Source organism: Tachysurus fulvidraco, chromosome 23 (assembly GCF_022655615.1).
Source record: "Tachysurus fulvidraco isolate hzauxx_2018 chromosome 23, HZAU_PFXX_2.0, whole genome shotgun sequence".
In the NCBI taxonomy this organism is placed as follows: domain Eukaryota; kingdom Metazoa; phylum Chordata; class Actinopteri; order Siluriformes; family Bagridae; genus Tachysurus; species Tachysurus fulvidraco.
The window spans coordinates 6,140,726-6,205,452 of NC_062540.1; the positions used below are offsets into that span (position 1 = coordinate 6,140,726).

Below are 64,727 nucleotides of genomic sequence, written 5' to 3' on the forward strand. Positions count from 1 at the left end.
GATAACGCACAGACACCTGATCCATTTGTCTGGCCTACCGTGTAGAACTTTTTGTGAATAGGGACATCTGTTTGGGGAGCTGAAAGCACTAGTCATGCCTTGGCCACAGATTTTTAATTTTTTTTTGCAGTTTTATTATCAATATTCTATGATAAATCAAAATCGCACCAATATAAAATCTGTAACAAAACCTGTAACTAAAACAAATGTTATTTATTAATATTTTTTTAAGTTTTACATGGACCTGACTCATTCATGGTCCTCTCAGTTAATCTGAGGTGAAAATGTTGCCACAAACCACAGCGTTTGCATGCCAGCATTCTCCCCTGCTTGTATTCTCAGCATGTGGTTGCCCAGTACCACAGTCATTTATAACTTCTATATAGAGTTATGGCGGGGTTGTAACAGATAATCCCAGGGCCTGTGTGTGTAAAAACAAGTCCTCCCGCAAAAAAAGAAACATTGAGTCAAGTCAGGCTTTATTGTTGTGCATGTATTCAAGGAGTGATTCAGCATGCCTCTAGTTCGCTCGGTACACAAACTGACTGAAAAGTGTAAATAGTGTGACGTGTTAGACAAGAGCGATGAAAATCTGACAATCTATGCACCATTTCATAGTATCATTTCAATCAGCTCGGTAAAAGAAAGAAAAAAAAAGCCTAATTCTGTGCTTTCTGCTAGGTTTCCAATAGCCCAAAAGAGTTCCAGGCCAAAACAGTCATTACATTTAGTACTGGGGCTTGAATCAATCATTCAATACACTGAAACAGAAGTTGGCTTCTATCCAAAGTGCACCCATTTTTTGCCGCCTGTCCGTATTTGAAGGGGTTTGAAAGCACAAAAAAATAATCAACAGAACATCCCGTAAGTGTGAATGCAGAGTGGCAGATGTGGCCAAGAGAGAAAAAGGCTCTCGGGCCATTGTTTGGCCCCCGGGTGCCATTTATTTGGTTGCTGTGACAACAGTACGCAACCTTTATCCATTTCCCCATGCCGGACGCATGCTAATGGGAGATCATAGCTTGTATTGACAAAGATGAGAGAAGCTGAACAACAAACAGAACGGTGTGGATGAAAGCCAGTAATATTCAGCAAGCTTTCATGGCCGAGGTGCAAAATAGAAAGCTTTTATTATTTATCATCACTGAATATGCTTGATTATCATTTCATGTTTTTAATGTTGAACAGAGAAAAGGATTTTGAGGTTGCTTAATGCTTAAAGATGCTCATCCGTCTCATTCCATCAACCTCATTAAATACGAGAGCTAATAGTAAGAGCAGTAATCTTTCATGGAAGCCTTTAAGAAAATAATGATAATAATGATGAACCTCGATTTCCTGAACAATCTTCTCAACCAGGATCAACCAGACATTCTGGTAAACCATCAAATCTCTGTATCTGCCTCTCTCTATGATAGTTATCTGCGTGGGTGCTCATAAATAACTTGGTTTTCTTTCTGGCAATGATGCCATGATGAATGCCAGTGTCTTTGTTGCAACCCACCACCTTTCAAATATCATGATTTACTGCCATCTGTGCAAACAACACCCAAACAGCCCACAATAAGGAACAGCAGCATTGCGACCACGTTATAATTCTAACATTTATATACAACAATAAGCAGAATTCTATCAGACAGAGAAAGTACAATCCCAGAAAGTGCTGCTACTAATAATAAAATCAAACTCTAATGCAGTCGGTGCAACTAAATAATTGTATTCCTTTATTTAATAATGATAATGATAGAGTAATACGTACCCGCCTATCAAGCAAGAGCACATTAGGGCACACAATGGTCTGAGGCGAAGGCCTGAAGAAGGTTCTCCATCAATATTCAAGTGCACTTAGTAGATCTGAGCCTCTACGAGTTTCTTGAAGGCTGTGCACAAATCTGCAGCATGAACAAAGCCATTTAGTGCGTTATTGTGAGCTTTAATTAAAATGGGTCTGTTTGGCTGTAATGACCGACGTAGGCGTCTCGTCGTATAACAGCACACAGAAGGTGATAGGATATGAATATGTATGTTTTAGATTAGTTCAAATTTAGGAATATTAGGAACATAAAGTTTCATCATTCCAGCAATTCACCTGGCAATACTGTACAGAGGTCTAGGCAACCTGCGGTTTATTCAGATTGTATGGAATGTTTACTCGACAGTCTCTACAGTCTCTAAGCGGACCGATGCAGTTCTAAAGTAAAGAGTACTCACACTGGTCCGAGTACGTTGCATTCATTTGTTTTTCATTTCAAAATGAAATGCAAATTAGATTTTTAGAAGAGCTTCCAACCATAAATTTTCAAAGAAAGCTCTCGTTCCACTCCTTGGCTTGTTTTTCATTATTTTACGTTCAATTAACGAACCCTCATGAATGACCCGGATGTGTAGAAACAAATATTGTGTAGCTCGGAACACGAAAGCTAAAATAAAAATGTTTATTCTTTAGAGTACAAAAGTCTGTTCACAACCAAATGTCAAGCCGTAAAGGTTTTATATATATATATATATATATATATATATATATATATATATATATATATATATATATATATATATATATATATATATTTAGATTCATGGATATTTGCTTTCTAGGCTTTATGTGATGAAAATATAAGAAATTTACACAGACTTGCACCAAATACAGACTTTTGTTTTATCTGTATATACATATGATATATAAAAGCTTCTCATTTTATTATTTGAGTTTATTATTAATTTATTAATTTTATTATTGACTTCTGTATAATTTTGGTTAAATTTGGCCTCAGATCCTCTTTGTTTAGTCAGCGTCATGTGCGGCATGTCCTAAAGTGACCATAAGCAGGTGTTTAAAAGACAATGGTCTGATTCATTTTCATCGCTTCAGGTTCATTGGTGTAGTTGATGTATCACGACACCCTCACCCAGGCCACACCTGTGATATTCAAAGCCACAATACATATTTGCCTGATGATTAATGCACACCAGCTTATATACTGGCCACTTTGTTTTGCATGAAATGTACTAAATGTCCTGGATTCTCTTTCTGGACCTACAACAGGACTGCAAATACCCGAGACTGAGAAGTATGACTCCTGCAACAGCAGTAAATATACAACATAATGTATTACAGTGGAATGAGCTTGTTTTATTTATTTATTTATTTATTTATTTATTTATTTATTTGTCTTGTATTTATTGCCAAGTATGAAATTATCAGAAGGACAACATGTAAACCAATATTATCTAGAGATCAGTGTGTATACAACTACTTATTATGAAGCTTGATGACGCTCGATTGTTGAAGCAATAAAAAGCGTAATATTGGGCAATAAATTACTACACAGTACACATATATACATAAAGTTTCAGCCAGAATATATTTCAAGATATATTTAGTATTTGATCTTATGTTTCTATAAAACTCTTTTTTTTTTTATTATTTCAGACAGATTCTTCTCTGATATTATCAGATATTTTCACCACTAGACTAGTGTTTCATACTGACAGAGGAATGGAAATCAACTCATCAGACGTTTTCGATCAGTAATCAGGAACAAATTCATTGTTTAATCGATGTAAGTCTGATTTTTAAATGAGACAGAACACTGTTGGCTTGGTTAGGTTAATCTTAATAAGAAGAATTTTAGTGGTTGAAAATACCGCAAATTTGAGATGCTTATGAAGGAGCATTTGAGACAAATAGATGTGATACAGAAATACTTCAGGAAATCTACAAAACACTGAGAGTATACATTCATATGAGGCATTAATCACAGCTGTATAGTGTGATGTGACAAAGGAATTCAAAGCTTAAACTCGACACAACAATACAGACGGATATTCTATTGGTTGGCCTTTGGTAAAAACAGCCTTTACAAAGAAAATGTGTGTTTATGTGTGTATGGACATGACAGTGTGCTTATGTGCTTGATATCAACTCCTGCAAGACAGAATGAATATAACAAAAATGCCAACAATTGGTCTAATATTCAAAAGGAACATAAACAATATTTCATAACCATAAATGTGGATATGAATTAGTGTGATTGTGTTCCAGCTAGTAAACCATGTGCTTTCGTGACGCCGAGTAGGAAGAACCTGATTAGTAATAGTAATATATTAGCGAACATGTCATCCATATCGTCTAGTGTAGTGGTTAAGGTGTTGGACTACTGGCCGGAAGGTTGTGGGTTTGAATCCCAGGTCCACCAAGCTACTGCAGCTGCCAGTTCCCTGAGCAAGACCCTTAACCCCTCAACTGCTCAATTGTATAATCAAATTAGAAATGTAAATTTCTCTGGATGAGGGAGTTTTCAACATTCTGTAAGTTTTTAAACATTTAGTTTAACTCAACTCAAGCCATCACAGTATACAAAAGAAGGAAATGCCAACGCCGTTACTACGGAACAATGTGCATAAGCAAGTGAAGTAAAAAAAATTCACGTAAATTAGCAATAAACATTATAACATCATAGAGCTACGGTGTGTTAAATATGAGGTAGGTGTGAGGTTTGAGGTCCAAATGTAGATAAAAATGCTATTGCACAGTCAGAGGTGATTATTTGCAAATGTCTGGAATAGTATAGTTAAAGTCACTAAATGCAGATGTCTGCAGATGTGTTTCATGAGCAATGTGCATTTTAGTGCACAGTAAAGTGGCTGAGTGCAGATGTGTGTTGGTGTCTACTGAGTCACCAGTAATATCCATAGTGCACAATTCAGCAGGTGGGAGCAAGGTGATGAAGGGCACCAGGGTGTTCTGTGCTCTTATAGGCTTGTAATGCGGGTCCTGATGCTGGGGAACCTCCTGTCTGAGGCTCTGCATGCAAAGTGTGTCTGGAAGATGTACTTTCTCACTATCCTGAATAATTTTCCAATTTTCCAATAACAGCATGTCTCAAAGTGGATCATCCTTTTTTGCAGTTTAAAGTAGACTTCTTTCTGTACATATGTTCTTCATGTGCTTTTTAACTGCTTGTGGGAATATTTAATGTAGTAGAACTTTCGTTATAAATAGTTGTTCCTTCACCATGCTTTCTTTTTTTCCCTTTGTCTTAAAGGAAATGCAGCTCGTCATGATAAATCCATGAGATTGTCTGTCCCAAACACTTTCTATTGCCGGAAAGCTTAAAGCTACAGATTTACCTCTGACTGTTAAGAAGCCCTGACACTGGAGACTCCTTCCACCTTATCACCTATCACCTTCCACCCTATCACCTATCACCTTCCACCCTATCACCTATCACCACCCTATATTTACAATTAAAAATTAACATTTTTTTTTTCATTTGTTCACATCACTGCATTACCTGTTGCTATAGAAACCATAATGTAGTAGGATGATTTGCCTTAGTCACTCATTTTATACCGCTTATCCGAACTACCTCGGGTCACGGGGAGCCTGTGCCTATCTCACGAGTCATCGGGCATCAAGGCAGGATACACCCTGGACGGAGTGCCAACCCATCACAGGGCACACACAAACTCTCATTCACTCACACAATCACACACTACGAACAATTTTCCAGAGATGCCAATCAACCTACCATGCATGTCTTTGGCCCGGGGGAGGAAACCGGAGTACCCGGAGGAAACCCCCGAGGCACAGGGAGAACATGCATACTCCACACACACAAGGCGGAGGCGGGAATCGAACCCCGACCCTGGAGGTGTGAGGCGAACGTGCTACCCACTAAGCCACCGTGCCCCCCCCCCCCTTATTACAAACATTTATCTACAAATTTGCCTAATCAAATTACTTTTTTCCCCTATTAAATTGTATATAAATACACTTTATACATACAGTTTCTCTGCACTCATATTCTTTGTCTGTAGCAGTAAATTGTCTCACAGTGAAATAAACAGAGATTATGATCAGTCCAGATCGAAGAAATCAAAGATTCTGTCTGCCGGCGATTCACACTGGGCCTCATGGAAAGTCTGTGACATCTTTGTAATTAAATCATGGGACTTTTTTAGAGTGGGATTTAATACATTTATGGCTAAAACTAAGTTTTTTGTGTGGTAATAAGCTGATTTTCTCTGCCTGACAGCCAACACTATCCATCACTACTATGAAAATTGACATTTCGCTATTCATTATTAATCTGTCCAGTCCATATATGAGGATCTTTTCAAATCTAATAGCATTTCAGTAAAAATGCAGAAGCACAGATAGACAGATAGATAGATAGATAGATAGATAGATAGATAGATAGATAGATAGATAGATAGATAGATAGATAGATAGATAGATAGATAGATAGATAGATAGATAGAAATGCTAAAGAAATGCTAAAAAAAAGAAAAGTTAATAAATGTATAAGTGTATAAATGTAAAGAACTTTCTTTCACAGCACAAATTTAAATTTAAATGCATATATTTCTCTAAAGTTTGTTTGCGACAATGTCCGTTATTAAAAGCATTATTCGAATAAAATCAAATGGAAGGAAATGAAATTAGGCACAATCATCTACATAGCGTTCCTCTTATCTCTATCTTATCTCTACTTTGCATACATTTTTCAAAGCTCTAAAGCAAAGGTTTAGCTCTTTTACTGCAACATCTCTGCCAATTTGTTCCCAGTCAGTCAGTCAGTGTTTATAGCCACTCTCCTGAGATATCATAGATCAGATTGGAAGGATTGGCCCCCCACTGGCTCACAGCTTGATGGTGACTGCCTGACTGTGTTGTGTGTGTTGTGGCTCAATTTCTCAACTTATCCTATTTACACCATTCCTACTTACAAAAGAACATAAAACCTGCATCAGTCCTTTTTTTAATCAGAGCTTCTTAAAGTGTTGCCCAGTGACTCCCAGTGGTGTGTGTGACTTTCTATTATTTTTTTCCTTTTATTACTTTTCTTAAAGAAGTGCTAGAACCCACTGTGACATTATTCTTATTAGCCTCTTTGGCTGTTTACATACATTAAACAGGTTTAATCCAGGCCTTAATAACACAGTAGAAAATCTATAAATCAAACTTTAGCCTAATATGTTCTCTCTGTTCTAAGCTCTATGGTTCTACATACCCTGGATATTATTATTATTATTATTATTATTATTATTATTATTATTATTATTATTATTATTATATGCACATCTAAAATTCCGAGCCTAATATTTTAACAGTCGTCTATGTTCATGAAATACATTTTGTATCACAGGTCTGTAGAATTTATTTTACAATCAAAGGAGTTTTAGTGCATTATAGCGCAGTCGGTCCACTGCAGTAATCTTGCATTGTTTACATGCTGATAAGAAGCAGTGATGTGCTGTGTTGACTTCTTTTAGCTGGTCATAGTTCCCTATAAATTTAGGATTATCAGAAAACGGGTAAACACATTCTGATTTGCTTTCTGTACTTTTTATTTACTCAGCAGATTTTTTTTTGGTATGCTTCTGTGTGTGTGTGTGTGTGTGTGTGTGTGTGTGTGTGTGTGTGTGTGTGTGTGTGTGTGTGTGTGTGTGTGTGTGTGTGTGTGTGTGTGTGTGTGTGTGTGTGTGTGTGTGGTGTGTGTGTGTGTGTGTGTGTGATGGCTTATGGTGAGAATGCCTCTCCATGGGGGCAGGGGCTCTGCTCACACATTTATTGTTTGTTGATGGAGGCAGTTGTCATACTCCAGGGATGACAAAAGAAGCACCATTGTCCCCACGTTTCCCTCTGCACAGGAACCAATGGGCAATTCATTCATTCATTTACAGCCGTGTCTGTCTTTATGCACACAGGTGAAAAGTACTCATGTACTTTGTTATACATAAGTATCATTTATAGGGGAATTGAACCTTCAGCTGAATAAAAGAAAAAAAAAAATCAAATCGTTTTTAGACTCGATTTCTATTCCTTGGAATTATATTGGTTTATACTGAATTCAACACACAGACACACACAGAGACACAGACACAGACACAGACACAGACACACACACACACACACACACACACACACACACACACACACACACACACACACACACGCACACCATTTTTGCACTAGAAGCACTTATTAGCATCACTTTCTCTGTTCAATAATTAAAGTTATTTTATTTTTAACTACAGAAATATTTCAGTGTATACAAATTATGACACACGAAAATATAACACACGTTATATACAATAAACACATTTCAATGACATTAAATATAACCTAACTTGAAATCGATCGACTTAAAAATCCAATCTACTGAAACCTCTTTTAACCTTAAATTTCCCTGATTTCTAATATCCTTTAACATAATTTCCTTTCTTCTTCTGTTCAAGTGAAATTTTGACTCATGCTCTCACATTATATATAATACATATAATATACTGTAGTTTTGTCTTCCCTCTTTATTAAGTGTGTATTTCTGATCATAGTTTCATACTTTCAAAGATATGACAAATAATATCAACACTCTACCCATTGACACCTTTAGCTATTTCTCTGAAAAGAAACACCTGTAAGTAGCATTATTAATCTTAATGAATACTTATTGTAACTTATGTAATAAATAGATATTTTGATGGGTCAAACATTACAGCCTCCAGTTTAACCCTAATTATTTTACAGTCGATATCACTAATGTATAAATATTGTCCTCACTTTGCTTGTTGTATGAATAAAGAATGAGATTCTGGTATGAAAATGGACGCTACTAAACTCAAGCTTTTTAATTAATGAAGCCAATCTGGTATCTAGAGTTCTTTTCTGTTTAACCAATTCAAAACAAGAAAAAAAAGAAGCACGATTAAGTGCATGTGGACCAATTTGACTTCACTCTTATAGCAGAATTTCTCTGTTATGTGTTAAAGACATTTCTAGACCCTTATGCTATGTTTACACGTAAATACACTGGTTTCACCTGTCGCTGTATCGTGATGTCATCAGTATGCAACAAATAAATAACTTACTTTGCCCTATTAATTTCTTAACTACATTTCATTTCACTAATTAATGGAAAGTTCTGATTTTTTTTTCGAGGTTTATTTTAGTTCTGGGAATAAACATTATGAATAGTTGGTCATGTGGGGTATACGCTTTGTCGTCGATTATAACGTCTCTGTGTCTGGCAGGAAAGCGTCATTCATTATCAAAGTTAAACAAAGCAGTGTTATAATTAAGCATCAGTGACCTCACTTTACATCAGCTATATACAGGTGGTGCAGGACGACATAAAGCACAGTACACAGTATGACATAAAGCTTGAGTTAGAGAGCAAGACAAAAGAATATAATAACTGACAAGTGACAGTGCAGCACTGAGTACTTAAATACCCAAGATTTTGTGTTGTACAATTACAGTATTGGCAGATGCCCTTATCCAGAGTGACTTACATAAATCTAATTTATGCAAAAGACGTTTAAGGGCCTTGCTCAAAGGCCCAGCAGGGGCAGTGGGTTTGTCTTAGGATTTGAGCTCACAACATTCCAATTAGGAGGTCTAATACCTTAAACATGTGGTAGCTTAGTAGTTAAAGTATTGGTCGAATGATCGGACGGTCATTGGTTTGAATCCCAGTTTCACCAAGCTGCCACTGCTATGCCCATGGGCAATGCCCACAACCCTCAAATGAGATAAATGCTGTAAACGGAACCATTTCTCTGTTGTAGCAGTTGTGTGTTAAAGTACAAACTTAATGTCCTACTCTTTAATTTAACAGTATGTATCCAGCTGTATGTATGAAAGCAGGATGGTGCTGTTGAAGAAGAAGAAGAAGAAGAAGAAGAAGAAGAAGAAGAAGAAGAAGAAGAAGAAGAAGATCTATTTTGTCACATATATATTACAGCAGAGTGAAATTCTTTCTTCGCATATCACAGTATTGGATGTTGAGGGTCAGAGTGGAGGGTCAGTCATGATACAGTACCCCAGAGCAGGGAGGGCTAGAGGCCTTGCTCAAGGGCCCAACAGTGGCAGCTTGGCAGTGCTGGGGCTTGAATCCCGATCAACAACCCAGGGCCATAACCATTTGAGCCAACACTGCACTTAAAATAAAACACTTGGATACTCTAATACACTTGTATACTTTTCAAAAATATTAACAGAAACAGCAGTGATGGATCTGTTAAGACACACACACATTACTGGTGGAATATCGGACAAACTGTTCATTCTGATCAATACGTTTTTGTTCCATTTCGAAACTTTCGATACTTAAATAGATAATTTAATCATGTCAAAGCCATCCTTCAAACGACTGACAAAAGATCAAGAGACGTCCGATGAAGTAATTTGATTTGAACCCTTCTGATCCATTATAATCTTGTGAATCGTATGAACGAGTGACTTGCGCTGGTTTAGCTTCCTCTTGCTATGGCCTTGATGACAGCCTGGAATGCCACTGGACAGTCTGCTAATGCAGAAGAGAGTGATTAGAAGAGCAAATGTGTTGACACAAAAGCATGTTTGTATGAATTTACATGAGTTAACGTACAGGAAAAGATATGCATGATTAAGTAAGTGAAGGATATTGGATTATCTGTCTTAGCTTCCCGTGAAAAGGGAAGTAGTATCTTACAGGTTAAGCTTGTGGCCTACTGATCAGTAGGTTAAGGTGTGTTCAAGTCCCACAATCACCAAGCTACCACTGCTGGGCGCTTAAGCAAGGCCCTTAACCGACAGTTGTATAAAAATGAGATAGGTTTAAGTTGATCTGGATTAGGCTGTATCCTAGATGGAATTAGACTATATTGCTCTGGCTGTGGGCACGGTGGCTTAGTGGATAGCACGTTCTCCTCACACCTACAGGGTTGGGGGTTCGATTCCCGCCTCCGCCTTGTGTGTGTGGAGTTTGCATGTTCTCCCCGTGCCTCGGGGGTTTCCTCTGTGTACTCCGGTTTCCTCCCCCGGTCCAAAGACATGCATGGTAGGTTGATTGGCATCTCTGGAAAATTGTCCGTAGTGTGTGAGTGAATGAGAGTGTGTGTGTGCCCTGCGATGGGTTGGCACTCCGTCCAGGGTGTATCCTGCCTTGATGCCCGATGACTCCTGAGATAGGCACAGGCTCCCCGTGACTCGAGAAGTTCGGATAAGCGGTAGAAAATGAATGAATGAATGAATGAATGAATGCTCTGGCTGTTCTGTATTTTAATAACAGATCTTGTGCCACAATACATTATGGACCTTCTCCTACCAGAATGCTAAGATCTTGTAACCAACTCCTTCTACTTACCCCATTGTCATAAGACAGAGAGTGATCAAGCCTTTTCTGTGGTTGATTCTAGACTTTGGAACAGTTTCTCCTTTCACATCTTCATTTTTAGCCATTTGAAAGTGTCTCTTAAAAACATATTTTGAACCTCGTCTTATAATGTTCTTTAATTCAACATTATTTGAGATGTAATGCACTCTGGATCAACCATCGTTACCCTTGAATTTGTTATGATTAAAAGTCAAATAAAATTTGTCTTGATCTTTGGCTCAATTTTAAGCTTTCATTATATATATATATATGTGTGTGTGTGTGTGTGTGTGTGTGTGTGTGTGTGTGTGTGTGTGTGTGTGTGTGTGTGTGTGTGTGTGTGTGTGTGTGTGTGTGTGTGGTAGCAAAGTAGAAGTGTAAAGTGACATTTCTCATTGTCGAATACAATGTGAGAAAGTGGAAACTATGCCAGAACGCTAAAAGAATCCAGGCTGACATGTTGATGTGAAAAATCCCAGCGGCCTTTGGATTGCTCTTCGCCTTTCATGTTTTACACCGACTCCAGGAACACATGTTCAATTTACAAGAGCACTCCAAGTGTCGCACCGTTATTGTCCAGTTGCTATTAGTCATAACCTTTTAGGACCCTGGTAAAAGAAAAAGAAAAAAGAAAAGGCAAGGCCATCTGAGAGAAAAAAAAAATGCCTTTCGTAGTTTAATTAGACAAATCTAAAAACCTCTGACTTGTTCCTGAAATGAGGGTAAAACATGTTTATCTAAGCGCTTCACTTAAACAATGAAGAAATAAATCATATCAAAAAACAGGATTAAGTATTTGTGTGAATTTACATAACAGAAGGTCTTAATATCAGCTCGGTCTGTAGGTCACCAGAATGAAACTGAACATGGAATTGATATTTTTTTGGCCCTTTTTTAATACACATCAAATCATTATTTTGGACTCTGATTATTTCACCGAGAAACGTATTGTGTGACACTTTGCAATACTGTGGCACTTTGGAGTGTTTTCATTACATAACCTCTTGTACCTGAAATAATCATTTCCGAACAGATTTGTCTAAAGGTACAAAATGTTGAGCAGTTATTTATTTATCTATCTATCTATCTATCTATCTATCTATCTATCTATCTATCTATCTATCTATCTATCTATCTATCTATCTATCTATCTATCTATCTATCTATCTATATATATATACAACTAATCTAACAGTCATGTAATTAGACATAACGGTTTAGACACCTTTTTTTATGTTGTTTTTTAAAAGCATGTTTCTTGAGCTTGTGAGAACAGACAGAGCTAATGAGATCTTCTAGCTTTAAAACCACTCCTCTCTGGAACAAAAAAATGTGAAAGAAAGCATCTGTCCATTCTGAAAGAGGACGAGTAAGAAGATGAAACCTCTTTTCGCCCATACTTTGAGTTTATTACTCCAACTGTGAGAATTGTTTAGCTTGAGCGCAATCAAGGCACAGGTTGTAATTGACGGCCATAAACTGTCTAGACTGCGCTCCTTCTTTTTCCTACCTTTGGTCACTTTAGTCTGGACATGATGGATGTTTGTTTTTATATGTTTCATAAGCGATGTCCTTCTGTGCCATGGTATTTTAATGACTCACATTTTTTTCAATGTTATATCTGAAGAAACAGTCAGAATGGGATATAGGTTGCCTTTTTTAAAAAATACCTTATATGTTGATTAAATACTTAGAAATATTGCAGAGGGAATGTATAAAAATATTACATAATAATGTGAATAATCCATTGGAGTTTGTGTTATATGGAATAGTAATAACTTCAGTAAATCTTATCAGCCCAGTCTATCCGTCCTTCAAATAGAAATAGACAAGCCATATATTATTAATGAATACAATCAATATATCAGGATTCCAAATAATTAAATTCTTGATGTCTTTAATATTGACAGCCAAAGGTCACACATATACATGTACAAACAATATTCTTGCTTGTGGTTTACAGGTGGTGGTGATTTTTGTGCCATTTATGTTACTCCATAGAGATGTATGAGCCTCTATGGACCTGTTTCTTTAATTTGGCCCCTGCTAGATGGCACAAACAAAAGATAATAAACACGGTTATGTAAAAAAATTAAAAACATAAGATAAGAAGAGTTATTGGGAGGTTTAGAATATCAATTATTATGCACTATTTTTTATTAACTTACTGTATATAACTATATGCACTTATATATGAAATTAACAAACATAAGCCACTGACAGAGATATAAGATAGAAAAATGATATTTAGAACATTTACTCTTACACTATTTGTGATTTCATTTCAAAACCAAATCATACCCTAACAAATACATGCACTGATTCCTTTTAACACACAAAGTGTGATCTATATCACATCCTCATATCAGATTTATTTTTGCCAGATGCAGGCTGGTGAAATGGTTCATTCCTACTTCCTATCTCAATAGGCTTTAGAGCCATCAATCTACTTTGTGATAGTGTAAGACATAAACAATTGACAGAGAGAGAGATGTATTGGTAATGGCTGGGCCATCTATTGAGGAAGGCAGTAAATTCCTTCTCACTCCCTTGAGCACTTACCACTCTCTCTCTCTTGCATTATGCAAACGTGAGCGGGGGTTCGAGGATTAAAAATCCCTGTCCATTTTGAAAAGACATACTGGTGATAGATTGAGAGCCATCTAAATTTCTCTACTTAGACTGGTTTTGATAGACATAAATATAATACTTAGTTACAATTTTTTCATTAAATAAAAACAAACAAACAAACAAACATATATAACAAAAAAACTATATATACCTAGACCTTATATAGTCTTGAAGACTTTGGCCAAAGTCCAGCGTCGCCTTTGTGTTTGATATAGAGTACTATGAACTAAACATCAACCTCCATATTTGATCTTGTTGGGTCATGTGATAAGGATACTGTGATGATCAATGCATCACTCTTAGATTATTTTAACTATTTTACACTATAAGCGGTGTATGATAGCTATTATATGTATATATAACGTTGTCTTTTTAATCTTCAAAAATATACTTTCACATGTCTTCGTGTTATCTGTAGGTTATAGTTTTCCTATATATAATTCATATATATATATATATATATATATATATATATATATATATATATATATATATATATATATATAATTCAATATGAGATATTAGTCACACACAAAAAAAAAACACCTTGAATCCAGGATCACCGGTTTTTACAGGTTTGCAATGATGACAACAGCTTTAACTTTGATTTTCATATTTAAATGGAAGGATGATGACGCACAAAAAAAGATTTGACTTGAACCTGAGGTTGTAAAAACAAACTGGTGACTTTTTTTTTATCATCGTTATTTTTTAATAAAATGTGTTTTCTTCTAATTGAATATACAAACATGGAGTCAACTAATGTTTATTTGACTTGGTTGTGTAAAAAAACACATTTGTGTGTAGTTTCAGATCAGATTTTCAAAAAAAAATTTATAATAATATATATATATATATATATAATTATATAATTATATATTATATATAAAAGAATGATATTATATAATTATATATTATTCTATTATATATATTATATATATATATACATATATATATATATATATATATATTTAGATATATATAGAGAGAGATAGAGAGAGAGAGAGAGATAGAGAGAGAGAGAGAGAGAGAGAGAGAGAGAGAGAGAGAGAGAGAGAGAGATGTGTGTGTGCAGTCTAAATCTGATGGGATCCAAAACTTAAAAAAGGAGTGAATGATTAAGTTGAAGATGAGTAAATACTGTTTAATCTTTCAAAACGTCAAGAAGTTTTAGAATAATAAAATGTACACTAAGCTCCAGGCTGTTTAATGGTTATTTAATTAATTTCCATCCTTCATAACATTATTACTTTAATTCAATATATTTTTATTTACTTTATCATTTCACTCATTTTATCTGGATGTATTAGAATCACTCGTGTTTATTCTGAAGCTAAATCATGAGTTTAAAAGTACCATCTTAATAATTCTAAAGTAACACTGATCTCTTTCTGATTTCTGATCCACGCCTGCACCTTTATCCGTCCGCCCTCTGACCACGCCCCCCGCACGCTGATTGGCTATCCCGAGCTTCTACTCCCGCCTCCTTATCGCTCTCTGCTTTCCTCATCAATGAAGTCTATTTGAATAATGTGCAAGCACTTGGACTGGAGCCAATCAGCTGTCAGGGCACCATGATAAATCGCAATGCATTATTGATAATAATAATTACTTTGACATGCGCATTTCTACTTGAAGGGCTAATTTCGGCCGACCTGGAGAATTTACTAAAGCGAAGGAGTAAAGCGTGTTACTCTTTGCCCCAGATGGTGGTGTAGCAGCTTGCCATGTCTCGACGCAAGCAGTCCAAACCGCAGCACATCAACTCAGAAGAACCCAGCAATTCAACACAAAGCGGTAAGAAAATATTCACTTTATAAATCTGATTATTTATGGTATATTTAATCAGATTTAAGCCGCACTTGTAGCCCGCTTTTAAAAAAGTTCTAAAGCTTTTTTTTTTTTTTTTTAGGAATTAATTTATTTTATTGTTTGATTCTAAAAAAATATTCATTATTTTTATGATTTTAATTTTTTATTTCAAAATAAATTCACGTTGTTGGATGACGCTTTGATTTACTGTTCAAATGGGCTGTGTGTGTGTGTGTGTGTGTGTGTGTGTGTGTGTGTGTGTGTGTGTTTATTTATATATATGTATATGATATTCTATCTATGATATTCTTCTCTATATATACGTGCAGTTTGTATAATTTAAAAAAAATAGCAATTGTTTTGAAAAATAATCCTTTTTGGCGTCAATCAGTAGCAATTTTTCCCCCTCAGCTCCTGTGAATGAAACCCATTCCCTTAACTTTTATCCCAGAAGGTGCGCTGATGCTCATGTGGTCAATGGGACCACAGTTTTTAACCTAATCAATTCTCCTGGGGTTATTTAAAAAAAAAAAAATTGTTTTGTTTTTGTTTTTTGTGATACAAGTCTGGATAAACAGGCGATGATCAAAACAAAGGCGATCAACAGGTTTCTGCATGAAACTTGATTCCAGGAACAAACGCCACAAAAGCAATAAACCCCCCACCTCAGTTAAAATGCATGAGTTTCTTTAAGCTTCATATGGAGATTGGGGGATGGGGAAGAGTATTTGTGGAGGTGGGGGGTCAATGGCTGTTCACATATGTAAACTGTAGCACCACTGCATGCATCTCTGGTCAGGTTTGACCCCTTTACATGCCTATTTGATTACTGGCTCATAATTACCACAACAAAACTACAAAAAACCCGTAATCTTAAGGGTTAGTTTGCATTTAACTATTATAACCCAAAGTTAATTTTTAATCGCCACAAAAAAAAAAAAAACATCGTAAGACTTGTATGTCATTTGCGTAAATGTGACCTAAAAGAGCTCATTTTGCCTTTTTTGGTCACCGCGCCCCCTTGTGGCGATTTGGTCCTTATCTGATTTATCTTAACCCGATGAATTGTTTATTAAATTTGAGCTCTGTTAATTAAATGAATGACCAAGACTAGTCAACACACCTATTTTGTACAACATTATCTTGTGTATTGCATACAGCCCATAAAGTGGTCCAAACTTGTTCAGTTTTGTAGCTTTTGTTTTAATGCATAGAAGTTAAGATTGTTTAGATAAAATTCAGCTATTTCATCTTATTTCCCACTGCTCATGTAACACTTGTGTGGTATCTGGTTTTTATGAACAATTTAAAAAAAAACACAAAAAAAACGTATGCCTAGTGAGCAATTAATGAGCCTTTCTCAGTTTCGTGGCTGGAATGCTAATGTACCTTTTTTTTTTTTTTTTAAATGGAAAATTGGACAATGAAGTGGCTGAAAAATGCTGAAAGGCTAGACATTTTCATTTTAGTTTGATTATGGAAAAACTGGCTCAGAGAAAAATCTTTTTTTTTTCTTCTTTGAAAAAGGCAATGTTTAGGGCTTGTTGAGTAAATGTGAGGTGAGGTATCATGAATGGGTTTTTCAAAATATAATAACTTAAGCTTGATCATTATAAAGGATCACATTTGTTTATAGACCTAGCATAATGTCCAATCTAAACAGTTATCAGCCAAGCCTCTCAGTATGATCAAAGTATTATGTAAACACCCATTTTGTCAGTCATGTAAAATGTTGTACAAGATGATGATTATTATTATTATTATTATTATTATTAAAATGTATGTTCATGCATCTTGCTCTGTGGTACTTTTTTTTTTGTTTTGTTTTGTTTTAAATTTTCGACCATATCCACATCAATTCAACTCACTCTCTATTTATTTTTTTTTTTTGGATGCTGTTTGTTTATTTTTGCAGGGGTTCAAGATGTCCGTGCAGAGGATGGGAATGAAATCAAGAGGCGTCGAATGGAGGAAACGAGAGTTTGTGAAAAATGCTGTGCCGAGTTCTTTGATGAAATGGAGTTTCTTGAACATGAGAGAAACTGCACTAAGAGTCAACAGGTTGTCATTATGAAGGACGGGGAGGGGGGTGAACTACCGCTCGAGTTCTCACAACGCTCTCCTGAATTCCAAAGTGACCACAGTGATGGGCGGTCTAGCAGTCATTCTCAGTCGAAGCACAGCATTGACTCAACTGACACAACTGAGGATGCATTGAACCTAAACGGCGACGGTGACTCGAAACAATCCCAGGATGACCTGTCCAGCAGCCATGACATTGGCTACATAACTGCTTCCAAATTGCAAGACTCTAACGTTACTCTTGAAGCCATGCCTGCCACCAGAGTTGCTGTAACACAGCATTCATCTAGTTCATCTACTCAGAAGACTCCCTCACCCTCATCTCAAGATGCCCTTCACACAATACCCATGATCCTGGAGCAACTGGTTAGTCTTCAGCAACAGCAACTGCAGCAGATTCAACTGACTGAGCAAATTCGGATCCAGGTGGCCATGATGACGCCACAGAGCATCCAGTCTGCAATGGGAGCCGCAGTAGATCCACTGAAGGCACTTGGTGCACATCTTTCCCAACAACTTTCAGCCGCCGCAGCTCTAATCGGAAAACGAACAGGCACCCAAAGTTTGTCTTTGGAAGCTCTAAAACAAGGTAAATTAAACCAGTCTAATGGCATTCCCACAACACATGCTGGAAGTGTTGGTTCCATACCCATAAAGACCGATACAAGCAAAGGGCTCCCAGATCTAGCAAACAGACTTCCTGCTTTACTTCCTCAATCCCCAGCAGTTATGGCATTCCAGAGCCCATTCACCAGCATTTCTGCAAACTTGGACCCCTCTAAAAAAGGTAAAAACAAGATACATGGCATAGCCGAGTTAAAGAATGGTAGCAGTGAGCAGATGTACAAGCATAAATGCAAGTTTTGCGGAAAGACCTTTGGCAATGACAGCGCCTTGCAGATTCATTTACGCTCACACACTGGTGAAAGACCATTTAAATGTAACATTTGTGGAAACCGTTTCACAACTAAAGGAAACCTTAAAGTGCATTTCCAGAGGCACAAAGAAAAGTACCCACACATTAAAATGAATCCACATCCTGTACCAGAGCACCTAGATAACATTCCTACAAACAATGGCATTCCCTATGGCATGTCTGTGCCCATTGAGGAGTCCAATTTTGTAGACAGTAAACCAGTGCTTGGGCTCCCATCCACAGGTGTCCATTCAACGGCTCTCCAGGGATTCAAGCCTTCTTTTGATGCCCCAGTGACTGGGGACCTGTACACACACAGACCTTCCTCGTCTGGCAGTGATGGAGCATCCATTTCATCAGGCATGTTCAATAATGAGGTAGGACTGGACCAGAACAAAGAAACCTCAGATCCACTAGGTAGCCTGCATCAAATAGATGGTAACGGTGGGCTTGGTGAGAATGGGTCAGGCACAGCTAAGCTTCAGCAAATGGTGGATGGCCTGGAAAAGAGGACCAATGACCCCAATGAATGCCTGATCTGCCACAGAGTCCTGAGCTGTCAAAGTTCCCTTAAGATGCATTACCGTACCCACACAGGTGAGCGACCCTACAAGTGCAAGATATGTGGCAGGGCCTTTTCTACTAAGGGCAATCTTAAGGCCCACTATGGTGTCCACAGGTCTAACACTCCGCTTAAAATGCAACACTCCTGCCCAATTTGCCAAAAAAAGTTTACAAATGCTGTTGTGCTACAGCAGCATATTCGAATGCATATGGGTGGGCAAATTCCCAACACTCCATTACCCGAGAACCAATATGAGGGCCCTGAAACGATGGATTCCAGTTTGACCGAGAAGAACATTGACGGAAGTGGGCTTGAGGAGAGCATGGAGGAACAAGATGTGGATTTTGACAGTCAAGAGAATCCAAACAGCTCTGATCCTAATCCTGCACATGCTGCCAAAGCGGATCAGCCGTTCAGTGGCTCGGCTGCCATGTTCACTGGCATTACAGCCCTTGAAAACCATATGAAAAGCCTCACATCTGCTCTGAACTTGCAGCGACCGAGTAGCACTGCTTCTGAGAGTGATTGTGGGCCCAAAGAGTCACCGTCTACAGTTGGAGAGCTGGAGTACAAGAATGGACGCAGTCCAGTTGTATCAGATTCTGGTTCATTTCACTCTTCATCTCCAGTAGATGGACAATTGGAGAATGGACAGGCAAAATCTCCAGAATCTGTAAACCCAGATGATTTTAACGGAGGACCTGACCGAGCAGAGTCTGATGGAACTCAAGATTTTGGTGAAACAAATGGAGCCCTGGATTTGACTTCCAGTTTCACTACAAAGGCCATTAAAGAAGAGCCGGGTGTGTCCTTTTCCAATGGGGAATATTGTAAGTAGATGTTCTGTTACTTTTATTTTAGATTTTTAAGTTTTATTAAAATGAAATCACTATATATGGAATTATGTTAAATAAGTCTATGCTTTACAGCTGCAGGTCATATGCCATTCCTGAGGGTGCCTCCAAGCCTGGTTAAGTTGGAAATGCAAATTCCTCCTGAGACCCCAGTTGGTGCCAATAATGGGCATGGGTCACAGCCATGCCAGGCGACAGGCACTCCGCCACCCAGCTCAAGTGCTCCTCGCCGTTCTGCCAAGCAACACCTGTGTAACGCATGTGGCAAGGTCTTTTCCTCAGCTAGTGCCCTGCAGATCCATGAACGTACACACACTGGGGAGAAACCCTTTGCTTGTACCATCTGTGGTAGAGCATTTACAACTAAAGGAAACCTCAAGGTAACCTGTAACTGCATTAGTCTATATGATATATTAATGGGCATACATGATCAATTTGTTGTTTTTCACGAAGCATCTTGCTACTGGAGAATTGTTTTTCTGATGTCCTTTTAACTTGTTTCACAGGTCCATGTTGGAACTCACATGTGGAATAATTCAACAAGGCGTGGTCAGCGTTTGTCTTTGGATAGCCCTATGGCATTGGTGGCCATGGGTGCTGAGTCCAAGATGATGCCAGAGCTGTTGCAGCCCCCGAAAGATTTGATCTCCTCACCGATGAACTTTGACCCATCGGTATGGAATCAGTATGCTGCTGCTTTCTCAAATGGGCTGGCCATGAAAGCCAATGAAATTTCAGTCATCCAAAATGGAGGAATCCCACTTCCTGGAAGCCTTGCTGGAGGCCCTTTGGTTGGCTCTACAGGAGGCTTGATGAAGATGGACTCACATTCAGGCATTCCGGGTACAGTTGCCGAAATGGAAAAGAATGGCTCGGAGAGTGTCGTAAAATCACAGTTCCCACATTTTATGGAGGAGGGCAAAGTGAATTAAGACCACACTGGGCTTCACTCGGTGATTTTTGAAGCTTTGCTCCTCTACTAACATTTCGGCACAATCAAATTTGGTTCTTTTGCGTTGCTTTTGTTATTGTTGCTTTCGTAAACTTGTATAAAACGTCCTAATACGAGCAACACTGATTTGTGGACTTCATCTGGAACTGTAAAACTGATGTAACTACTGTAGTTATTACTGTTTCTTTTTCTCTAATATATGCGGGTATTTGTCAGTAATGTTTTCTAGAAATTGAATGTAAGTTTTACTTGAAAATATCTTTCTTCCGGAACTGTACTACTAGTGAGAATTTACCATGTGAACTACAGTTTTACCAGAACTCACAGTAAATCGGTGTAGGCTACAATCTCACCATTTTATTTTAAGTCATTCTTGTAGTCCCAGTTCCTGTTGGTACTCAGAGATGAAACGTCTTGGGGCAACGTATTTCACATCTAATCTTAGGCAGTGTAGAATAGTTCTAGAACAGTTTGCTGAAGTTCCTGTTCGTTTCAGACTTGCCTGTTGAAGTGACTGGAAACTAGATTTCATATTAACTTATTCTATTGAATTGCAGTGTAGCTTCTATCTGCTCTACCAAAAACGTAATTTAAGTGCCTCTGTGTGGTGCGTGTTTTAAAAAGCACCAAGATTATAATGAAGGTTCTTTGCAGATCTTTTGTTTATGTCCAAAGTGTACTATATTTTTACATGTAGCTTTAGACTATTGTTTGAGAAATCCACAATAAGCATTTAATGTGGCATTTGGGCCTTTGTCCATCCTTTATTTGAAAGCTTTAAGGTTTTCTTTTTTTTAAGGGCCAGTACAACGCTGAAATCCCTGCACTTTATTTCTCTACATGTGGCCAAGATTTGGTAGATTTTAACTGGAACATCTGTTGACCAGGGAGCTGTTTGTTACTTTTAGTTCGTCCAAAAAATGTTTTTTTTCTGCACAGGGATTCCTGTTATCTTAATTTTATCCATGTAAGCTGCATTGTTGTAGATGTCTGGTCAAAATGTGCTACTTTTGTGGTGTATCAAAGGGAACCAGAAAACAATTGAATAACTGCTTTTGTCATTTGCTTTGAGACCCCCAACCTTTCTTTCCCTTTCCCCCCCCCTTTCAGAACGATTTGTATAATATTATGTGGATCGGAAACATCAACTTGGGTCAAACATCTACCTCAATTATTAGATGCCTTTCTTATTCTTGCTCTACTGACTTGAACAGCTGTGTAAAATATATATCTTTTTTTTTTTCCTGTCAAGTGCTTGGAGTCGGTGATGTTAATGGTTACAGACTTTCCAGAACCTGCTGACTTTCATATATTTTTTTTTTCCTCCCCTTCTAGTAATGAATGTATCACTGGACACTTTGCACAACTCTTTTTGCTCAGACTAGAACAAGGTGCCCTCAGAAAAGACTCCTGTACATTTTCTTTTGTATGCAATGCCAAGTTGTGCCTTTTGTGATTTGAAAAGGAAAAGAGAAAAAAAGATTTTGTCAGATCTTGGTCAGAGGGGTCTTGTATTCACATGCTGAGTCTGTTTTAGGTTTGTTTACAGTGGAGCCCTTTTTTTTGTAAATGGTTTTTTTTTTCCCCTCCCTCTCCATCCTTTCTTGATATTTTGAAAAATAAAACAAACAATAAAAAAAAACAAAAAAAAAAAACAGGATCTTTCAAAGCAGGTCTCTGACGTGTGTGTGTATGAGAGAGAGGTTTATTTAAACTGGGAGTGTGTGAATGTGAGAACAGGTGATTTTATCCCTTGGGTTTTTTTTTTTTTTTAAATTTAACTTCCCAGAGATCAGAACCATGCAACTGGTTAATCTACTCCTGAAACCATCGCCTGGATGTAAGGGAAGTGAATATCAGTCGTTATAATCGTGGATGTACGAGCAATCATCTCGTGCCGTTCGTGCTCATGTGTCAGAAGCTTTATTGAATATCCGACTCGACTCGAAGGCTCTGACGGCTATAGCTGCTGTTAGCTTCCGCCCCTGCTGGGAGAAACAACTGGGCTGATTTCACAACCGCCATCAGCCCGTAATGGCCGGAATGACGGATAATATTCCTTTGCAGCCTGTACGGCACAAAAAACGACACGACAACAAGCATAAAATCGGGTAAGAGCAGCGTTCAATAGCGGCATCAGTTAAAAATGGGAGTTTGTTTGTTATGGATGCTGAGTTTTAGCCTGCTAGCTTAGCGGCTTGTTTGCTAGCCGGGCGGATAAAAAACAAACAAAAACGCCTGGATATGTTTATCATTTCAGCTTTTTTATATTAAAATTCGCGAAATGAGCCGCGTAAATATTTAATTCTTTTTTTTTAAATTGTTTTTAATTGTCAATTATTTGAGCTCGAATGTACCTACATCCTTGTTCCGGGTTTGTCAGGACGTGCAGGTGCATGTTGTCTTCACGACCTAATGTGAGAATCGGAGAGGATTTATTTTTAGATCTTAAAGAAAGCTTAACATTTCGGCAAATAAATTGAGACTGGCTGAGTACGAAGCTGTACCTTTGTATGGCTCATAATAAACCATATTCGGTTCTTCTTATGTTTTGATATCTTTTGTTCTAGCGCTCGCAGATTCGTAGCTAAGGGCTTAAATCACTGCTCTAGATAATTTCAATATTTTCCTCTTAATTATCATGGTATTCTATGTTAACTAATTATTCCATGCTCTAATATGGAACTGAGCTGTATATTGTCCCATTCTATCATCTTCTGTAAGCCCTTGTAGTAGTTAGAGACTGTATACTGGGAACACAGGGATTGAGGTGTGGACACACCCTGACTGAGACACCAGTCCATCACAGGGCATTATGCATACAATTTAGCATAAATAGATCAACCTAGGTAGGACGAAACTAGAAAACCTGAAGGAAAACTAGACAGACATTAAAAAGACTGTATGCAAAATGGCCAGAGAGACAGACAGACAAACAAAAACCCAATCTCAGGGTCGAACCAGGGGCTGTGTCACTGTGTCAACTTCTTATCATATATAAATATAATAAGACTACATTTTCATCTGCCAATCTTTCTTTTCCATAAGAGAAATTCCATTCAATGTCCCTAATATAAGCCCTGGAGCCGCTATGTCCCAGTTTAGGATAGAGAACTTGTGTTGGAAAGGAATGAATGAATGAATGAATGAATGAATGAGAAGAAGCTGGTATTTGTCAGCTTTTTCTTTTTTTCCAGAAAACTTGGCATTTTCTTTGCAGACAAAAGGATTTCAGGTCCGAGCACAGTTCAGCCGTGTGGCGACGCTAGGGATGAATCAGACTAATAAAATATATCTTACAAACAAATAGCTGTATATGTTGTTTACACACTTTTTATTTAAAAAAAAAACTCGAGAGCTCTCAAAGTTCATTCATACGGGAGAGAAAGGGAATATTAGCTCGTGCCATATCTCTGGTCATGCACCACCATTTTCTATTTGCATTGGAAATTATTTGAAAGAATAATGCACTTCATAATGCAAAAAAGGAAGAATTTTTTTTTATGCCAAATTCTCATCGCCATCTTCATTTCCATGAAGGTTTTACTAAGTGGCCAGAACACTTAACTTATTATTTGCTTCTGCTCAATATTATATTCAGACACATACAAAGAAAAGCTGCGTATTTGGAAGGTCCTTTTTATTTAAATAAGAGCTGACACAGAACCCGGGGACAAACATGAGTGTCTTAAGGATGAAGTTTATTTGAGAAGGGAGGTGGTTTGTAGATAAATGTTACACTATAACAATGGCTGAAGGACTTAGGTGTGGAATTCACAGTGTATGGTTGTGAATGAAAGGGTTTTGAAGTAAAACACGTGTGTTTTGTTATTAGAAAACCCTCAGCTTAGTCCTCTTTGAGTGAATTTTTAAATATCTTTCACCTAATCGATAGTCATTTTTTGTCAAGGCTGTTGCTTATGGTTCTGAGTTTGCATTGTTCATAACATTCTTAATTGTATACCAGTCTCGTGCAGTCTCTCTGTTCTTGCTTTAGTGTTTCGAAGCTGGTTTAAAAGCGTGACCTTGGAGATTCAACAAGGTCTAATCGAGCACGGTCGGGAATTAAAACATAGTGAGAAACAGAGTTTGTGTTTTGACGTCGCAAACTGAAACGTTGTACAACATATTGTGTAACTCTAGCTATTATGTTGTTTAAACATTCTACATAGCATGCAGTCTCTAATTATTTGGAGGGAGAATTCACTTAAGGTGACATAATGGTAGCTAATGTCCATGTCGCAATGTCGGAACCATTCCAAAACATGTTATTAAATCATCTCCCTGCTGAGGTTCCTGTGCCTCAATGGTGCCAGTTAACTTGTAGATTCGATGTATTAATTGATGTTTGTCAGAAGCTTAAATCATCTATACAGGAAATGAAAAAGTCGAATGATAATGAAATGACCTACTGAGAACAGATGAAGCCACAGCACTTCTCTGAAAATGGAAATGTTATGTATTCTGTTTATTCACGTTTTATTCACGTTGCCAAAACGTTTATGCAGAGAACACGACAACAACTTTTCCAGCTATGTGCACTTCATAAAGGAACAAAGGAAGAGAATATTCAAACCTGATTCAAAACTCACACTTATGTAAATGACTTTGCCACTTTAGTAGTCACTATATTTGTGGAAGATCTAGGGAGTGCGTCTGCAATAGAAATAAAATAGAATTTAGCGCCCTTCATATGGGCACAGACGAAGGCGAATCTTCGACTGTAAATGTAATTTTGTGGTGCGACGAATGAAATAGGAAATAAAACAAAATGAAACAATAAAAAAGAGGGAAATAAACGGATGCATGTTTTTCAGGTGCTGCCCTTGGTCAAGGTGCTGTGGAGCAGGGGAGTTTCGCCCTCGGACAGTTTGGCTAGGCCACCCTGAGAAGAGGGAACAGCGATACCCGAAGAACGTCATCAATAACCAAAAATATAATTTCTTCACCTTTCTTCCTGGGGTAAGACACACAATGTTCCCTCAAGAGTCCAGCTTATGTTCTTTGTCTTTTGCAACAAATTACAACAGGCGAGTCACACAATATGTTTTCCATATTTTCCTCAACCCATCTAATCTTCAGTGATTTTCTTACTCAGGCTCCGATTTTTGTTTAAAGGAAATTTGCATGGCAAATCAACGTAGATTACCTATAGTTCTTCTGGATGTAAGCATAAATCTGTGACTGAATATTGCGCAGCCATTTAAATCTTATTCTAAGACTTTATGAGATTGAAATCTCCTGTGTAAGCTTGAGCGAACTCTTTTAGCCGCCATTGAATAGAAAGAAAGAAAACATAAACACAAGAATATTTCATGTTTAATGTAATGTTTGATGTAAATGTCAAAGTCTAGGATTTATTTATTCTGATGTTTCTTTTTATATGGCCACTTTATAAGGAACACATGCACACCTGCTCTTACTGAATCTAGTCAGAAGGAACCTTTTGAATTTCCTGTTCCTGTACATTGCTGTCAGATGCTCAACCCGGATGTGGACTTCTACTATAGCCCTTTCACCTCAAAATGTGGCATGCGGTGCTTTCTAATATGCTTTTATGCTCACTAAAGCCGTAGAGGGCAGTTATATGAGTTACTGTAATAGCCTTTCGGTCAGTTTGTTGTACCATTTTCACAAAGGTGGTCAAAAGTCACCAAGGTCACATTTTCCCTCCTTTCTGATGTTTGGCGTGAACGTCATCGGCATGATTTAAAGCGCTTCACTGCTGCGACATGATTGTCTGATTGGATAATTCCATCAATGAGCAGGTGTAAAGGTGTTCCTATTAAAGTGGCCTGCGAGTTCTATCAGCACTTCAGTTCATTAACATGATTATATTTTTTTCGTAGGTTTTTTAATTATTATATTATATATTATATTATTTATATAAATATAATGTATAATTTATACTTAAATTTATATAAATATTTGTATATATATTATATTTATATTATTCAAATGATATTATATTATAATTAATAGATTAGATTATTATATTATATTCAAATGTTTATTATATAATATATTTTTTTATGATTATCGTATGTTTTACTAGTTGTTTGTTTGTATTCTTAAAAAATATCTAAACAATGACCCGTTATTGCAGGTGCTGTTTAATCAGTTCAAATACTTCTTTAATCTGTACTTCCTGCTGCTGGCCTGCTCTCAGTTCGTGAATGAGCTCCGACTCGGGGCTCTCTATACGTACTGGGTTCCACTGGTGAGTCGAGGCCGTTTCTGCCTGTATTTATTCATTCATTTAGTTATTTCTTTGTTTGTGTGAAATATTTGCAGCCTTTTAATACATATCTTTTTTTTGTCTGTTTGTTTGCTTGGTACAGGGCTTTGTTTTGATCATCACCATAGTGAGAGAAGCAGTGGAAGAAATTCGATGTTATGTGCGGGACAAAGAGGTCAATTCACAGATTTACAGCAAGCTCTGTACAAGAGGTAAGCTTTTGTTTTCACTGGAACGGCATGCGGCTGGAAGAGGGCTAGCAGTATTTGTCAAAGAGAACAGTTTAGTTGTTGTGAACGGACATGTAGAAGCATGTGAGGGTGTGTGTAGACATTACACAGTGTATACTAAACAGCTGTCTAGAAAACATCGGCATCGCTATGTTATTGGTGAGATTTTTTCCATCTCGAATACAGACTGACTTTTACATGCTGTAAGCATACGTGACGTTTCTAATGAGAACGGTGTTGGATTACTGACGGGAAGGTTGTGAGTTCGAGTCCCATGACCCCCAAGCTGGCACAACCCTCAATTGCTCAGTTGTATAAAATCGCTCTGGTTAAATGTAAAATGATGTGGCAGATAAAAGAAGGACAAAACAATCCTGAAAGATTGTATTTTTCCCATCTCTTCTGTGACATTTAGTATAACAGCAGAGGAAACAGCGTTGTTTCTGGATGTTTCTGTGAGATTGATATCACATCAGGTGACGCTCAGTGATCTTTTGGTCTTATAAACCAACAGGAGTTTTATTAACAGTAGTCTAACGGGCTCTTAACACACCTTTAACACGTTTAGAGAGATGTCAGTAGACGACGGATAGCAAACCCACGTTGCGACTGTTTTCGCTCATATGTAGGCCTTTAGCAGACATTTCACACCAGAACAGCTTAGTTTAAATCCTTTCTCTATCTTATTTCTCTGATTCTCCTCACTGACATTCCTGTCTGGGAACTTTTGCAGACCCGGACTTTTCCGGAAAAATTCCTTTCCTGCTGTAGCGAATGAACCATCAATATAGGAATCATAATAAATATAACACAGAAGTGTTTGCTCAAGTAGACCTTCATACCATCACAGTGTTGTTGAACACTCGATTCTGATTCGTCTGAAGTTTTGATTCACTTTCTTACTGTAATCGCATGCTGAACTCCCTGATAAGGTTCCCTTTTCAAAATCTGTCCTTTTAAGCTTTCCTACGCTAAGGAGGCTTCAGAACAGAGAAGTTTACGCCGACATGACAAACAATTGAAAAACAATTTTTTTAGAAAACAATTTAAGGACTTTGCATCACACCACACAGTTATTGACTATTTCCCAATAACAGAAAACCCCTGTTGCGTTTCATTGCAACATCATCTGCAGAATAGTTTTAAACACATACATAAATACAGAAACGCCTAATGTCCTACTTCAAATAGTCCAGTTGGAAGTATGGCTTAGACGGGTGTCATATGAAGTGGAAAAAACCTACCTCATTCAGGGTAGTGAGGAAGAAAAATCAAAAAATTTACTTCATGTTCCTGTTTTTGAGTTCTGAGATCTGGCCCTTTTTTTCCTGGTAAATGTTTAAACAGAGCATTTTTTTTTTTTTTTTTTTTAAAACACATATTACTATAAAATTCAAATCACTTTACACACTTTTTCACTCCGATTTTACGCATCACGCTAGAATACAATGACCTTTTTGATCCCCTCGGTGCATATAACCTGTATATGTGTACATGCTAATGTTTTGCATATGCTCTGTATGAGGTCCCTACACAGGTTATAGGTCTCTGACCTTTTCCAAACAATTTTCGCCATTAATTGGGAGTGGAACGAGAGCGCGTTTTGCCCACTACCAGAGCTCTTGTAAAGACTCATAAGAGGGTATTGTTGAGAAGTAAATGGAAACCTCGAGGTCTGGGAAACCTCAAGACAAACTCTTCAAGTGAAACTGAATATGGTCCCATGAATATCCATATGTTAAAGTTTTTGTCACTTAAATAGCATCAAATAATTGGCTAAAATATAAGTAAGACATGTCTACGGAAATATGGAAATCTCTGTCTAAGTGAATTAAGGAGTTTGTTCCCTTTGCAAATTCTTCCCTTTTTTTTTTTTTCTTTTTTCTTTTTTCCTACCAGGGACCATGAAGGTGAAAAGTAGTAGCATCCAAGTCGGAGATCTTATCATCGTTGAAAAGGTTGGTGTGTTAATCAGCCCTGTCTTTGTAAAGCTTTGAGATCTGGTGACTAAGGGCATCTTATCCTAATGAATGCCTGAGCTGTTTTCCCTCCTTTCAAGATTTGTAACTTGACCCTTAAGCCAAACATTATGGTTATTTATTTATTTATTTTTTACATTTTTATTAGTAAAGTTAAAATAATGATTCGTTCCAAAGTCTTTAAATATCAGTTTAAATATTTAATGCCAACGCACTGTTATATCCTCGATCGATGTTCAGGTAAGAATATACCGTCTTCAGCCATAGCATAATTGTCTTTAATGAGTCCATTGAGAGACTAAATCATGTAGCCTGGGGCCAACGGTTACTTTATTAGTAATCCTTTGTAAGTCCTCTGTGGTATTTTGTGTCACCTTTTGTTAAGCAGTTGCCTTTTTTGTCGTGCGCTCCGGAGCTCGGTGTAAGAAGATTTGGTTGCCAGGTATATAAAGTCCGAAGACATGGCAGAATTTGTTCTTCCGGCATCCTGACTGAAGACATTCGTGTTCAGTTAGCACAGTTTTCTACTGAAAGAGTTCAAGTCAAGTCAAGAAGCTTTTATTGTCATTTCAATCATATATAGCTGATGCAGTACACAAGTGAAATGAAACAGCGTTCCCCCAGGATGATAGAGCTGCAAATAACAACACAGAATATCTAGTTAAATGATATCTAATCTAATATCTGAACAACTTGTTGGCTTTTTGTTGCAATCCAATATAATTTAATGTCCCGCATTAGAGATACATCTAATATCTTTAAGATAAGTCTAATCTACAGTGATTATATAGACTCTGTTACAGTACTTGCTTCATAATAAAAAAGCCTACATCGGTTCCACATGATGATTTGATTTGAGTGTGCGAAAGTCCAAGCCTACCAAGCCTACGCCTGAGCTGAAACGGATTTGCAACTTTCCTATCAGCCCTATTCTAGATGACCGTGCAAGGGTTAATTTCCTTTTAATATATTACGGTTATCCCATCAGTGCTAACACACTCCTGAGACTTCACAGTGTGTCTGGTTTACATTAACACTACACGAACTGATCGCACTCACGCTTTATCATTCATTCTAGTCATTAAAAATCTGTTTAAATGAAGTTTAGAATAAATTGAGTTTAGTCTATGCAGTGAAATCATATTCAGTTGTTTTCTACGTAAACCGTACTTAATACTTATTTCTTAATAACTTCTTGAATCTGAACACGTTTGACTTTGTTCCCCTCAGTGTAACAAACTAGCATGCGCTTACATTTTAGCACTTTTTAGCATAGTTAGCATATTTCCAGGCAGCTAATGAAATGGACAACTGGACAACACTCAGCTGGTGTTTTGTGTGTCATGTCATGTCATGTCATGTCATGTCATGTCATGTGTTTTGAGACTTCTGCAGCTTTGATGGACTTTAAGTAACAGTCAAGGCAGTGAATAATTTCCTGTAGGACTCATAATGAACAGAGCCAGTGGATGTAATGAGGATGAAATAGGACGAGTTACTCGGACTAGTGTAAAAGATACTGTAGTAGGTTGTCATGTCTCTTTTTCTAACCATCGCTCGCCCATTCTTTCCCTCTCCACTCTAGAACCAACGTGTTCCCGCTGACATGATCTTCTTACGGACATCTGAAAGGAACGGTAAACATCCGTCACCTCATCCCAGTCTTTCCATCAGAAAGGAAGGGGAAGGGCCAAGAAGGGTTGAAATTAGGCGAAGGCTTTAGTTTGAAACACGGACACGCAGACATTTTGCGTCCGAAACCTCTCTGTCTTGTGGGAAGTGATGGCGTGACTGTGTCGCGCTATGGTTTTTGTATCTTGGTCTAAAAATGCTTTTGCCTGCTCAGGTTGTTATGGCATGGAATAATCAAATGTCATCTTGACTGAGATTTCTTTTTGTCTTTCAAATGGCAAAGGCAGTTGGCGAGGAAAATCAAGACATGCAAAGCAACACAGAAAATCGAAGGAATACACAAAACAAACAAATGCAAAGGGCAGAAGGACAGAGTATCATCTGAATAAACAAATGACCAAGAGATTGAAATTTGTTGCGTGCTAGGCAGAGTGTTGTTATTTCTCAAAAGTTCAACTGCAAGGTCATCTGGGAAAACTGTCTGGGTTTGAAAAAGAAAAAAAAAAAGAAATGTTTAATATGTCTGAAGAGAAATAGCAATTTTTTTTTTCTAGTCAAATACAATCCTGAATAGTTTTGCAGAGAGTCATGAATGAAATCTGAAGGGTTTCTTTAAAGATGGGGGTTGAAGCATGCCTGCTTGATGTGTTGGTTTTACGGGAAGGGGTTACATTGTTATCTGCCCTGCAGATGTAGACCATTAGGTCAATTATAAAGAGCCTAGGGTTCCACAGCCCCAGCAGGATGACACATCTTTTAAAATGGGGGCAGGGAGGTGAAAATCTTGCACATAAACCAAACTCTAGTTTCAACCAATTTTTATATATATATATATATATATATATATATATATATATATATATATATATATATATATATATATATATATATATAACTTTTAATAACGTGGATCAAAATATATGATGATGTGGAGGAGAAGGATGAGGTGTGTTATATATGTATACTTATTACATAAAATCTGTAAAATACACAAAGATTCCCATGGCTTTGGTAGGACAAATGTAGGACAAAAAATGTGCCACAGTGCCCTCTAGAGGCTAACAATGCAATTTAACAGTTTTAATGCAATCTACACGCTTCATGTGAGCCCAGAGAAGCTCTAGAATTTAATCCCATGTACTGAAGGAATGGTACACTTTTAATACTTCTGTAAGTCCATCTCTAATCTTTCTGTTCTTCTCAAGGCTCTTGCTTCCTGAGGACTGACCAGCTGGATGGAGAAACAGACTGGAAACTGCGCCTCCCGGTGGCCTGCACTCAAAGACTCCCGACCGCAGCAGTGAGTTTTGCACTACATTTTATAGACTTCTTGAATAAGCTTCAAAAGAGCTTGAATATGAGAAGCAGCATTAAACCCATGCCACACGCTTGCTTCTAGGACCTATTACAGATCAGGTCGTTTGTGTATGCTGAGGAACCCAATATCGACATCCATAACTTCATCGGTACCTTTACCAGGGTGAGTGCTGCTGACGTGCTGACATGTGAGGCAGCGCTTTCTAAATGTTAAATGAAATCACATAAACTCACCAGAATGCTGTCACAATCGCTGCTTTTAGGAGGACGGAGACCCTCCAGTCAACGAGAGCCTGAGTATTGAGAATACCCTGTGGGCCAGCACTGTTGTTGCCTCAGGTAAGTGAAGCTGTTACACCCTTTCAGCATGTTCAAGTGGGAACCTTTCCATCATGTCTTAGAATTTAAGCACATTACCACTGCTTCTCTGTCTGCAACTACAGGTACAGTGATAGGGGTTGTGATTTATACCGGCAAAGAACTTCGCAGTGTTATGAACACGTCCAATCCAAGAAATAAGGTATTGTTTACTCTAGTATTTTTTAGAATGTATAAAAATAAGCAATAACAACAGCAATAATAACAGTAATTAAAGTAATAAAATTTTCAGGGGCTAAACACCCAGACTCTGTGAGCCACACGAATTCTGGTAACAGGATTCATGAGTGATTTGCAGTTTTGCTCATGATGTGTATGATTCGATTACGGACATTGGTAGAATTCTCTTATCTGTGATGTTGCGATATGATGGGGAAGTGGTGGCTCAAGCGGTTAAGGCTCTGGGTTGTTGACCGGAGGATCAGGGTTTAAGCCCCAGAACTGCCAAGCTGCCACTGTTGGGTCCTTGAGCAAGGCCCTTAACCCTCTCTGCTTCAGGGGTGATGTATCATGGCTGCCCTTGCACTCTGACCCCAAGTTGGGATATGCGAAGAAAGAATTTCACTGTATATGTGACAAAGACTTATGGTGTATTCAGCACTTTGGCCTATGGTTGTGATCGCTGCTGCTCTGACTTGAAAATCTTTTTCGTCCTGAAATTTAAATATGCTTATGCTGTTTATGTATTTAATTTATGTATTTCAGTCTGTGCCATTTTTCCCCTTTTTGTCCAAGAATCTGCACCAAACATACATCTGTCTTGTATCTGACAAAATCCGAGAAAGAAAATCTAATTTGACAGAAATTTGCATCAGAGTGAAATTTTGGCCACACGGGTCAAAAGTTATGACCATCGACACACTTCTAAATTAGACCCGATGGTGGCGCTAGAGTATTTGCAGCACTTGGTCCAAATGTGGGCAGAAGGTTTTCTAGACTTTCCAATATCAGTGTGCTGAATTTCACATCTATGTTCCAGATGGTTGTATAGCCTACCACAGACACACTAGCGAAGAAGAAGAAAAGAAAAAGAAAATGATAAAATACAAACAGTGCTTGGCTCCTAATAATAATGATAATAAAATGTATACAACAGGGATATTGAATTGTCTAATCTCAATTGGTCAGAAGTTTCAGATTCATCAGACAGAAGTTGAGGATTGTTATCATATAATCTGACACAGAAGTCATGTTATAACAAACGTCTGTTATAGATTTATTATAATTTAAATAAAATATTTATACGGAATAAATTCAGTTTATTAATTGTGATGTTGTAATGTAAAAGTGGCACTTTGGAAGTCATGCTTTTTATTTAAACACGTGTGAATATTATTCATTTGGTGCTGTAGATTGGGCTTTTTGACTTGGAGGTAAACTGCTTAACCAAGATTCTGTTCGGAGCCCTGGTGGTGGTTTCTCTGGTCATGGTGGCCCTGCAACACTTCGCTGGCCGCTGGTACCTTCAGATCTTCCGCTTCCTGTTGCTCTTTTCCAACATAGTTCCCATCAGGTGAGACCTTATTTTCTAACTGCCATAGTTTCTCAGTATACACTAACATGACTGACTAATAGGGTTGCAAAGGGGCGGAAAGTTTCCGGTAAATTTCTGGAAACTTTCCGCGTGAACTTAATCTGGGGAATTTTGGGAATATTCAAAATTGGAAACTTTACAGAAATTTACAGGAATTTATGGGAATTATTTGGAAATATAGGGAAATGTATATAAACTATATCATATACAAACATAAATAAACATTTAGTTTGGTCATAAGCAGACATACATGCAGGGTAATACAAATTGTAAAAATGACATCTTGACTGATTTAATTGTAAGTAGAACTTTAACTGATTCTTTCATTGAGTAACACAAAAGCATAATAAACATTATTATGCTTGTAATAAACATAATAAACTTAATAATTGTAATAAACATATTTCCCTATGATTGCTGTAAAATGAAAGCATCCCCCACCCTTGCCCTTCTAAAAAAATCAAAATGTAAAATGAAGCTTAAATGAAGCAAAATGTAAAATTAAGCTTTTTCTCAAGCTTATTAGGTCTCTGCTTCTGTGGTAGTCAAGGCCTGGAAAATGGAGGTGAAACCTCCCTAAAGTGTTACTGTGCATGTTATGGAAGAATGCAAGTACATGCAGGGGGTTTGGCCTCAATGGCCCTCCAGTAAGCAGTGTGCTGTGTGCGAGTGACTGAGGAACGCAGGGTACAAATTCATCTTAAATTGCATTTAATCTTGTTGTTTTAAACAAAATTATGCTGCAATATTTTTTAACTACATTTAAGTTCCTTGTTATAGGCAACTCTGCATTTTTTTTTTTTAAATTCACAGTTTATTCCCATATATTCACGTTAATTAATAAGTTTCCAGCCTTGAAAATTCCTGGAATTCTGCAACCCTACTGACTAGCATGTGCAGTTCACCGTTAAATAACAAAGATACATAACTTAAACATGATATGAATATTTTAATATTGTACAGGCTAACACATTAAAGCAGACTCATATTCATCGCTTTTATGATAATGTTCTTGTACATTGTCATTGTACGTTAGCACTGTTTAGGAAATAGTACAGCAAATTCCAGCACTAGCGTCTTCCATAAAAAAATGTTCCACGGCATCTGCTTCTCAGTTTGCGTGTGAACCTGGACATGGGCAAGATGGTGTTCAGCTGGATGATCAAGAAAGATTCAAAAATCCCTGGAACTGTGGTTCGCGCCAGCACCATCCCAGAGCAGCTTGGACGAATCTCGTATCTCCTCACAGATAAGACAGGTAGGAAAAAGATTTGGAGTTTGGATTTTCAGTTTTCTGTTTGCAGTAGATTATAAAACCGGTAAGATGACGACTGCACACGAGTACTTTGTTCAGCAACAGCTTGTTTAATGAGAGATCAGTCAATTGCCAGATTCTCAAATAACTCAATTAACTACTCGTTACATCTGTGGTGAGGAGAAAAGCACCTAAAAACACACATCAAGCCTTGAGGTGAAGGCAATACAACAGCAGATCCCAGCAGGTTCTATGTCTGCCAGCCAAGTACAGGAATCTGAGACTACATTTAGTAAAGGCTTGTTGAGAGAGTTAACAGTTGAACCTTTGCACATTGTAGACTTCTTACCTGACAGGAATTTAACCCAATCGGGTTTTCTGCTGGAACAGAAACTCTGCTTTACCCTGGGCTTCCATCTTTCCATCAACTCTCTACCCCGCTTATCCAAATGGGTCATGCGGAACCTGGAGCCTATCCCAGGAGACAAGGCAGGGTACATCCTGAACATCCTGTACATACAGAAATAAATAAATAGGAAAAACTCCCTGAGACAATATTAGGAAGAAACCTTAAAGGGAGCCAGACTCCACAGGGAACCAGAGACTGTGATTTATAAATAATTTATTTTCTATATCTGTGTATCTGTGGTCCACAAGTGAGACTTTGCTAAGTGGTACTATCTTCTGCAATCCCACACATCTTTACGCTGTCCACACAACATCCGTGTTCGCTAACAGTTCAGTTCTGAATGTTGTAAAAGCCTGGTGTTAGGAAACATTCTTTCCAATCATTTTAAACTAAAAGACTGGCTAAAAACAAAAAGATTCTAACATCATTTGCATTAGTAGTGTAAGCATGTAGTATCAGAGTTTTGCCCTTAATTGTGTCAAATATGTTATCGTTAATGGCGAAGCTTAAAGCACTGTATAATATATTCAAATCTTAAAGCAAGTAGGAAAAAATGCTGCTGGTTTTGAAGCTAGATTTATGCTTTATAATCCAGCGACTACTTAAGAGCGTCCCATTTACAGTACGTGACTGAAATCAGAGCAGTCACGGTGTGGTGTGAAAGCCGATAGCATTGAAGTGACTTATAAGGACAGTAGACGGTAGCTCAGGGTTAGTTCAGATCTCCTCAGTGGAGCTTAGGTGGTGCGCTCTCGGCAAAGACGTGTCACTTATTACAATTTAAAGCCGACTCAAACCTTTTAGGTCTCCTCCCGTTAACATCTCCCCTTCTGATTTATGACACAATGATAGATGCTTCCTAAGAAAAGGGAAAGAAAGAGTTGTGAAGTATCGAACGGAAGTGTGAGTTAAGCGCGGGTGGAACACTGTTAAGTAGAATGCGATCTGCTGAGGTGTCAGGAAACACACCCTAAGCTTTTATGGCATTTTTGAACCTAGATTTTATGTTCAGATTTTGCTAAAATGAAGCATGGAATGGTGGGCCCGGAGACTAGGTCCATTGTACTTTCCCATTGTCATTTTCTTTAACCTTTAATTTCCTCTTCCATGGAAAGTTAGTGATGTTTTCTGATAAAATGTGGAAGAATGTGTTGTTTGTTCATTCCAGGTTACGCAAAGGAATTAATTACTTTGTCTCTCTCTCTTTCTCTCTCTTTCTCTTTGTCTAAAGAGCACACACCTTCTTCTTCTCCTTTAACTTCTATGAAGCATATATACACACTGCTACATTTTATACACAAGCACCAAATCTCCCACGTTTTATTTTATAAATACAGTAGAAACTGATTTGTTGTCAAGTTAGAATCCTACACATTGATAAATGTTACTATGGCAACCAGTAGACATCAAACAAGAGCTGGTGACCAGGAGTTTCAGTTTGGGAATCCTGTTTTGTGTTTTATTTATTTGTTTGTTTGTTTGTTTATTAGCATATAGTAAAAAATATTTCAGACTTTCACAGTTTTCAGTGCAGAAAGCTCTTCAGGTTTAACCGTCATCTGTACATTAGTGAATTGAATTGAATTATGAACTTTGCAGCCATTTCATTCCGCTGTTCTCAGTAGTTGAGTGTTTTGTCTTGGCAGGGACTCTCACACAGAACGAAATGGTGTTCAGGCGTCTTCACCTTGGCACCGTGGCATACGGAATGGATTCCATGGACGAAGTGCAGAGTCATGTGTTCAGTGCTTACACTCAGGTAACTAAAGAAAAACAGGTAGATAAGTGAAAACCCCGGTGAGTTTGGTGTAGTGGATAATGCAGATTAGGTGAAAGCTATAAAGTGTACTCATTTGGAGAAGAGAAAAAAAAAAAAACTAAAGGTGAATAAATAATGTTTATATGTGCCTGAGTTCTAGTGATCCTTCTGAGCTCACGTTCTCAATCTGCCCTCATAGAGAGTTGATTTATCTGTTGCAGTAAGTTCAAGTTGCCAGGAGCTTTCATAATGACAAAAAAGGGCTGTTAATTGTATAGGAAAGCGAATCACATATGGCCAGTCCTTCAGCATGTGCTTCATAACCCCTTAAGGACATGCTTTGTCCCTTTGACATCTGAAGTCATTAGAGCAGGAAACAGGATTTGCTTGTTCCCTGCCTCTTAGTGGCTAATTTAATAACTTTGCCATTAACCCCTTAAATATACGGCCCAAAAATAGCCCACAAAAATGCTAAAGCTTATTGTTTCAACTTTCTGATACATCTGGGAGCTTTTATAACTCCTCTCTGTGGACTTAAGAAGGACATTTAGCTGAGACACAGTTTTATCATTTTGTCAGTGGGGTAAGTAAAGAAGGTTAGAGCTCATTAATTTTAGTCAGTGAATAAGTTTAGTTTGGATATAGAATTTGCCATTAAATATCTTTTTAATTATGAATTTATTACTATTATTATATGAGGAGGATGATGATGATGCAGTGAACAATTGCCAGTGTGTATTATCTTGTTGAATTGTTTGACCTGCTTTCTTTATTTAAATAACAGATCTTCATCTGTGTTGTGTTTTTTTTTTTTTTTTTTTTTTTTTTTTTTTTTTTTTTTTGTCTCTAACCTCAACCAGTCCTACATTCCTTTACATTAACATTCTAATAATAATGATACCCTTCTTCATTTTATTTATTTATTTTTTTGTAGCCTCCACACGACCAGCTGGCATCTAGAGCACCGGTCACGACTAAGGTGAGGAAGACAATCAGTAGTCGAGTGCACGAAGCGGTGAAGGCCATCGCCCTGGTGCACAACGTGACACCGGTGTACGAGGGGAACGGCGTGACCGAGCAGGCAGAGGCCGAGCAGCACTACGAGGACACGTGCAGGGTGTATCAAGCCTCCAGCCCAGACGAGGTAACAGTTATGTCCACATCACAACTTGGTTAGAATGCTCAGCAATGCATACCTTAAAGTCTTAAAGTTTACAGCAATAAAGACAGGAATACTCTGATGGTTATTGGCCATTCTAGTGGAAATCTAGTGGAAGTGCATGGTGTATTCTGGGGTGCCATCAGCACTGCAACTATAACTGTGACATTCATTTTGATATTTGCTGTTTTAATACTGTTGAGCAGCGGAAAGAGCAAAATGGCCACAAAACAAGTTTACTGCAATCCGGATGTAGCTTTGGAATCGTTCTTGTAAGGATTTTAAACCAAAAGAAATGTACTAATAGATAAAAACAAAAATCTGACTAAGACTAAAAACTTTCTCATAAGACGGAGTACATCTTTGCTGATCAGTTTAACATGTGTCCTTTCGTGGTTATTGGGATAAAGTCAAGGTCAGTAGGGAAGTGTGGGTTAGTGGTGACGCAGACTGGGCCTACACACACACACACACTCATACTCACACTCACTCTCACTATAAGCAAGACAGTTTGTGGTACCAGACTATGACTAAAGGAAGCCTCACATACGTCTGCTTCTTGTTGCTGGGAAAGAAATTCTGAATATCAGATGGAGACCAAGCTTATAAATATCAATATTGTTTATAGTTTTATACTTATACATGATTTGACACATAGAGACTGGGTCATATTTCCAAAATCCGATCCCTCAAGATACACAGTGACGTGTAATTTACAGACACATGCGTTTTGTGAGAGTGAGGAAATGGATATGGCTTATTTACCTATGCAGAGGTAACTGCAGCGACCTAGGCCATGTTGTAAGCTTTTACTAAACAAAACATGACGTAGCCAGCGGTCAAAACGAAAGCAGTAGGGTCAGGCCTCATTTGTTGACTGTGGTGAATGTGGTAGCTGTGGTCTAGCGGTGAAGCCTGCTTACTTTTAGCCTCTCTTTAGTCCATCTGGATGCTGTGAGATATGTCATTAGCAGCTAGTTGCAAAGGGCATAAGAAATAAGGTTTTTGATCTCTCTCTAACCTCTGGTCTGGAAGTTATTGGGCAATAACTTCTGCCTCCCAGAAATCCCCCTCCTCCCCCAAACCCCTTCAGCAGTACCCTAATGGATGTCATCTGGTTTGTCTTATCTTTACTGGTACACTGCAATTGTGGCTGGCCATTCAGTACAAATCCACACCAAGGATTGTGATGTTTATTTATACTGGGTGAGGAATGTTCTTAAGTACTCGTTGGCGTTTAGAACTTTTTAAATCTCAGCATAATGTAGGAGATTTCTATTTCCGTGGCTTTCCGTTTTGGGTTATACTGTATAGAAGACGTTCCATGCCACCAGCGACTAAGCAAGATTTGGTATAAATGCCATTTTTTCAGTAATTTTTTTAATTCATCTTAATTCAGTATTTTTTTTTTAACCTCAAAAATATTTCTAAAGTAGACTAACCTTTTCTAAAGTTCTGAAGTTTTCTAAATACTAAAAATATACAAACTAAAATCAGACTATACTCAGCTCTTCTTTCTTTTCCAAATTCACCCTTTTAATCAAATATTTTTGTTTTGTAGATTAAATTAATTTCTTCCTTGACAAAACTTAATTCAGCATTCTTCTAAACCAGATTCACTAAATGCTGTTTTAAATAAGTAAATTTAGATTTACAATTAATACATTTTCATTTATATTTAGAATTTTTTTTATGATAAATTGAGAATAAATTATCTCTTGATTATTTATTTTATGGATTTTATTTCTGGGTTTTTATATACAGTGATTTTGTGCCATTATTTATTCTAGATCTTTTTTTTTTTTTTTTTGAATTATTATTATTTATTTGTTTGTTTGTTTTTATTAACCTCTATTTCTTCTAGACACATTTAGACAAAAATATTGAGGCTAATTTGATTGTAAGGCAAAACATAAAACATTATCACCCAAGAATATCCCCTTAGAATATCCCTTAAATCTGTTCATTTTGCTAACTGATTACTAAGCATTTAAAATCTAGACCTAGATCTAACATCTAGATCCCTCAAAGTCTTCAGAGACAAATGCACTGACACACTAGTTATTTAAAAGTTGAATTTTAAATAAAATGAATATTAAATGAATTAAATAAATGAATGAAAGTTGAACAAGGCTTCTCCTTGTCTTTCTCTCACACATGTGCTAGGTGTCACTGGTCCAGTGGACAGAAAGTGTTGGTCTGACTCTGGTGGGAAGAGATCAGTCCTCTATGCAGCTGAGGACCCCTAGTGGTCAAATCCTCAATTTCACCATCCTGCAGATTTTCCCTTTCACCTATGAGAGCAAGCGCATGGGAATCATCGTACGTGTAAGTATCTCCTAATACAGCCTGTCGTTCCACAGCAGTAGATAATACGTCTCGCTAAGCAACAGCTATTAAATATTTTTCAGGATGCTCACTCACACAACAACCCGTCTGCCATGTTTCTTTTGGGAACTACAGTAAGAAGACAGATGCACAGTTATTTGTTTTGGCTAGGGGTGGTCTGAGAAAGCAGTTCCCCTCCTCTGAACCTGATGACTAACTCTCTCCAGCTGAGAAAGGCTCACTATTGTTGCTGCCTTGGACCGGAGCCTATATTAGTGTACTTAAGGAACCTAGAAATTAACGGGGGTTTCCTTTTGATATCCGTTCAAACACCTCCAAGGATTCTCGAGAACACACAAAATAACTCTTTACTGCTGTGAAGTGGAAACAAGATTCATACATATGTATTATTTTATATAGTGTAGCATCATCAATATCATCATTATCATTGCGGTTTTAATATTATTGAATGCAGCCAAAAACTACACACTTAAGGCAACTGCCTCGGCTATGGAAAAACAGATTTTACACAAAACCCAAATCTTTAAATATAAAATATCATTCGTTCTTGTTTAAAATGTTGCTTTTATTATTGTTATTGAGCAATAATGATGTAAAGTATTATAAGGGGTAATGACCAGTTATTTAGTTGAACATCATGGACACTTTTTATCCCTCGTTCCAGGATGAGACTACTGGAGACATCACGTTTTATATGAAAGGTGCTGATGTTGTGATGGCCGGAATAGTACAATACAACGACTGGCTGGAAGAGGAGGTATTGTCACTTTGTCTTGCTAATATATTAGATTCAAGGTCAATTCATTTTGTTTTATTGTTAAAAAAAAAAAAGACATTAAGGTTTAAAATTAAATAAAGATTAGCATTTTATCTTTTATGTTCCTGGTATATATTTGTAGATGTCTTCATCTACTGTGTAGAACATTTGCGCTAGGTGGCACAAAATGCACTTTATGTGGCTAGGACAACTTAATTTAAGTCCTTGGGTCTGTGTTGTTTTATGTAGCAACATGGTCCTATAGATACGTTGTTTCATTACATCGTGTACTACGTCTGCTATATACGATTGAAAAGACAATAATAGCTTCTTGATTTGACTTGACATTTTGTATAAGACCACCCAGGGTGAGCAAATGTATTATAACACAATTAGTTTATTATTAGATTGTTTTTTAACAATAAATAGCTCTTGGATTGAGCCTTTAGTTTCACCTGTGATAAAAAACAAGCCATTTTGACTGAGACAAGAGGGAAATAAATCATCAACATTACACAAGCATTGGGCATTGCTGATACAGCAATTTGGAAAGAAAACACCGGTGTACTGAGTAACAGACACCTAACAGGTTGGCCAAGGAACATGACATAACAACAACTGATGACAGAAACATTGTGAGAGCTGTGAGGAAAAGCCCAAAAACAATAGCCAGTGACATCACCAACAGCCTCCTGAAGGCAGGGGTGAAGATATCACAATCCACTGCTGGAAGACTTTGAGAGCAGGAATATAGAGACCATACCACCAGATGCAAAGCACTCATCAGCAGTAAGAAACTTAAGCCCAGACTGGAATTCACAAAGAGGTCCAGAGTTCAGCTACAGATGTTCTAGAACCAGTATTAACCTCTACCAAAGTGATGTTAAGGCCAAAATGTGGAGGAAGAACGAATCTGCTCACGATCCATAACACATAAGCTCATCTGTGAAACATGGTGGTGGTAGTGTCCTGTTTTAAACTGGCCAAGTCAATCCTCTTGACCACAACCCAGTAGAGCAGAATTTTACCTCCTGATAAACTGTTATACATCTCTGACTCTGCAGACTCCTTTCTTTCGTAAATGTTATATAAGAGTCATCACAAAACCAAATGTCAGCAAAATCCACCTCATGACGCTCTGTGAACGAGTTACTATAGAAACGCTATAGAAATGTCAGTGTTTGAGTTATAGGTGGTCAGAGACTGTCTCATGTTTTTATTCATTTGTATCATCTCGCAGTGTGGGAACATGGCTCGTGAAGGGCTGCGAGTCCTCGTGGTGGCTAAGAAATCTCTGACAGAGGAGCAGTACCAGGATTTTGAGGTGAGATTTTAGTAAGTCGTCTATAGGCACAGAGAAAGATATATTAGTAGCTTATGAAAGACAACGTTCCATGCTGCAGTATATAATATTACAGATGGAATTCAGATTGAGCGTTGCACTACAGGAAACAAAGGGAGCACTCAGACTGTTGAAGCTTGATACGGTTGACTGACAGCGATTTGACTCTCAAATAACACACACCTCTGCTGACCTTAAATGTTTATTTCCAAGATAATCCATAAAGGAGCATTTGGTAAACGCATCAGGGAGACATCGAGTTTGTAATATTTGAGCGAGTCACTCGAGCAGGAGTTATGGATGCTATAAATACAGCCACCTCTGTCTGTCTCCATCTGTCTGTCGGTCTGTCTGTCTCTCCCTCTCTCTCTCTCTCTCTCTCTCTCTCTCTCTCTCTCTCTCTTTCACTTTTTTTAATTTTCCTAGCCAAAATATCCAGGTGCAGGTTTAACTTTAGATATCGTTGCAAGTTGCTGAGAAACCATACAACATTAACAACAGTTTCAAAACAAGAGACACGGCAACAAGTTTTCCATAGGGATTGCCCCAAAATGTCACAGTATTGGTTTGCTCAGCCTTCACACACACACACACACACACACACACACACACACACACACACACACACACACACACTCACATACCCGCCCACACACACAAGACTTCCTAACCCCCTTTTCTAACTGCTAGAGTATATAATTGTGTGTGAGCTGGTGGGCGGCGATGACTCAGTGTGTGTGACTCACCAAGTGAGAGTGTGTTCCTGTGTGACTCACGCACACATTGTGTTGTCTTTATCTCATTCACTGGTTAAGGGCTACGCCCTCCATGCTGCAATTTGCCATTTGGCAGCTACGTATTACGCCAATGGACATTGCTTGATTTATAGGATCATTCGTGGGCTAAGATTAATAACATAGCCAACTTCAAAACAAACACTCTGATCCTGTCCATGTTGTGGAGGTATTTATTTATAGCTATGGATTCTTGTCCATTTCTCACACTCTTACACTCGACCGGCATCAAATCACTAGCTTTTAAATAATCACTATTTGGTAATGTAAGGTGACATTTTGTGTGTCACTACATGTTGTGTATGTTTTGTGCTTCTGTCAGTAAGTAATAGTAACATCTTGAATCTTGAATGATAAGGAGTTTATGGCACTGAACGTGTCCATGATCCCTCAAAAAAAAGAAATGAAAAAGAATCATAGTAATTTGCAAAACATTGAAGAGGATACAGGACGACTTGTGCATATTTTTTGGGACCAAAACCAATTTAGCATTAATACAAGCACAACTTTTCATCTACAAGCCCTGCTGTTCTGTCAGAAAGATGTCAGGATCTGTTTGTGCCCCATAGGCGCGTTACGTCCAGGCCAAGCTGAGCGTCCATGACCGCTCACTTAAGGTAGCCACGGTCCTCGAGAGTCTAGAGATGGAGATGGAGCTGCTATGTCTGACTGGGGTGGAGGACCAGCTGCAGGCTGATGTGAGGCCAACGCTGGAGATCCTCCGCAATGCTGGCATTAAAGTAAGCCAATTCTGTTTATGCAGCATTTACAGTTTTCTTCCAATGCTCAGCCAAACTCTTATATTCAGATTCAGTCCTGACTTACAGTACTGGTACTTTTCAACTACTCAATACATCCCCTAATTTCCAGCTTTGCTTGGTGATTAGCACCATGTTCTATGCATCAGGGAGAGACTATAACAATAAACACCAACACAACCCATCGCTAATATACTTCTATTTCAACAGGCCATGTCATAAACCATCACTTTTGTAAGCATGTAACATATTTTCCACGTTATTTGTAATAGCAAGAAAAAAAGAAACCGAACACATCCCTTGCACCTTTAATGCACAGAGCTACTTGATAGCTGATTAAAGGCAGTGAGATGTGAAAAGCCTGAGCACAAAATGAAAAGGTGTGGGATTCATTTCTCGAGCATTATGGGAGAGATGATTTTCGATGAAGAAGCACGAGTTGATATGAAATATGAAAGTTTGAGGGACATTTGGTGGAAAATGAATGAGGAGAAAAATCTGCTCTCCAGGGTGTAAACGTGATTTTATAGATACGATACAATAGGCGTGTTTTTTGTTTGTATTTTTTATACTTTTGTATTTATTTTTCAAATCAATGTTTCTCTCTGTGGTTTTCCATCATAATTTCATTAAAGATTAAAAATTGAGATTCAAACAGCATCATTTTTTTTTCATGATCATTTTATTAGCGTAGATTAATTTCCCAAAGATACCTTGTTAATGTTGTAGTATGATACAGTGCTTGTACCTTTGGTGAGTGTCTGTGCTCCAGTTTCATTCATTATATGACCAAAGCCTGATATTTCTCTTGCAAGGTTCAAAATCATTTATGTCTAATGAGTTTGTTTGTTTGTTTGTTTGTTTGTTTGTTTGTTTATGTCTTGTCAAAGAGCAAAGAGGCCTCAATAAGCCCCGCCCACTTAATCTGGATTATAATGATATGTACAGTGGTGCTGGTTGTGTTCACAGAATACACAGTACAATTATTACGAGTTATATGTACTGTATAATCAGTGATTAATAATGTAATGTTACTGTTTGGAAAGGTATGGATGCTGACAGGAGACAAACTGGAGACAGCCACTTGCACAGCCAAGAATGCCCACTTGGTGACCCGTAATCAGGACGTCCACGTCTTTAGGCCTGTAAGTGTTTTCTCATTTCGATCCTTATATAAAAACATACAATATTCCACATCATTTTTTTATATAAAGTGCATAAAATGGTGCATTAAAAATACAGCACCGATATTAAAGCAGGATAATCACCGAGTGCCTGATGACACCAGTAGGAATAGGACGTCCAGATAAGTGTAACTGCCCTGCTCTTGAGGGCGAGAGGTATGGCATTGCTCTCAGCCCATCTGTCAGAACAACACTACAACACGTACATACCAACTTTTCACATATGTAATGGTAGATGAGCAGCGTTGATGCTGTTTAAGAGCTGCACAGGTCTCTATGGAAGCACGTGGGATCCTTCACCTTCCCTACATGGTAGTTGTTGTGGGTTAAGTGTTAGCTAGTGAAATCCAGAGCTAGCTAGGGATCTGTAGTTTATGTATGTATGGAGTTTGTGTTCAAACGTACATTTTACTTTTCGTAGCCTTCCCATCAATGGCGAATAGAAGGGAAAAAGTTCAGAATCACTTTTCCTATATATTATATAAGGGTTAAAATGGTTAGTTTACATACAGACAGGTTTACAATCTTTGGCAAAGTCGTCCAGTCCATGACCTGCGACCATCCCAGTTTAGTTACACAGCTTTGATATTCCCTTAAGGGTGTCAAACAGAGGTCTACACCTTTCCTTGTACCTGCATAAGTGTGTGTGTGTTTGTGTGTGTTCCCTATGGATGACTGCCAAAGCGGAGGGAGTCTGGGCCCTTAGGTTAAGGCAACGCTGTCCTTACCCAAAAACAAAGACAATGTCTGGCACAGCATTAAAAACAACCGCACCACCCCCCCGAGGTCTGGGGCGCCCGAGAGGCCCTGCATCTGGAGCAACTTCCTCTTTAGATACAAATGAAATCTGGATAAGAGTCTAAATGTGTTTTGAAGTTGACAGATGGATGGCCAAATTGTGTACACTCCTCTGATTAGAAAACATCCTTTCCTGCCCAAGAACTGCAGATGGATTTCTGGGCACGATTCTTTCTAAGATTTGTTGACAACGTGATTTCATTGTTAACTTTAATAAACAACAGAAGAGAGTAATCGCTCTGTATTGCATTAACTTGAAAGCTTAACATCGTGTTCATTATTTTGACCTTTCCTGGTTTTTTTTTTTGTTTGTTTGTTTGTTTTGTTTTTCTGGAGAGGCCAAAATATTAACTATCCCTCCTGTTATTATGTTTCTGTGCAGCATTTAATGAAATGAATTTGTCTCCTGAGGTGACATTCGTAATGGAACCAAACTTAGGCCTATCTGTTAAGTTCGATCTAACAAACCCAGAGCCTCATTTCCTTTATGAAACTCTTTTCCACACGAGAGTAGCAGGCAAGCATGTCCGCGTGACAGTTAAGCGCTTGGCTTGGGTCATGGGCCTTTTACGAGAGCTGACAGTTGAAGTCAGCAGCTGTATTCTTCTGCGTTTGATGTGGTTAAGCTCTCTAGTTTATTTGAGTGAGATTACTATCATTGTGTGCGTGCTTAAATGTATGTGTAACCCTAACCCAGCTGACACTGTACATTTTTTTTTGTGTGTTTCCAGGTGACCACACGAGGCGAGGCCCACCTCGAGCTCAACGCTTTCAGGAGGAAGCACGACTGTGCTCTGGTAATATCAGGAGACTCTCTTGAGGTAAACCTCATGCATAGCCAGTCATAATGTGATACCACTTTTAAGTGTAGTAGGTTGAGCTCACAGAAAGCATTCAACATTTGGAACATCCTTTCATACCACAGCATTTTGCAATTTTTAATTGTTCTACATTGAACCATGCAACGTTAGTTTGTACGTCATAGAACGTCCAGAGAGACAGCTTAGTTCCTATTATCACTTACTTTAGAACAGCTATAAACAATCGTTCCCTCACCAGGCTTTTTTTCCTCTGTCTTGGAGTTAATAATACAAAAATGTGTAGTTTGCCAACCACCAATCTCAGATGTATCTGTACACCATAACATTTACATTTGACAGACGTCCCTATCCGAAGCAACATACAAAAGTGCTTTGTAGTCTCTATCACTGGTTCACTAGGACAGAGACTTAGGATAGCATCAACCTGAAACTATTGTTTTTTTTAAATACATTCATGCAAACAAACCGGGAATATAAGCGCTAGTTTACGTGTTCAGGAAAAGGTAGGATAGGTCTTCACCTGTCTTTGTAGATAGCCAGATATTAAGACTCATCTTTTAGGACATCTAGGGGAAGTTTATTCCACGACCTCGGTGTCAGAACAGGAAAGAGTCATGATGTGTCAATCCTCCAGATAAGTAGTTACCCTCATCTCCTGTTCAGTTTATTCCACAAATACCATCATCTTTATCAATTTGTAAAATGAGACACAAAAGTGGTCATCGTAGGCAGACGTGTTCCTGAACATCTGCACCAGTGTCTGTAAATGAGCCACAGACAGAAGGTGACAAAACTTTAATTAGCGTTAGACAAAATCCTTAAAGATTTTAAATAATAGGCCACAAATTAGATTTATATCATAGCTAGCATGTCATGTAGCACCACTGTGTTTGGTGACAGATTACTAGCCATGTTTGCAGTAAGGAAGTCATTAAATAGACTGTTTTCTGCAGGTATGCCTGAAGTATTACGAGTATGAGTTTATGGAGCTGGCGTGCCAGTGCCCAGCTGTGGTGTGCTGTCGCTGTGCTCCAACACAGAAAGCTCAGATCGTGAGGTTGCTGCAGGAGCGCACAGGCAAACTCACGTGTGCTGTGGGTGAGTACATTGTGCATCACTGTCACAGAGAGCATCGTTTCTTCAATGAGACGTGGCTCTGAATGATATTTTAATTTAGCAGACGTTTTCTGTAGAGCGTATAAAAATAAAATATGTTTAGCGAGACCACAATTCATGGCTAAAGTCACAGCACAGATTATTTCTCGGCTACAAGTTTCCTAGGAAATTACAGAGCGTTTAAGATCACTGAAGACAAAGGACTGGCATAAAGTACATACGCAACACAGTGGAGGGACCAAAACTGTGTCCAAATATTAATGTTGTTTCCGGTTGTACAAAACAGAGTCACAAAGACCCGCAGCCAATGTCAGGGGACATGGAGCACAAGGCAGGAGACTCCCTGGACAGGGAGCCAAACCATCACAGGGCACAGTTACACGCTACTACACGCTAGAGGTTCAGGATTAAGGGCCTTGCTCAGGGTTCGAGCTCGCGACTTTCCGAACAGTAGTCCAACACTTTAACCCCTGAGCTCCCTCTTTGCTTTAAGAGCTGGAGTGAATGCATTGACAGAAATTGAGATTATGTCGTTTTCACCTTTCTGACACCTACTTGCAATAAACAATGCAAAATTTGACCCTCATACATTAAAATATATAGCATGCTAAATATTTAGTAAGCTAAGGGGGCAGATTTACGCCATGTTTTAAGGTGTACGAAAAGGTCAAAATTTCAAACATCTTTGTGTAAAATTGAAAATATAACTGAATATTTTGTTCACACGGATATTTTAGCACATGGTTATCGGTTCTCGTCCTCTCTTAAGACTAGACGTTGAATCATATGCTTGTATGCATGTATTATTTTAGTTTTTCAGTAAATAATAACAGTGAAATATGACAAAATTGTGTTGCACTGCTGTGTAAAAACTGCCCTACGATAATCTCAGAAGTACTGGTCACTCAGCCAACATTGCTATCTCTCTGTCTGCCTCTCAGGGGACGGAGGAAATGATGTCAGCATGATCCAGGAAGCTGACTGTGGCGTGGGAGTGGAAGGCAAAGTAAGAGCCACTTGGTCCCTGTGCGTCTGCAGTGTCAAACGCTTTGTCGCACACATCCGCAACCATCTCTCCATGTGTGCTTACCGCATCATTATCACATGCTCCACACACTCGCACATCTGGACAAAGATTTTCCGCTCTTCATACCTAATTTGTGGAGGTAGTGTGCGAGTAAAAGCCACAAAACAGTGCGAATGGTTTTTGACCTACATCTGGCTATATTTGTCCGTCACCGTCTATGATTTGTCTGTCGGCGAGGACACAGACGGGATGGGATCATTGAAACATCGCTCTGCTTGTAGGTGTTGGAGAGTTTCAGTGTGCTTTTTTTGTTTTTTACGATATTGAGTCTACAGAGACTTCAAACACTGCAAAGTCAGAATTGTCCCAAGTCAAATTTTGTGGTGGGCCAAATGCTCTTTCCAAACGCCGAAAATGAGACATTATGAGCTGGTTAACTGATATTGACTCACCCGTGACTAACATAGCACAACCCAGATTAAATTGGCGTGGTTTATGTGGGATTGTAATTTTTCCCTGAAAAGTCTATAGCTCTCTGGGCTTCATGGTTTCATTTCATTCACACTGCAGATAAATCTTCTAGCATTTCTACATATGTATAAAGTATGTTTTCTTTTATTCTCCGTAGAGAGGGAAAGCAAACTAAAATGTTGTGTGTTTGTTTTGTCAGGAGGGAAAGCAGGCTTCGCTCGCTGCTGATTTTTCAGTGACTCAGTTCAAACATCTGGGTAGACTGCTCATGGTGCACGGACGAAACAGCTACAAGAGATCGGCTGCCCTCAGTCAGTTTGTCATTCACAGGAGCCTCTGTATCAGTACCATGCAGGTACTGTGTGTGTGTGTGTTTGTGTGTGTGTGTGTGTGTGTGTGTGTGTGTGTGTGTGTGTGTGTGTGTGTGTGTGCAAAGCAGAGAAAAGTAAACCACTCCCTATATTCACAAACAGGTCTATGTTTCCAAAAAAAAACTGCTTTTACTTTCCAGGCTAAAACTATTCTTCAGCCCCAAAATAATCTGTCTACACACCCAGCCTGTGCATTGGCACAGACCACACTATGACTCATGTTAATGAGGATCTTTATTAATGAGTAGAAAATCTTCAACAGTAGTTTATTGAACAAACGTTGCAACACAGTGAACAAATTGAGTGAGGTTACTGTTCTGAGTCATGCAGTTAAATGCAAAAAGGCTCACTCTGGTACTCTATTATTAAAAATAGAGATGGATGTTACAGATACCTTTCCACGACTCTGCTGGGAACATTGCACCTTATTCATCCTTTGACCTTGATGATAATCCTGTACTTCCTTGAGCTCTTCTTGCTAGGCGGTTTTCCTGTGTGTTGGTTTTCTTGCTAAGTACGAAATAGCAATCATATCCATGCTTCGTCACACTTAGCCTTTCAGATTCCCCCTTTCTTGACCCAGAGGTTTGGTGGTCCTCGACTTAGTCACTGAACTATGGTTACATACATAACATCCTTACATTCTTGATCGCCAGAACAGTTTCACAAGAGGTCACAAGGATTCGTTGTGGAATAGCTCAGTCACTGGCATGGACAAGCTACAGTATTGTTACTATACAATGAATTTGGCATCTGATCATAAAAAAATCAACTTGCAGCAAATTTGCAGCTGCTGCTGTCACCAAGTGACATGTGTTTGTATGTGAGGCAGATGTGCTAAGATCATAGCAAAGTGATCATAACATAGTGGGAATCTCCTCTAACTTGCTAACAGCTCCTTTATTCTGTGTACTAATACTGTAAAATGACATCTCCGAGATGTGCATGTTAGTGCATTTAACACTACAAAATTAGCGAGAAACAAAGGATACATGAGCTGTACGATATGGGCAAACGTTTGTGGACACCTGAGCATCCTACACGTCATCACATTCCAGAGTTAGCCACCTTTAGTGTTAAAATAACCTCCCATTTTTATGGAAAGGATTGGCACTAGATTTTGGAAAGTGGCTGTGTGGATTTGTGCCTCATTTAGCCACACGAGCATTAGCGAGGTCAATCTAAATAAGGAAGTCGGCCAAAATGTCTAACTAAATGAATGCATTTACTTGAATTCTCTTTTTTTTGAGTATATACATGTTATTATAGTTAATGGGGAGTGGATAACAGGTTTGGAATACATGTATAAAGTGAAAACGCTTTGATGAAGCTATAACGCACAGTAGTAAATATCTGCTTGAATCTTCCCTAGGCCGTCTTCTCCTCCGTTTTCTACTTCGCATCAGTTCCTCTCTACCAAGGCTTTCTCATCATCGGGTGAGTGGCATAATCACACAGCTGTGGTGACTCATCGCATTCAGTGAAATCTCACTGGCATTTCAATTATGCATTGCATACTGCTGTGACATTTGATTTGAGTTGCAGTATTGTTACGGTGAAAAAAGTTCACACAGTGCTGACTGCATGGAAGCTGCCGAACACCAATAGTTCCATTGTAATGCTAGAAATTATGAGCTGAGATATTCATTTCATAGTTTGGGGCAAAGTTTTGTGTACTGTGTATCAGCGTTTCTAAGGCAGTGTGTGGTTTGAAAAAAATAAAAATAAAAAATTGACCCATAGTTGTATTGCTGTGAGTCAAGGCTAAGAAACCATCCGCTGTTTTCAGTTGTTGCCAGGATTTGTCAAAGCGAGGATGAAAGGAGTTACAAAGCTTTAAAAGATATTTAATGAAAGAATATCTTGTCCATAGTCTCTATGATGTAAGACTAACTTGCTAATAACAGAACTAGTGTTCAACAGCTACCCTTCTGCGCTGCTCATTGCAGATAACCAAGCAGTTGTAATTGAACTGTAAGATACAAATCAATGTATCCCACTAGGAATAGAAATGATCACACTGATTATGGCAGTTAGGAACATCAAGCATCATGGAACACACTTTTTCACATTTGTTGATTTACTGGGATATGTCAGATTTGCACATGAGGATCCTGACAATTTTGCCCGTTCTTCAAAGCAAGTCTAGGACAAAGTTCTAGAAAAGTATGAATAAACGTTGGTCAAACAAAATAGCCCAAACACCATCAGCTCTATGCACAACTAGATCCATTATTAAAACAAGGAGATTATGAATAAGTAGAGAAGAACTCAAAAACCCACGCTTAACTCTAAAGGAGCTGGAAAGACAGGGAGCTCCTCAAAGATGGGATTTATGGAATAATGTTGAGAAGAAAGACAACCAACAGACCAACTTTTTGGCTTTCGCACAAAGCACAGTATTTTGCAGAAACCCAGCATTGCTTCATCACACTCGTATCATCCCCTAAGTGAAGCATGGTGGTGGTAGCATCATGTCTTGGGGTTGCTTTTTTCATCAGCAGTTACTGGGAAACTGCTCAGAATTTCTTCAGTCCTAGAAGACCGCTTGTCCCAGTGTGCAAGAGCGTTGATATTGGGGCAGAATGTTCATCTTTCAATTCAAATATAAGCATACTTCTGTAGCTGTACTGGCACGCATGGTTAAAAACCAAGAACCTGAATATGTGTATGCAGACCTCGATCTGATTAAGAATCTGTCGTAAGATTTGAAAATTGCTGTCTGTACAGTCTCTGTACTACATGTCAGCGCTTGAGCAACTTTTCCAAGAAGAAAGGCCAAAAATATTTGGATCCAGATGTGCAAAAACAGCTGTAACTGCAGCCAAAGGGAATCTACCAAATATTGACCCATCTGCTGTACAGTGCCAATACTTTTGCAATACATTGTTTAGAAGTTGTTGGTTTTGTTTTTTTTTTTTGTTTTTTTTGAATGAAAGACATGGCTGCTAATTCTTAACACATGTTTATTCCACATTCTGTAGCTACTCGACGATCTACACCATGTTTCCTGTTTTCTCCCTGGTTTTGGATAAAGATGTGAAATCTGAGGTGGCTATGCTTTATCCTGAACTCTACAAGGATTTACTAAAGGTATCTGACAATCTTTGTCCATGTCAAATTACAAAAGGAAAGCTTTTATCACGACTCGGCTTACCCTTCTTATTCTTTCAGGGTCGACCTCTTTCCTACAAAACTTTCCTCATATGGGTTTTGATAAGTATCTACCAAGGTAAGCTGATTTGGTATTTATTTTATTACACTGTGAAATGTTTTGCATGGACAAGGCACTGGGTGTTCTAAATTGAGAGAACTATGTATTTTTACCTCTAAATGAAGCATGACTTTGCAACGGCAGCCCAGCGGCTTGCTAAGAAAACAGAGAAACTCTAAGTCGAGACAATACGACAGTACTGTGGATCTCATACAGCGAATGTTGTTTTATTCAAACAAAACTCACCCACACGTTTCCCCTGGTTAGCTTAAATACTGTATTTGTCTGATGTTTATGTTAAATAACCTAAGGTGCTTTTCCACTTTTGCCTTTTGTGTCCTTTAAAGGCGTGTTACATGGCAAATCAAGTGCTACACCCAAACCTCACCTACTCACATTAATGTTTCCTTTAATTGTTCGGTGTCTGTTTTTTTCTTTCTTTCTTTCTTTCTTTTCTTTAAGCTTAAATCAACAAGCAAATCCTTGTTTGTTTTCTCAGGCAGGTTTCAATATTTCCCCCAAGTTTTTAAACTGTCCAAAAATATGGAAAATGGATCTCTTCCTGATTCTGAAAGACAGTAAAGCACCGAGTCTCAAACATGCAGTCTCCTTTTTTTGTAAAATAAAATATATGGCCAAATGTTTATGGACACCTGACCTTCCCACTTATAATCATGTCATTCCGGTATATTCCATATACTGTAACTAGTTTGCTAAGACAACCTAATGCTTTTACACTGTAAATCGTTGAATTGGAGAAATTTTAGTATAAACTCGATCATTATGATTTTACCTATGCCTGTGCATTCCATGACTGTGACCCATTTATTAGTAATGGACAGATTGTTAACACCCCTTTGACCCTTTCCATTCACGTAACAGTGTTTCCTTTGGAGAGATGGATAGGGGTAGAGGAGGGTAACATAATGCTGATTAGCAAGAGATCAGATCAATGTACCTAAAAATAGGCTAATGGGTATACTGTAGGTATTATTTAAGTGTACCTAATAAACTGGCAACTGTGTAAATGTTAACAGCTGAGCTTTTATAGCAATGATTCCTAGGTAGATATAATAGGGATTTTCACTTGTGTTTGTGTAGGCCTTGTTAGAAATGAGTTTTGTTTGGTCTGTTGTGATTTGCAGGCAGCATCATCATGTACGGCGCACTGCTGCTCTTTGAGTCAGAGTTTGTGCACATCGTGGCAATTTCATTCACCTCTCTGATCTTGACCGAGCTGCTCATGGTGGCACTGACAGTGCAGACGTGGCACTGGCTCATGATTGTGGCCGAGCTCCTGAGTCTGGCTTGCTACATCGCTTCACTCGTCTTCTTACACGAATTCATCGGTAAGAGTGCACAAAAGATGCCTTCAACTTTCTACCAAACATTCTGTCATTTATCATTATACTACTAATATCACATTATTACTCTTTACTAATTTTCATTATTTATTAGTGTTACTTTAGGAAACCATTAAAAAAAATACATGTAACAACCTGCTGATGTTTATGTTTTTTACATTTTTTATAGCAGTTTCTGAAATTTCAGTCATGCTACATGTCAGGGTAACGGTCAAGGTCTTAAACTAACTGTGTATCCTCTTGCAAAGCATCCTCTTGCTCTTAAACTGTTCTGACGTCAAAAGTTTTAAACCAGGTGAAGGAATGCGGCCACATTCCTCCTCCATTTCCCTTCTACCCCAGCCAAGAGTTCATGGCTTTCTCCTAACACTTTGCTGTTTTCCTAAATTAATGCTTGATACTATTCCAGACTGTCCACGCAGACTGTGACCAGTGCAGTGAACATTATACAGGAAAGGAAATACCACTCGCCTCTGCTCGTTTCCTGCTAGATCACTACTGTGCCCAAGGTCTGTGTGTTTATCACACGGCCTGTGTAAGGGGGTTTAATGCCTGAAAGTACCAGATTTCTCTCCAAGAAATTCTTTTCTTTTTGATTTGGTTCATAAAATTCTACATCACACGTACAGGCTTTCATTTGAAATTCTCGAGTACACCCGTCAAGTATTCTCCGATAACTTTCTGTATTCATGTTACATTTTTTTAATCTAGCTCACAACAACCCCAGCACTGCCCCAGACCACCCCCAAAACTTCATGGTAGAGGTGTTGTGTTTCATATCGTAGGCCCTGTTGACTGCTCTCCAAACATAACGGTTTATGGTGGTGACCATAAAGTTCAATTTTTGTCTCATCACTCCAAATGACTTCAAGACGTTTTGAGGTTTCTGTTGATGCTCGTCGGCATAATAGAAGCAGGATATTTTGTGGTATGGGCACAAAAATGCTTTTTCTTTTCACTTCCAAGTGTTTAAGCATCTCCTTATTGTACATCAGCCACACCACTTTTTCACAAAAGACCATGTTTGAGTTAAGTTGCTTGTGGGCATTTTGTCACAGCTAAGACATTTTCTGTAACAGGCCCAAGAGCCGTACAATAGCAGGTAGACACTAAAAGAGATAATAATTTGTTTTTCAGTATTAAAAAACATCAGTATCGGAGTCAGTCAGTGTTTGCATACCTGTTTTAAACTCTATCCCACCTCACAATGCTAATGTAGTGTTATCTGTGCTTTCAGAGGAGGTCAGTGGAGAATGTTTGGAGTTTACTGAAAGTTTTGATTTTAAGGCGAAACCTGTCATTTTTTGAGAGCTTATGGTGGCGCAGTATTATAAAAACCAGTGGAGAAAATTGTGAACATCTTGCTAATTCTTTAAATAAGTCACAGAGTATTATAAGATTTTTATATATATATATATATATATATATATATATATATATATATATATATATATATATATATATATATATATATATATATATATATATATATATATATATATGTGTGTGTGTGTGTGCGGTGCAATGTAGGCTTATTCGACTGGAATTTAAAATGTAAAATACAAGAATATAAACAAAGCCTTGACGGAATTATTAAACGTCTATGAACGAGCTTCACCGGCATGTCTAGACTGCAGACGAGTCTTCCAGACAGCTTAGTAGCTCAGAGGTTCAGTCTACAGATGATGATATGTAGGTTTGGAAACAAAATGCCAACAAGCCATTAAACTAAATCCAATGAAATACAGTTCAAGAATGTTTTTTTTTTTTTTAAGTACAACAATGAGAAACATCAAATCAACATCAACTTCTTTCAGTCTGTTTGTATAAGACATTGCCGTCTTATGTCCTAAAAATACGAGTTGTGTACAAATATCACTGTAATTATAACACCATAATTTGATTATATGATTGTATAATTATGTGTGTGTGTGTGTGTGTGTGTGTGTGTGTGTGTGTGTGTGTGTGTGTGTGTGTATATATATATATATATATATATATATATATATATATATATATATATATATATATATATATAAAATTAGGAAAAACTTTTAGAGATAGCGGTCATGACAGCAATCACAACGACAGCTTTAAAGTGCTAAAACGAAACAGATTTAATTTGTTTACTTAACAACAACAAACAAAATTTGATGTTTGTGTGTGAGAATGTAAAATATTTGCTTGGAAACAAGACCGACAGGGATACGGTAGATAGGGATGCCACTTTTAATTCCATTCATGTACATAAACTACACAGGAATGTGTTCAAACAATCCTACTCTGGCTACTGCTGCTGCTGTTATTGTAAACCCACCCAAACATCATGAGTCATACAAGGACAAACTGATTTCTAATTTTATCTCGGTCATTTAATGGTCTTAGAATATCCCAAATGGGAGGCTACTGTGATTGATCAGTAAACATGCTGTGATAATCTTTATTAGTAATCTCCACACCCCCCCACCCCCACACACACCCCCCAAAAAAAGGTCTTGTTATTGCTTCAGTGGATAATTGTACCTAAGAACTGCTGTTGTAATCAATCAGTACTGTCTTTAATTCTCTGCTTCCTGTCATCCACCCACAGATGTCTATTTTATCACCACGCTGTCATTCGTTTGGAAGGTGACCGTCATCACGCTGGTCAGCTGCTTGCCTCTGTACATCCTGAAATACCTGCGCAGACGCTTCTCACCTCCCAGCTACTCCAAGCTGACCACTTAGAGCCGATCAAGAAATGTAAACAGAAAGACGCATTTCCAGGGTGTTTTTTTTTTTTTTTTTTTAAATTATTATTAATTTTTTGGTCATGTGGGTGACTGAAGCGATTTGCACAGGCTTTTGTTTTTCTATTAAAAGCGGCGAGAATGTCAAGGGCCATTCTGGAAGGTGTTTCTCAAATATAATGATTGATTCCATGAAGAATCTTCTCATTTGTGCCATTTGCAGTCACACCACAGCTATGAAGCTGAGCCGGGTTCCTAAAGGGCCATCGGAGCTGAATCACAAGGGTACTTTCATGCTTGATTGCTCGAGTGAGTCACTCACTAGTGAGGGCTAAACATGCGGGTTACTGTAGCTACGGTGCGCACCGGAGCTTTCGAGAATCCTGAGGGAAGTGAATTTCGATTTATTTTGCAAAGAAGGTATAGGGAAAAGAGAGGGAATTAATTTCAAATCAAAATGAATTCGTTTTGGTTCAGACTTGATCTTTTGAAAGGTATTGCTTTGGAAAGTATTCTAGAAATTAAATATATTGAATATAAAGTGATCCTAAGTGTGTGCGCGCACACGCCCCTGTAGTGTAGTCGATCTGTTTAGATTAGCATGTTGTCTCAGACGGTGGTGTTGGTTCAGGCGTAAGGTTACTGAATACCATTGTGTTGTGTCTAAAGACCATGATGAGTATAACACACCACAAACAAACTGCTATTTTAGCATACAGCTCCCGTTTCTGCTCCCTCTAACCGTGTCCACTCTTGCGGTGACCTCTGGTTTCCCTCTGTCTCTGTGCATGAATGAGTAGATTTCAGACAGAGCACTAACCACTTTTCCTATTTCCACTACATTTAGTCCACGTCTTTTTAGAACACGCCCTCTCAGCTCCAAAACGCTTCGCGCTTCGTCTACATTTCACATCAGGATTGTACATAAGCTAAACGATCTAATGTATGCACTTAATATTGATTAACTGTGTTTCAGCGTGTGGATTCGTCCAAATGTTTGTTTGTTTGTTTGTTTGTTTTTTTGGTAAGGTAACAAGGGTGACGCTCTGACCATGTGCCATATTGACCAATTTTCTTGCAGTCAGGGGTGACAAAATGTACGGTTTTGCTATAGCATTTAAGATTTTGGAGCTCTTTTATGGAGACATGTGAACATTAGAGTTTTGTGTTATTTTAGCTAAAGCAACAATCCAAGCAAGATTAACGTTCACCGAAGGGGAAAAGACGAGGGATGTACGTACGTACAGCTAGCATCCGATTCTGTTTCATGTCGACTCCATGCAGTGTTTGTCTTAAACTTGTATCTCTGACCTCCGACTTGGGAAGTTGTGCTCATCCCTGAGTTTAAAATGGCCGCTAACAACATTTAACACTAAAGTATAATTTTTCTAGTTACATGGTATAAACTGGTATTTTCTTGAGATCAGTCAGAGTTAAATAACAGAGTCTGTACAGTTTGCTTGTTTTTGAAGGAAACAATACACAGTTAGTTTAAAGTTTAAACCAGTATAAAACAAGAAGGTGTTGATGGTTTGTGTTTGTTCTCCTTTAAAAGACCTTGTAAAAAAAAATGCAGGATTTTTCTGTCTGATGCTTGTTGTTAGCAGTGTTGGTACCTCTGCATGCAAAAAGATTTCTTTGTTTTATAATCACTCCAATTTGTCCTCCTGGGTGCAATTAATTACATTCAAGAAGGGAATAACTTAAAAAATTAAGGGATATTTGAACAACAAATCCCTATCATGTGTATTACAGTAAATAATCACTGAATAATTATAATGATCATTCAAACAGGTAACATATCAAGAACAAATTGTCTTTGCTTTGATTTGTGTTCACAGGGATTGTACTAGTGCTGACTTGGCAGTTGGACCTAGACTAGTGTACAATGCCATGTACTCATGTGATTTCTGTTCTGTACTTGTTATCCGTTTTAAATGTCCGAACTACTTTTTATTAGTTGATGACTTGTGAATTGCTGTATTGTAAATAACAAACAAAAAAAAAAAAAGCATTTTATTTATTAACATTTCTAATTTGTGTTGGAATTTGCACACCGATAAATAATTGCCGAACAAAAAGGGACAAAATAACTGAATGTCCGTGGCGTTGAAATAAAGTAGGAGTTTTCTTATCATGGATGTTGGAGTTGAGTGTGATTTCAGTTCTTCTGTTCAGTGAGTTGTTTTATATATATATATATATATATATATATATATATATATATATATATATATATATATATATATATAATTTTATTTCATGTATGAATATAGATTCAAATTCTAATTTTATGTCACATACACTATCATACACATGGCGATATGTAGTGATTTTTTTATGTCTGTATTTGTTAGAAGTCAAGATTTAAAAAAGGTGTTTAAAATAAAATAATATACTAAAAATAGAATAATAAGGAAATACATACTGAATCACATTCTGAGCATTCAATTCCTGATCTCTCTCTCTCTCTCTCTCTCTCTCTCTCTCTCTCTCTCCCTCCCTCCCTCCCTCCCTCAGTGTGGATGTGTGAGTGTTCACCAGGAGAGGGAGTCTCAGAAGCAGTCAGTTTATTGACGCTTGATTATGTAACGTAAAACGTCAAATAAGGAATAAATTGTAATTCTATGAAATCTGTGTGCAATTCACTTTAGCATGTCTGCAAATAGTTTATTTATTACTTTCCTTAACACACTCCAATAATGGAAAGGTTTCTTTGGGCGCTTGGCATTGAGCTAAATTTTAATCAGATCCATAACATCTGTAACTCCATCTCCAAATTAACAGCTAGGCCCCATAATTGTTCCAATCCTTTTACAACTTGGAAAAGTACTGAGTGCCGTATCACACTGATGTGTTACATGAATAACTTGTAACACATTATAGAATAGAATGTGATGTTTTTGGCTGGACCGATCAATGAATACATTTTTGTGTATAGTTTTTTATAACTGATATAGAAGCTCCTATACTGTCTGATTTAATGTATCAAGCTCAATTTTTCAGTTAAAAAAATTTATTCTCTGTAATAAGAGCAATATAATATTATAATGTTTAAAAAAGAAATACTTTGCATCAAGGGATATAAGACTGTGCCTTTTTGCTCTTGTATGTAATGACCTTCACAAGTCTGGTTCCTCCTTAAGTATGACTACCAACAAATAAAGCTTCCGTGAGCATTACAAATGTTAGGACCACACGGATACTGCATTACGATGCATGAACAAACTTTGGTGCAAATAATTCAACTGAACTCAAGATAACAACAAAGGACCTGTTGAAATAGTTACAAGTAGTTACATCAGGTACTGCATATGTGCATCCACCAGAGAGAGTGTGTACATGAAAGGGTGTTGCGTAAGAAAGAAGCCCATAGTATAAGAAAAGACACAAGAAAAGATGTTTGCAGGGGATAACCAGGACGAAGGCCTTGGAGGAAAAAGGGTGAGTATTTCATCTTTTGATCAAGATCGCAGCTCTGAATGTTGGGAGTGGTGTCAGTGTTTTGACTGAAAACAAACATGCATTTAAAAAAAATCGATGGGATCATGAAGACGGGTTTCCTAACAGTGGCGATGATCCTAAGCATTCCTCTAAAGTCGAACCAAATTGGCTTAAAAACAGCAAATTGGAAGTGTGTGAGTGGCCTTCATAAAACCCTGACCAGAATCCTGTAGAAAATTATGGCACGTCTGCGCCAGTAGGCCAACAAACCTGACTGAGTTACAGCAGCTCTATCAGGAGGAACTAGCAAGAATTCCAGTAAAGTATTATGAGAAGCTACCACAGCATACATAAATCATTTTTAAAATAGCTATTCCTAGGTGTTTGAGTGAACCTAGAGTTCTTACATCACTTCCTCAGTGTTAAATTCTCCCCCCATCCCTTTATCAACATTACCTATTGTCATGACATGTAAAAAATTGTGAGAGGGAGTGTGAAAAGAAACGGTGGAATCCCCATCACCGCCCACACGAGCATGCCGCTGTCGTCTTTTGTACACAGCACAAATAAATTACTACAGTATCTCCACAGACACATTTAGACTTGTTTCACTTACTATCACATTCCTCTTCTCCTGTCCTGACAAAAACAAAGGATTTGCTTGATGACAGGCTGCTCAAAAGAGATATTTGCTGAGCATGCACACACCCTAGACAAGGTCTATTTATAGACCGGCAGAGCTAGAACGCCTACTCCTACTGAGGGAAACCCTCTCAAGTATTTTACCCATAGCTTGTAAGCTGGAACAACAACATCTGGCACTCTCAATCCTGAAGCACTAGGGAAGCCTTTTGTTTTCCTGACACAAGACATAACCTCCTAGCAATCACTAGTATTGGACCAAAGTTATACAATTATACAAAATCATGATAAAAGTTCATTTATAATATTATACACTCATGCACCTTTGAATTCTGGATTCTAATTGGTCAGTAGTGTTGAGTAATTTCCTAACAGTATCTCAGATACTTCAATGCAAATCACAGAGCTCTTTATTGTTTCTATGGCAACAACTAATACCTGAAGGCCTTGTATGGTGGGCGCTGCACCACGTGAACATAATTAAATAAAAAGTATTTATTCATTTATTTATTTATTTTCAGGAGACATTGATTTATTATTTCTGGAAGGAGTCTCCAGTGGTAGACATGAAGTTAAATGAATTTTTTTTCAATAATGGGACTATGTATAGCTGCTATGGCATGTATAAGTGATCACATTAAATGAAATTTTTATGTGTATATATATATATTATGTATATATATATATGATATTTTAATGTACTGTGCCATTCCATTGTGAATTAAAAGTGTTAGTGGTACATTTTCAATGTTTTATTTCATGTTAGAGGATTTAATTGACTGCTCTATAATTTATCCTCATGACCTCATTGCTGTTATAGGACTGGAAACCCATTCAGCGTGTGTTTCTGCTTCATGCCCAGTGTTTCAGCTCCAGATCTGCCAAAAAGCTGTCCAGGTTAAAGCAGTTACTGAAGATGAATTCAAATCAATTCAGTTCAACTTATCTGTATATAATTCACATTTAAACAATTCACATTGTCTCAAAGCAGCTTTACATACGTATAGAAACAGAATTTTCTATACTTTTCTATACAAAATTAAGTTGATATTTATCTCTAACAACTTTCCATAATTACCAAGCCTGAGGTGACGGTGGCAAGAAAAAGTACCTGAGATGATATGAGGAAGAAACCTTGAGACGAACCAGACTCAGTAGGAAACCTCATCCTCATTTGGGTGACATTGGACTGGAAATAATGTCAATGTAAATAATGTCCTTTCTACAACAGTTTATAGTTGACAAGGCACCAAACAAACAAATCTTATAACTGCTTACAATTTTATTGATATATACAGTATATTTGTCCATGGGAGAGGATGTGTGAGGTACATGCTGACCACTGAGCCATTGTGCCCTTGCTTATTTATGCAGTTATCCCAGTGAGCCAATCATGTGTATAAAACTATGCAGATTCAGGACAAGAGCATCTGTTAACAACAGAATGGGTTAATTTTATGATCCAATGGACTACTACCATTGTAAGTGCCAGACAAAACCATTGACACAACAGTCTCTAGTGTTTACACAGAGTTGTATAAAAAATTTCCATTCTTCAACAGATGAGATCAGACCAGGGAAGAAAATTCAGGCTGGTTTGAGCTGACAGGAAGGCTATGGTAACGTGAATAACCACTCTTTATGACTATGGTAAACAGAAAAGCATCTCAAAATATACAAAACACCAAGCATTTAGATGAATGAGAGACAAGAGCAAAAGACCACATTGGGTTCAACTCCTGTCAGCCAAAAACAAGAATTTCTGTCAGGACCACTTGTCAAATGAGAATAGATTAGATGATAGCATACAGTTAGTTTTTCGCGATATGGTTCTGTTCGGGGCAGGAATCCGCGCGCCCGTCCGTGCGCATGCATGGATCGAGCGGGGACAGCAGCAACTAGAAAATAGAACCCCCCCCCCCACACACACACACCCAACAGACCCACTGATCATGCATAGAGTTTTTTTTGTTTCTTTTTGCAAAAATAAATGAATAAATAGAGAGAGGGAGAGAGAGAAAATAAGTGGAGATTTAATGACTAGGTTAAGAGTCATTTTATGTGTTTTGTTTTTGTTTTTTTTCCTATCAACACTATCCCAAGGGTGTGACAGAAAAATAAATCGTTGAGGAGTGACACTGACTGGTGTTTGTCTCTCTATCTCACGCTTTCTGAGTTTCACCACTCCTCGAAAAAAACAGTCGTAGAGGATAAATTCAGAAACAGACACTTTTTGTGCATTAATCCCTGTGTGGGTGATCGGGGCAGACTCGTCTTTTCCCATTCACACATTAGAAACAGGTCAGGATCTTGTATAGATTCCTTTTGTGTGAGGGGATATTGGATTTTATTTCAGCAGCTTTAAATGATCGTTCCTACTGGTGTGGAAAAATACCAACTATTTCATTTTTTCCCAGTGAAGCCATGCATTAAATTTCTTCACATAACCATTTGCGGATCAGCTTTAACAATTTTGGACAGCAGCATTATTTCTTCCTAGACATTACTGACAGAACTCAACACTGAAAAATGCTTTTAGTCACTTTTGGTCCAATTTAAGTCCAAATCAGCCGAAATCAGATATCACAGAAAGGTTAAAGGGACAGTGTTAAATAGGATGAATGATTGCTGACCATAATGCTAATGTTAATTAATACTGCTTTACAGAAAAATACTTTCATTCCAATCAAACCGAAAAAGTTT

General features: G+C 37.9%; 2 protein-coding genes across 2 annotated transcripts; both read left to right on the forward strand.

The window, feature by feature from the left end:
- The first annotated feature begins 15,364 nt into the window (after nt 1-15,364).
- On the forward strand, nt 15,365-22,608 carry sall4 (spalt-like transcription factor 4). The gene is made up of 4 exons (XM_027144475.2): nt 15,365-15,569; nt 17,500-19,977; nt 20,077-20,381; nt 20,508-22,608. Exons 1-4 carry the CDS (start codon nt 15,500-15,502, stop codon nt 20,931-20,933), a joined length of 3,279 nt encoding a protein of 1,092 aa, XP_027000276.1. The 5' UTR covers nt 15,365-15,499; the 3' UTR covers nt 20,934-22,608.
- Nucleotides 22,609-22,738: 130 nt separating this feature from the next.
- Nucleotides 22,739-60,079, forward strand: LOC113641923 (probable phospholipid-transporting ATPase IIA). The gene is made up of 28 exons (XM_027145117.2): nt 22,739-23,064; nt 25,771-25,915; nt 27,060-27,173; nt 27,295-27,403; nt 29,321-29,379; nt 30,986-31,037; nt 32,238-32,332; nt 32,432-32,512; nt 32,613-32,688; nt 32,793-32,869; nt 34,080-34,240; nt 35,377-35,519; nt 37,572-37,684; nt 38,619-38,828; nt 41,010-41,171; nt 41,857-41,949; nt 43,190-43,273; nt 44,655-44,825; nt 45,890-45,988; nt 47,557-47,646; nt 48,600-48,744; nt 49,704-49,768; nt 50,460-50,615; nt 52,004-52,068; nt 53,616-53,724; nt 53,806-53,863; nt 54,991-55,194; nt 57,800-60,079. The coding sequence occupies exons 1-28, from the start codon at nt 22,988-22,990 to the stop codon at nt 57,934-57,936; spliced, it is 3,150 nt and encodes a 1,049-aa protein (XP_027000918.1). The 5' UTR covers nt 22,739-22,987; the 3' UTR covers nt 57,937-60,079.
- The last annotated feature ends 4,648 nt before the right edge of the window (nt 60,080-64,727 follow it).

Excerpts from the sequence above, each read along its gene's own strand:
- LOC113641923 (XM_027145117.2), top strand. The coding sequence starts at position 22,988 with ATGGCCGGAATGACGGATAATATTCCTTTGCAGCCTGTACGGCACAAA. Across the intron at positions 25,916-27,059 it reads TCTTCACCTTTCTTCCTGGG|GTGCTGTTTAATCAGTTCAA; the intron begins GTAAGACACACA and ends CCGTTATTGCAG. Across the intron at positions 50,616-52,003 it reads TCTGTATCAGTACCATGCAG|GCCGTCTTCTCCTCCGTTTT; the intron begins GTACTGTGTGTG and ends AATCTTCCCTAG.
- sall4 (XM_027144475.2), top strand. The coding sequence starts at position 15,500 with ATGTCTCGACGCAAGCAGTCCAAACCGCAGCACATCAACTCAGAAGAA. Across the intron at positions 19,978-20,076 it reads CTTTTCCAATGGGGAATATT|CTGCAGGTCATATGCCATTC; the intron begins GTAAGTAGATGT and ends TATGCTTTACAG. Across the intron at positions 20,382-20,507 it reads CAACTAAAGGAAACCTCAAG|GTCCATGTTGGAACTCACAT; the intron begins GTAACCTGTAAC and ends CTTGTTTCACAG.